This window comes from Benincasa hispida, chromosome 4 (assembly GCF_027475165.1).
Source record: "Benincasa hispida cultivar pf3 chromosome 4, pf3_genome.v1.1, whole genome shotgun sequence".
NCBI classification, from domain to species: Eukaryota; Viridiplantae; Streptophyta; class Magnoliopsida; order Cucurbitales; family Cucurbitaceae; genus Benincasa; species Benincasa hispida.
In genome coordinates, this window is record NC_143481.1 from 9,848,326 (window position 1) to 9,920,414 (window position 72,089).

General features: G+C 33.9%; 1 long non-coding RNA gene and 3 pseudogenes across 2 annotated transcripts; 3 read left to right on the plus strand and 1 right to left on the minus strand.

Moving 5' to 3' along the window:
* Positions 1–10,888: 10,888 nt before the first annotated feature.
* On the minus strand, positions 10,889–11,595 carry LOC120076690 (uncharacterized). Of its 2 annotated transcripts, none has more exons than XR_005481607.2 (3): positions 11,411–11,595; positions 11,257–11,313; positions 10,889–11,154 (listed from the first exon to the last, which is right to left on the minus strand). It is a non-coding gene; the product is annotated as an uncharacterized LOC120076690 (long non-coding RNA). The 2 variants fall into 2 exon arrangements; XR_005481606.2 differs by having other exon boundaries at positions 11,257–11,297; positions 11,411–11,592.
* Positions 11,596–32,938: 21,343 nt separating this feature from the next.
* Positions 32,939–34,102, plus strand: LOC120076745 (putative carbohydrate esterase At4g34215 pseudogene; annotated as a pseudogene).
* A 16,728-nt stretch (positions 34,103–50,830) lies between these two features.
* LOC150036464 (uncharacterized) lies at positions 50,831–51,916 on the plus strand (annotated as a pseudogene).
* Positions 51,917–53,082: 1,166 nt separating this feature from the next.
* On the plus strand, positions 53,083–54,050 carry LOC150036465 (uncharacterized; annotated as a pseudogene).
* The last annotated feature ends 18,039 nt before the right edge of the window (positions 54,051–72,089 follow it).

Genomic DNA, 72,089 nt, shown 5'->3' on the forward strand with positions numbered 1-72,089 from the left:
ACTCAAAATCCCTCGCCCTTTGTTCTGCAGATCAAGTCAAGGAAGAAGAAACAACACCTAGAATCGAAATCAGAATCACTAACGACAAAAATAACTCTAAATTAGAAGAGAGTAAGAACGAATGAAAATAGCGTTAATAATAGTTTGAGCAAGAGGAAGGCAGCGACTCCAGAGCACCGCAAAAATGGTACTCCAAAGCTAGAGGATTCCTTAGAGGGCCTTTCCTCATCAAAAAGAGAAGCGGGAATATCTTTCTCTGAACATAAAGTTTTGACACGAGAGGAAACTTCAGTATAATTAAAAAATGTGTGGGTGGAGATCAAATTCACAAATTAGAAATACCAGCCTTGCAAAAGTGGTACAGAGACCTCTCCTCCACCAACTCTCAAAACATTCTCCTTAAAATCGATAATACACTGCAAGAAAATAGCTACACTTTTCAAACAATGCGAAGGAATGATATCTGTTCAACCATGAGTTTCAAATCCAATAAAGCATAGACTGCTACAGTTCAACCATGAGTTTCTAATCCAATAAACCATGAGTGTCAAATCCAATAATGCATAGAGTGCTACATAATAAAGTTTCAAATCCAACAAGTTCAACCATAAGTTCAACCATGAATTAAATGCTAATTTGAATTCATAAACATAAACTCCAGTTATTCTTCCTTCTTAAACCAAATCATCAGTTCTTATTTTCACTCATGAATTATTATTATTATTGTTATTTAAAAAAAAAAAAAAGGCAAATTCTTGACAACATACTCTACCCTAACATCATAACTCAAACAGTAGAACTATAATACATCACAATTCTTCATTTCCTGGTGTCTCGAAGCCTCCCATTTTTTCATCTGATAAAAAACTTATGCCAAATCTTTTACAAACAAGTTAAAGGAAGTACAAAAAGGAAGCTACTTTGATGCAAAATTTACTTACTTTGGTTGGTGCAAAATTTACTTACTTTAGCACTACTTATTTTGCTTACTCAATTTGTTTGATATAACCTTCATGCAATGACGTTCTTTTCTTTACATGCATCCCTACCATGTGTAGAAGTTATTGCAAGGAAATAACTTAGATAATCTCTTATGACTCAAATTAACTCAAAATATTTTGAAAATATTCATTAAAAGACTGCTACGCTCCATAAAAGGGTGCTAATGATTGAAAAACTACAACTTCCACTTCCATATATAACAAGGTTTCTACTGGAATCTCTTTCCTAATCATGCACTATATGAATATTCTTGGAATTAAAATATCAACAATGAAAAGGCAAAACTATTAGATATCATAAATTTAGATATCGAGCAAGAAGCACCAACCATGATCTCAGTTTTGTGACTAGAAATTATTCCTACAGAATCCCATTAAATCAGTGTAGAAACCAATATAGTAATTTTGCACCAACCAAAAAACATTAATGCTAAGTAGAAAGAGAGAAATAGTATGCTAAAATTTTCAAACCCTTAAATCTAAAGGTAAAACATTTTAGGTAACAAACTTTAATTTAGAATACTCTTCCCCATTTTGTTCACACTCAAAATGCTCATTCCTACCTGATTCTGTCCGTCTCCATAATAACTAAGGTAGTCTAGAAAATCAGCAATCAAATAAAAGTCTGCTTCCCCCTAAAGTCCCACCAATTCAGAACACTCAGAATCCTGCAACAGAACAAATCTACAAAAACTACTTTCTATATCCAAAAATAAAATGGTGAAATATTCATATGGCAGAAAGCATAAATAGACGATTCTCGTTTGAAAACAAAAAAAGAAAAAGAAAAAAAAAACATGCAACATTTCAAACACACAATAACACAAAATCAATGCAGTCACTAGCTTAGACTCACAATTCAAAAACTGGCATTGAATTCTAAGCTAAAGCCAATGAGAGGTAAGGATTCTAAATGGTAACATATGGAGATGACAAGCATGAACCATTAACCACGTAACGTATAAATTAGAGTTTACAAGAAAAATGAAGAAAACAAGATATGAGATCTCACAAGATGTTACAATAAAATTGCTCTAATTAGGATGATAGTATACTTTCTTGCTCTCGTCTTCCCATTCCAGTGAAAAATAACGGTACAAGGTGGTTGCAATTAAAAATGAAGAACAAAAGGATGTGAATGCAACAAAAGTAGAGCCTATGAACTATGAAAGAGGTGGGTTTTACTTAAAAAGCATGAGATTGTACACAGTAATAACACGACTTGCATACAATTTCAAAAACTTTAACCTGAAATCTCTTATGAATGTACGCTTCGGAGGCATACATCACATAAAGATCTAAATGTGACTTTCTTATGAACCTTATAAAAAAAATCATCATGGGACAACCAATGTGTAAAAAAATCTCCCAGTCAATCAAATGTCCACCTATATTCGTTCCTGATGTGATAATTTTCCATTCATGGAATAACCCTCCACCTACTTCAACATTTTAAGACATAATCATAAGAACAAATATTGTTAATGACTAGATTGTAGACCCCATACACAATTTTGTTAGAAATAGAAATCATGAACAACTATAAATTTGTAAAATTGGAGCTCTAAACACAAATAATACATAACAAAGGTTTAAAATTTACACTACCGGTAGAGAAAGAGAGAGTTAGAGGAAGGAGGAAAAAAGAAATTGAAGTACCTAGGTGATGATAAGGTCATTACTATCTTCTGGAATAAGTTTGACCAAGTGATGGAAGTGACAACACCGACCATTGGAACGCACTAAAATTGATTTGAATGCTACTGTTCATATTTTATTGGATGTTCTTTGGGAGATGCAATAATTACTATTCCTTTGACAACTTATGAGTATTAGCAGTGCCTGTAGGGAACAATTAATTCATAATTCCAAGGAAGCTAACTAAAAAGAACATAAAATTGACATGGACCTTATGCATCATATTTCTAAAAGGAACACCATAACTGAATCTTTTACATTCTTTATCATCCAACCTATTAATGTATAGGACCAACAAAAAGAAAGTCACCTAAACGTTTTCAGAACAAAGTAAGTCTTAACTTCTTAAGTATCCAAAAGCACTTATCAACTAACCTTCATTTAAAAGGTAAATAAAAGCATCCAAATCTTTAACCCACCTATATCTTCAAAGATAACATAAATCAGCAAGTAGACACATACGTTTTTTTTAGAAGATATAACTAATCTTCATACAAAATAAAAGCACAATTTTCAGTGAGAATAAACCTAATATACAGATGAAAACGAAAATACTCTACAATCCACATCACTCACATGATCTAGATCGATCTAAAGAGAAAATACCAATAAAAGAACGATCTCATTCCTTTTGATACGTCCACAAATGATGGAATGGAAATCTCAAGAGACTACCTCAACTGTGAAATTTACAGAGAAAAATCCAAAAACAAAACGTTAAGCCATCAGGTCAATAGAAACTTGAACATTATCTAGGGAATGGAAAGATTGAAGGAAAAAAGCATTTTATACGAAATGGGCATAAGATTAAGCTCCAGCCCCCTCCCTACTGCCTACTATCCAAAACTAGGAAATGTCAAATGTACGACCGATGTTATAAAATAGAGAATACAAATCCTAATATTACAATTAAATCAAAGTTCATAAAATAGAGTTACAAATGTGGAATATTTTAGAAACTTGAGACTACAAAAGTATTTAACCTTCACTAAAAAGAAATACAATATGCTAAACATAGTATATGAGATGGAAAAAGTTAAAAAAAGATAATCTGTATATAAACATAATTATGTATAACAAGATTCTTAAATGATATTAATCAAACCCACGCAACAACATACAAGTAAGTCTTGGAATTTTGGTCCAAGTTTGACCTTCTTAAAAGATATTTTGGTCATTTTATCCTCGAAATTGCTTGTTCCCATTCAATTGCTAGGTTTCCTACCAATAAACATAAAAAGCATCAACGATCAAATTAACCATAAAACTAACTAAATTTTAAGCATGAAAAAAATCACTTTTTGGGTGCTTTTGAAGTATTATGACTCAACCACAAGAATCTATCTACAAAGATAATCCTGATTTTGTATGTAAGCTAAACAAGTCATTATATTGGCTAAAACAAGCTTCTCGACCTTGATTCAAAAGGTTCATAACCTATCTTTCTTCACTGCTTTTAAGAAAAGATAGTGTTAAAAATAAAAGCGTAGAGAAGAGAATAACACACAGTTACGTGGAAACCCTAGTACAGGGAGAAAAACCACGATATAGAGACTTTTCTTATTATTTTTAATCTGATACATTGAATACATAGGGACACACTGTATAAATAGACAATTACATAAATGCCCTTAGGTTAATAACCCTATTTTGAACACTCCCCTTCAAGTTGGAGCATAAATATCGACAAGGCCCAACTTGCTTACACAATAATCAAAGTTTTGTCTCAATAACCCTTTTGTAAGTACATCAGCAACTTGTTGATTTGAAGGAATATAAGGGATGCATATGTCTCTACTATTCAACCTCTCCTTAATGAAATGTCTATCTATCTCTACGCGTTTAGTTCTGTCATGTTGAACCGGGTTATTTACAATACTGATGACAACTTTATTGTCACAAAACAGTTTTATCAGAAGCTCATTATCTTGCTAGAGATCTGATAATACTTTCTTCAACCAAATTTCTTAACAAATCCCTAAACTCATGGCCTTATACTCAGCCTCAACACTACTTCTAGCAACAACTCTTTGTTTCTTACTTCTCCAGGTGACAAGATTACTTCAGACAAACGTACAGTACCCAGACATCGATTTTCTATCAGCAAAAGACCCTGCCCAGTCAGAATCAGTATAAGCTTCAACAGATCGTTTTTCGGTCTTTCTGAACATTAGACCTTTTCCAGGGGGTTCCTTTCAGGAACCGAAGGATACGTTCAACTGCTGTCATATGATCCTCACATGGAGCTTGCATAAACTGACTGACAACACCTAGTGCATAAGAAATATCAGGTCTTGTGTGAGACAAGTAGATCAACTTCCCGACTAACCGCTGATATCTTTCTTTATTAACAGGAACTCTACCATTCTTATCACTGAGCTTCGCATTGTACTCTATTGGTGTGTCAACAGGTTTACACCCAGTCATGCATGTTTTCTTTAGTAAGTCTAGAGTATATTTTCGTTGAGAAACTGATATACCTTCTTTTGAGTGAGCCACTTCCATTCCCAGAAAGTATCTTAGCTTCCCGAGATCTTTAATTTCAAATTCTTAGGCCATCTCTGTTTTGAGCCTCATGATCTCTGCTTCATCATCCCCAAATAAAACAATGTCATCAACGTAGACAATAATAACAGCTATCTTCCTTGATGTTGATCTTTTTATAAAAAGAGTGTGATCAGAATGCTCCTGAACATACCCCTATGCTTTTACAAAAGTTGTGAACCTGTCAAACCAGGCCTTTGGAGACTGTTTCAATCCGTATATTGACTTCCTCAATCTACACACCTTGTTTTTGAATTGATTCTGGAACCCAGAAGGAGGACTCATATAGACTTCCTCTTCAAGTTCCCCATTCAAAAAAGCATTTTTAACATCAAGTTGGTGTAGGGACCAATCCTTATTTACAGCAACTGATAAGAGCACTAGGATAGTGTTAAGTTTGGCTACAGGAGAAAAAGTTTCAGAATAATCTACTCTATAGGTTTGAGTAAATCCTCTTACTACAAGTCTAGCCTTGTACCGGTCAATCGTCCCATTTGACTTGTATTTTATAGTAAACACCCATTTACATCCAATAGTCTTGTGCCCTTCAGGCAAAGCTACCTGTTCCCAAGTTCTATTCTTCTCGAGCGCTCTCATTTCTTCCATAATAGCAAACCACCATTTTGGTTTTTTCATTGCAACACTTATGTCATTTGGAACTACCTCAGCGTTCAAACTAGTAGTGAATGCTTTAAACTCAGTTGCCATATTACTATACGTCATGTAACTATGCATAGGATATTTAGTACATGAACGAGTGTCTTTCCTCAGAGCTATAGGCAGATCAAGTGATGCATTATGTTCTTTCACCTCTCCAGGCTCCTCTCCATGATCAACTATCTGTGTATCAGAGACTTCTTCTTCATCATCATTAGCAAGAACCATTTCATTCTCTACTGTCTCCCCTTCTGACATTTTTTCAATATTACTACTTCCTTCTCCCTTGTCTTGCCTACATTCATCAGTCTCCATACATACATCAACATCATTAATTTCAGGAATGGACATACCTGGATCTGATGACAGGTCAGACTCATGTACTGGAGTCGGCAGTTCTGGCTTAACAGATGACACTGCTTCCTTCCTGAGATTCTTCCTATAGTAAGTTTTCCAAGGAACTTGGTTGGTAGGAAGGACCAGACTGTCATGCTTAAAACTAGGTTTAGACAAGGTTTTAACAGAAGTTTATTCTAAGGGAATAGCATATGATGACCAGTTAGTCTTTTCACTCATGTTCTCCCCCCTGAAGATGACTAACAGAGAAAAATGGCTGATCTTCGAGGAAGGTAACATCCATTGAGACATAGCACTTACGAGAGGATGGGTGATAGCACTTATATCCACGCTGATGAAGTGGATATCCAAAAAAGACACACTTCTGAGCACGCGGAGCAAATTTTGTGCGGTTTGGACCATGAGAGTGAACAAAGGCAACACAACCAAAAACTCGAAAAGGAACATCAGAGATCAATCGAGTAGTTGAAAAAGACTCTTTAAATAATTCTAAAGGAGTATGAAGATTAAGAATACAAGAGGGCATCCGATTAATGAGATGGGCAGTAGTGAGAACTGCATCTCCCTATAGGTATGACGGAAGAGTTGCAGATGACATAAGAGGTCGGGCGACTTCAACCAAATGACAATTTTTACACTTAGCTACTCCATTTTATTGCGGAGTGTAAGCACACGAGCTCTGGTGGACAATACCCTTAGAAACAAGAAAATACCTGAATGAGGCATTGAAAAATTCTCGCCCATTATCACTTCGAAAAATCCCAATCTTTGTTTTAAACTAAGTTTTGACAGTTGTATAAAACTATTGGAAAATAGATGACACTTCAGATTTGTCAGTAAGGAGGAAAACCCAGGTAAGGCGGGTGTGATCATCTATAAATGTGACAAACCACCGTTTTCCAGTGGAAGTAGTACCTGGTGAGGGACCCCATACATCACTGTGAACAAGGGAAAAAAGACTCGAGGGTTTGTAAGGTGAGACCGGAAAGAAACACGATTTTGCTTGGCATGAATACACACATCACAATTTAAAGAAGAAGTATTAATATTGCGAAATAAATGCGGATATAAATACTTCATATATTGAAAATTCGGATGTCCTAAACAGAAATGCCACAACATAAAGTCATTTTCAGAAACAGAGAAATTTAACGATATAAACCCAATTTGATGATCATCTCTAGAGGAAACTTCTTCAGAAAGGAAGTAGAGTCTCTTATCGTGTCGGGCAGTGCCAATCGTCATTCCCAATTTCAGATCCTAAAACAAAACGGAATAAGGTGAGAAAATTGCCTTACACTTTAAATCTCTTGTTATTTTACTGATAGATAACAGATTATACGATATTTTAGGCACATGTAAGGTATCACGCAGAATTAAACTGTCAAACGGAGAGATATGGCATTTCCCTACAACAGGGGCAAAAGACCCGTCTGCAATGCGAATACGCTCATTATCAGCACTTGGGTTATATGACATAAACAATTCTGAAGAACTTGTAAGATGATCTGTGGCCCCTGAGTCCACAATCCATGGTTTTTTATCATTTATACTAATCAGACCAAATGAAAGGAAATTACCTGATTGTGCAATTGCACTCACCCCAAATGTACTCAAGTTGTGCTTCCTGTCAATGGAAGATTTCTTCTGAGTTTGTTCATCTATTGAGTCACTTACCAGGGCATGACTAGTATTAGATTTGCCATGAGATTATCATCGCCTACTGTTTGGGGGCTTCCCGTGCAATTTCCAACACAGTTCCTTTGTGTGTCAAAGCTCCTTATAATGTTCACACACAAGTGGGGGTTTTTTATCGCCATCAGCACTGGACGACTTTGCAACAAAGGCAACTGCGTCAATTGTAGGAATAGAATTATTCATGGCACACAACCGATCCTCTTCAAGCTGTATTTCGGAGCAGACTTCTCTAAGTGAAGGTGTCGGGCGTTGGCCCAATATTCGACTACGAACACCATCGAATTTAGGATTTAATCCAGCCAGGAACACGTAAACACGGTCTGCCTCTTCGATTTTCAAGTGTTGAGCCCCATCTTATGCGCAGTTCCAGACAATCTCTCAACACAAGTCCATTTCTTGCCATAGCATTGACAGTTTGTTAAAATAAGATGTAACGTCCATGGATCCTTGTTTGCATTAATGGACCTGTTTGTGGAGCGTATATAGTCGAGAGGCATTTTGTCTTTTTTAGTACAAATCTTGCGCTGCCTCCCAGATATCCTTAGCGGTTGTAGCATATAATAATGGTCTCTCTATTTGAGGCTCCATACTATTCACCAAAACAGAGCGTAACAGTGATTCTTCTCCTTTCCAAATTCTTCTTGTGGATCGCTTGGTGCTGGCTTTGGAATCTCCCCTGTCAGGTACACAAATTTGTGGCGCCCTTCCAGGGCTATTCGGATTGATTGGGACCAAGAGAAATAATTCTGGCCATTTAATTTTTCTTCTATAAGAAGTCCGGTAGAATTACCCATTGAACCAGATAAATAAGAAACATTCGGCAAAATGGGGAACGAGTTTACCGAATTCTCTGAATAAACTGGTTCAACAGGATTGGGATTTGCGCCAAACATTGTATCCAAATTTGAAATATGTTGTTGCAGATAAGCCAATCATTGTCTCACATCGTCTGGGTGATGGGTCGAACCATAAGCAGCTGGAACCTGGGCTACTACTTTTTGCTAAAACGACATCACCGGTTGGAAGGCAATCGCCGGTTGGACGAAGGCCGCGGGCAATTGTGAAGAACCCAACCGACCAGACAACTCGAGATGATCGCCGGTTGGATGGCTCACCATTGGGTAGTAGATCGACGGCTGAAAAGCTCTCTGTTGGTCGAGCATGTTTGACGGGAAGACCGGTCAGACCCATTTGACGCGGAAGGTCGATCGACCCTAGCAGTGTTCGAGTTCGGTGTGGCTCTCTGAAAATCGATCGGATCTGAAGTGAGCTGGCTGATCGGTGCGACCCTAACTAGCGTAGGTGAGATGGCACGACGGACTCCGACGGCACGAACGACAACACCCTATCACCTAGAACGATGGATCGGTCTGTCTGCGATCTGCTCATCCGTCGATCGGAGCTCCTGTCTGAAGCGGCGGCTCCCACGGACGGTTGCTCTCCATTGACTGCTGTTGGACGGCCAAAAGCAACTCCAGTAAGGCTGCTTGAAAACATTCTTTTACAACCACTCGAATCGCCGTCTTCATGTCAAAACTCGAAGTTCCATCTATAGAAGATGACTATGCTTGATTCACTTCCATAACGGCTAGGGTTACGTCACTAAGCTCTGATACCATGTTAAAAATAAAAGCTTAGAGAAGAGAATAACACACAGTTACGTGGAAACCTTAGTACAGGGAGAAAAACCACGATATAGAGAGTTTTCTTATTATTTTTAATCTGATACACTGAATACACATGGACACACTGTATAAATAGACAGTAAGAAACCCTAGGGGTCTACACAATTACATAAACGCCCCTAAGTTAATAACCCTATTTTCAACAGATAGTAACTCTACAACTTTCCTTTTACTCTATGTTGACGATATTACTGTCTCTAGAGATAATCCATCTTATGTTAAGACAATGATCTAAAGTTTGAGAAATGAGTTTGAAATGACTGACTTGAGTGAACTGAAATATTTCTAGGACTTGAAATCACAAGAACATAATCATATATATTCATTTGTCAAGTTGTATATGTTAGAGACCTCCTAAAACAAGCTGGTATGGTGAATTGCAAAACTTGTTTAACTCTCTGTGCAACTAAAGAATCTTCTGCCGAGGATAGCTCCACTTTGCTACTTGAGGGTAGATGAATTTGTTATCTTTTTTCTAAGCTCTTTAAATAATGAAACTTAAAATCTCTTTAGATTCACTAGAGAAAAAAATATTTTTTAAAAGAAATCATTTTTATTTAAACTCTTTTGATAAAAAGAGTTTAAAATATATTTTAAAGTGCTTCAAAAGCTATTTTGAATGGTTGCCAAAACTCCTTCCTTGTTTTTCCAAAATGACTTATTTTCAAAATTAAATACTTAAAAAGTTAAACTAAACACACCCTTAATTACTCTTGTATAATCCATTTGATATTGAATAAAATACTAAAAGATCCAGTATTATTTCAATAGCAACATAGATTAATTACAAAATTAATGTCATATTATCCATGAAATCCACTACATTTGATTATTTGGTACACTTTTGTTAAACATTTTTTAGATTTAATCAGCTACAAAAAGGCCTAACAATTGTAATGGGCCCAATAATAGTTTCGGTGAAACTCTTGATCTTCCAGTATTTCTTTCGAAAGAAAAAGGAGATGGGGATGGGGACTCCTTACCAGTGTTCAGATCTAACGTTAAAATCATTGGCGCGGGTCATTCAACTTTCTTTTTTCCACATAGAAAATGGATTTTGGAGAATAAATAAACAAATAAAAAAATATTATTTTGAAAGATAAATTTAAGTAAATTATCTTTTCCAAAACCATTTAACATTAAAAAAAAAAAAGAGTTCCAATTAAACTTAAAAATCGAAAGAAAAATGGAAGGAAGAAGAGGAAGCCTCGGTTAGAAGAGAAATTAAACTTAAAAATCGAAAGAAAATTGAAGAGGAAGAAGAGGAATCACTAATCATAGTAGCATACATGTATCTCACATCTCTTTTCACAAAATTTCTCTGTATCCAATCAGATATACTACAAATAAAACAGCAGAAAGAGTTTCAAAGAATAGGAAAATCTTGGTTTCAGGTTTAGCAATGCCCCGCTCAAAGGATACAGGAGCTACATTTCCAAAAAGGCGTCCGAAGCCGTTCAATCCCACCACTCTAAAGTTGATCAGATCAGGAAAGGTACTTCGCGCGCTCCTCTCTGCATGGACAGAGAGAGAAATCAAACACACAAACCTTTAACGCCACAAAATCAACAATCAAGATGACGAAACGATCGATTTATTACTTCAATCGTACGTACCAGAGAGGAGAGAATCAAAGCCACACACAGAAATATAATCCCTGTCGGCGAAAATGGCTTCAAAATCAGACTCATCTCTCAGTTCCATGGCTGAATAAAATCCAAACATAAAACGGGTCCAAAAGGATGGGAGAAACTAATAGTAATGACTAACCTGGAATCGTTAGCTTTCTAGTGCCCAATAGTTGTGAAATTCACAGCAACCATGAGAAGACCCTAGCTTTCCGGAGTTGAAGAAACAGAAAAGAGAGGAAGATTGAAAGCAGAAAGTGTGAATTTTAAACCCTAGCTTTTTTCGGCTGAATGTGTGAAAAGAAATAAAAGGAGGAAGGAAGGGATCAAAGAGGGGTAAGGGAGAAAAATCGAAATTTGTACGGATGACCCAATCATTTTTTGGATCCAAAATGTCAAATGACCTTTTTAAAAAAATAATGTCAATTGGCCCTCTGCTGACCGTCATACCAAATTATGTAAATTGCCCTTACACCAGCCTCACGAGATAAGTCTTGCTCTCGTCTTATTAAACACTCTCGCTCTCACTTGAAATTTCCTGGTTTGATGTGATTGCTCGTCAGTGTACGAATGATTTGATAATTTTCACAATGGAAGTCTCAAACGAATAATACCTAAACACAATACAATGGTGATTTCTTTAAACTCTAAACTCCATTTGAACGGCGATTTTTCAAACGGGGATTTCCAAGACTAGGCTTTTTCAGAACGGAACAGGTTTTTCAGAAAGGTGTTTCATTATTTTGAGTCTGTTTAATTATTTTTGCTATGTTATTTCTGGAATGGTAGCATTACGAAATTTTGTATTGGGAGAGAGAGAGCGAGAAATAGAACGAGAGTGAGAAAGGGCAAGAGTAAGAGAGAGAGCGAGATTAAGAGAGGGATCGAGGTTAAGAGAGAGCAAGATTACGAGAGAGAGTGAGATTAAGAGAGAGAGTACACTTCAATTGCTTGTATAACTTAATGACAAATGTTCTCTTGCTTTGTAGGAAAAAAAGTATCTACTTATTCAATATGAAGGTGATTGGGATGAGAATGAAAGTTCGTACATTGGGGGACAGTTGACAAGAATCATTGTGCCTGTTTCATTGAAGTATGAAGAACTTAAATATCACATTTACACGGTTACAAATGTCAGTTCTTCAGAGTTTGATCTTATACTGAAAGTTAAATATAAGCTTGAATATAAAGCCCCTCCATAATACATAAGGAATGATGATGATGTTCACTTCCTTCTTTTCCGAGAAGACCTTAGTAGACTCCAGTTATCTGTAATGCTGAAATCGGATGACAAAATATTAGAATGGGGTTTGGAAAAGTGAGTTATGATGATGCGACTATGGACAGACAATACGAGGAATCATATCAGTTTCGTGATGATATTCTATTGTCTACCAACACTGTACCATCAACATTATCACTAGACAACGACCCCACTAATCCAGCAAGATTGAATTCAGAATTGGGCGGTACTTCAGTTGTTGGTAATGAGAGACCATCTAGATTCGATTATATGGATTGTGGTCATCCAGATCAAAGTTGTGGTCCTTCAGTGGATGTTAATGAGCAACTAACATGATTGAATGAAATGGATCGTGATCATGGAGATGTGCGTCATTCTACAGCAGCTACAATTTGTGTCTTCAAATCATAGGGCAGAGTTGATTATGCTTGGTACCTCTTCATCTGGTACAAAGAACGTTGAAGTTGGTCAACTATTTTTGAACAAAAATGACATGAAAATGAGATTATCTATTTTGTCCATCAACAAAAAATTTGAATTTAGGGTCAAGAAGTCAACCAAATCTCTGTTCACTGTCAACTGTATTAAGGAGACATGTAAGTGGAGCTTTCATGCAATGAAAATAGAAGGGTTTGATATATTCAAGATCACAAAGTACTGCAGTTCACACACATGTTCCATTGGAATTCTGAATCACGACCATAGACAAGCAACTGCTACGGTTTATAAATTTTGAATCACGAGAATAGGACGTATTTATAAATCTTGTCATATCGTTAAGGATATGAGGAGAGATTATGGCATGAACATAGGTTATAATAAAGCGTGGTGTTCAAGGAAAGCCGTGTATGATCTCACTAGAGGTACTCCAGAATACTCATACTCCATACTACATGCTTATGGAGAAGCATTAAAAATAGAGAATCCGGGAATAGTCTTTGAGCTCGAACTTGAAGATGAGGTACATTTCAAGTATATGTTTATGGCATTAGGGCCTTGTATTAGAGGTTTCGCAAGCTGTTGGCCTGTGATAATTGTTGATGGGTCACACTTGAAAGGAAAATAAAAAGGCACCATATTGATTGTGGTTTCTATGGACGGGAACAATCAATTATACCCACCAGCATATGCAATAGTGGACAATGAAACCGATCGATCATGGAAATGGTTTATGTCAAACTTGAAATGCGTAGAACCCGATAATCTGGTGTTTGTGTCTGATCAGATGGTATCTATCAGCAATGCTATTCATGCATTTTTTTCCACGGCATTTCATGGATTGTACATATGGCACATAGAACAAAATCTTGTTACAAACTTTAAGGATAGCACGGTTGTTGGGATATTTAGAGATGTAGCACGGGCATTTCGCATGACAGAGTTCCAAACAAAATGGGACGAACTCCGTAGTTTTCGAGACAGTGCTATCATGAAATATCTTAAAGACATCGGTCTTCAAAGGTGAGCACGGGTTTACCAAATAGAACGAAGATATGAAAACATCCAACAATGCAGAGTGTTTCAATTCGTTCGACTATTGCCCATATTATACTTGATTGAACATATAAGAGGAATGCTCCAATCGTGGTTCTACAAACGGAGGAATTATTGGGCATCTCGAACGACATTGCACTTTGACTACTGTGAAACCTGATTGGCAAGTGAGGCCGATAAGGGCAGACGATATCGAGTTGAGCCTATTGATTGTTACCGGGTCCATGTGCGAGATAATCAATTGGACGGTATTGTCAATCTTCACACGAAGGAATGCACGCGTAAGAAATTTAACTCACTTTGTATCCCATGTTCGCATACAATTTTTGCTACCAATGAATGAAATATACCCATCCAGAGTCTTTGCAGTCGATTTAATACAGTGGACTATCTAATGACTACGTATGCAGAGCCTATAAATCCATTTGGCCATATATCTGAATCGAAGAGACCTCATGGATATGTAGAAAAGACTATCCTTCCTCTAAAGTTTGTGGCACAAGTCGGGCAACGGAGAGTGAGAAGAATACCATCTAGAGGAGAATTTTGCAAACAAATGAAATGTGGTCGGTGTGGGAATTATGGGCATAACCGTCAAAATTGTAGCGAACCGCTCACAACCATGCGACGTGCTGAAAATGCCAGAAACTGTGACACAAACACCTCTCATCTAGTTTAGTTTATAATTAACTTGTAACATTTCATTTGTTATAAATACCATTGATCAGTTGTTCATACGTCATACTTGTAACATATTACATACTTTTTCATACTTGTAACACTTCATACTTCATACTTTCATCTTGTAAACAAAAAACAATAACAAGTTGGAGTATTTCTATAATAGCAATCTTCATGTTGTAACATACTTTCTATTTTTTTGAAGTCTCGCTCTCTCTCAAAATCTCGCTCTCTCAATCTTGCTCTCTCTCAAAGTCTCGCTTTCTCAATGTTTGAACTTTGAACCTTAAACTTTGATATAATGTTTTATATGCCATTGATATAGTAAAAAGAGTAGTAGCTCAATTATACATGTTTTGATAAAATGTATAATATTGAACTTTGAACTTTGAATTTTGAACTTTGATAAAATTATTTTATACATGTTTTACATACATAAAAAATACATGTTTTTACATACACAAAAGTTACAATAAAAAATACATGTTCTATACACATGAAAAATATGGAGTGTTCGCCCATAATTGACACGCTAACTGCATCCTATATTCACTCATTTTCTCCTGAGTGATTACGGACGGATCAACACCAGTCACCAGGTGTTCTAGTAATTTTATTGCAAAGTTGACACAATCAAGTGACACGTGCTGTATGTTGACGTTCATAGGTTGCGAGATTTTCAAACGGGCTATGGATAGGTCCGGTTTTGAACGATCCATATAACAGTAGTGAAGTAGGGATGGTACTGTGACAGTCAATGGCTCTAGCCAATTCACCAGCTTTGTCATTGGTGTGTATGACAAAAGTGAATCAAACATGAATATGTGACCTCTGTTAGTGTCCATTGCAAGGACCATCCAATGCTCACTAATATTCATTGTCGTATAAATGAAATCCATATCTGCCAATTTGTCATCGAATTTACCGGTGACGTAGTCCTTGTACGTGTCTTTATCCTCCCATGCTAGGGCAGTCTCTAGAAGTGTCTTATTCTTTATTCGTTTAAATACCTCGCCACGAGCATTAAGGTGACTCTGCCAAATAAAATGAGAAGTTAAGTAACAAAATATACCATAGTAAAATGACTCTGCACAACAAAATATATCAAAATTTACAGTTACACCAATTGGCAAGATGGTGAACTTGTGCATGCACATGTGCCGAGTATAAAATTTTTCTTTCATAAGAGAAAATAAAGTACTTATGGTCTGCACAAAAAATTATTATTTCGATAAAAGTACAAGATATTCAACTGTAAAGAAGTCAAGACTAGGAAACTTATATCGCACTTGACCCATGAACTTGGGGAAATCAATTCCTTGAAGAATTGCTTGGCAAGTGGTTTAAAGGAATTCTCTCAAACCTCATTGTCGGTATTCTCGTTTGAGATCAAGCCCATCATTTCTATAAAGATATTGTGTGGAACGTCATGTGCTACGTTGTATACGATAATCGCCCTGGATAGTGACGTAGCTACACCTAGGAGTGGATACTTAACCACACTTTTCTTCTTTACTTGAGCTGGAGGTGTATATTTATCAACAGCTTTCCTCTTACGAGTAGTTCTTTGAGATTCCTACATAAATAGATAACAAAAAGTTACTCATCAAGAAATATAAAAATATAAAAAAAAGATTACTAATCAATAAATTACTCACCAGTGTAACTCCTTCTGTGGTTGTAACAATACCAGAAGTGTCGGCCTCTAGGATGTCAAACATGTCGGCCTCTATATGTGGCATGGTGAGTAAGGCAGACATGTCGGGCTCTGTTTGTGGGACGTCGGCCTCTATAGGTTTGACGTCAGTTAGTGATGTTGTGGTGGTATCGGGCTCTAGAGAAGGGATGAGAGTAGGTGAAGTGGTGGTATTTTGAGGCTCTACAAGGGCGATAGGAGTATTAGAGGCAGTCGCATTAGTGGTATCGGGATCCCGAGATGGGATGGGTGACCTTGTCGTCTCCTCATACACTGTAGAATCCTTCAATTAGTAAAGTAAAATGATGAGTTCACAAACACGTAAAGACATAAAATGATAGTAAATGCAAACCTTGCACATTGACTGCAATAGTGACAGGATGAACGACAATTGTCCTTTCATGTCTGTCATGTTTTCCTCCATATTGGATACACGACTATCTAAACTCGATATACGACAATCCAACCTCAATAGTGAGCTGTCAATGGTCTGAAGGTACGAATAAATAGAATCGTCGGGATCAGCTCGCTCCCTGCGGGCAGCACACTCAAGACCCCTCATCCATAAATCGCTCTTTACAGAAGTCCGCAAGATGGACATCAGGTGGGTTCAACTCGTCCTTATCGCGTATGTCCCCCACCACATCATGGAACATATCATCACTAGGTGTGTATGTCCCCCCTTCCACCCTTCCACATTCATCATTGTCATCTCCACGATGATCATCACTGTCACTTTCACTTTTGAAACTACCCCCATCCCTAGTCGACCTATTGCCACTTTCAGCACCATCATCATCGGTACCTAGATCAAATATAGGTCGTTTGTCCACTGTGGTATCCCAAAACTCCCTCTCAGCACCTGTCATGATAATACCATCTTTAACCTTTATTATATTAACAACCAAGTAAACCGGTTAGTGTCAATTTAACAACCAAATAAACATATTATGCATAGAGTAAACGTACATTGTTAGATCGAATATCTCTCTCTGTCGAGTACTTTGAAGAACACTGAGTGGGAGCATGACAACTGATAGCTGGTAGAAATACAAGTTATTGTAGCATTTTATTTAGAATTATGAGGGCTAACAAGTAAAATATGCGGTGATTATACTAAGAATTTATGTGAAAAGTGAGCTTGCGACGATCGACATGGGAAATCTATGCTAAACCAATATTATGCGTTATTCTGCATCAAAATGTCTATCTTTGTAGCTATCGCAGGAATTGATCGCATGCATTCATCGCATGGATATTGCAGCTATTGATCGCATGCGTTCATCGCATGGACGTTGCAGCTATAGAGTAATAACCATCATAGAAGGTTGATCGCAAGGTTGATGGAATGCGATGGTACTTTAGAAACCAAGCATGAACTCATACCTTGGGAGTGTGAAAAAGATGATGTTGACATTTCACCTACCGCGCCATTAGTGGTAGAGATTCAGAGCAGGACCATCGCGCCATTAGTGACAGAGATTCAGAACGGGACCATTAATGTTGTCAACGATTAAGCTCTATAAATAGAGCCTTAGAGCCCAAATTCAAGGTATCCGAGCTTCTGCCTTAAGGCAGCTCTTTGTGATCACAGATGAGAGCATGAGAAGACATTCTTTGAGAGTTCTTCATTCCTTCAACCCATTCCGAGTGACGACTGGAGCTTTGTCAGAGATAAATCTCGAGAGAGACTACTTCACCTCCCATCCATGGCACCACTGGCAACCTTGACACACATCTGATGGAAGCAAGAGATTGCCTATATCTTTCCTTCCATCTCTCTTCTTATCTCTGTATTGTATTACATTTTGGCTTAAGACATTAATACATTTTGTAATCAATGCATCTCTTTATTTCCTTCGACTCCATCTTCATTAACTTCTTCTTTATCATCTCATACTTTCATTGCAACGAACTAAGTAAGATTACAAGAGTATCGCATACTCAATCATGCGGCATAGACATATGAAGCATGTAGCAAACCACCGAGAGGTTTGCATTGTGCGAGTATAGTGAGTAAATCCTCTTTGCTTAGTGTGAGGCTGTAGCAACCCTTGTCTATGAGCGATCGCAATGCTTGTCTATGAGCTGATCAGCGGTGACTAACTGCCCGAGAAGGCAAGTAATGGAACTCACTAAGCAAAGTAAGCAGTGTTCCTAGGGATAGGAATAATCTTATGTTCAGCACAACCATGCTTTATTTGATCATCTTTTCTTATGAGTGCATCATTCAGCATTTGGACATACTTGGGAGAGTAGTCTAAAAGACAGAATCTAGGCTTGGGAGAGTCAAATTAGATCGCATAAGCAAGAGTAAAAACTTAGACATAAGTTCTATTTGCTATTTACACATCGCATGCGCCCTAGAAATAGGAAATGGTGATATGCGGTCATTTTATCTTATGCGCGCATAAGCAAGAATAGAAATTTAGAAATAAGTTCTCTCGACTATTTCGCATATTTATTGCATGCGTATATTTATGTATAGCATGATCGCATAACTTGTGCTAGCTGAATCAAGCTTAGTGATGCGGTGAATTTATCCCCTCTATTTTATCTATTTTTCCATGAATCTTATTACGCGTTAACAATTGTCGTGTCTCTACCAATTCTCATAGTCATACTTCCATTGCTCAATCTGTTTAGTTAGGAGTAGAAGTAGCACATAGTCCTTTAACTTCATTATTCTTTTATTCATCGCCGCAAACACATTACTTTGCAACATTGAGTTACAAGTCCCTGAGTTCGAGCACGCATCACCCCGAGAAACTTGCGATCTCATTATACTTGGCGAGATAGTAAGAAAACTTGTGGCAGGAATGCATAGTCATCACATATACTCTTAAACGCATATTGGATATTTCTTAGTCCAACGTATGACCATCGACTCATGGAGATCAACGCATGTCATAAGATGCACACATATTTACACTTCATTTTCCACCCATCATGTTTTTGCACCGTTGCCGGGGACTTGACAACTAATAGTTTGTTGAGTTTTGTGTTTTCGCAGGTACCCTTTTTATCATGGGCGTATTGTAGCTTGTGCGACCAAGTTGCAAACAATATTTGAAGTGTAGGCGATGTGCCAAAAACCAATATTGACCCCGAGGTAGAAAGACTATCTGTTGCGCGAGTTGAAAGCAGTCTTAAACGCATGTCATCCAACATGGGACCAACAATTTCTAGAAGCTCCGATGGTTAGTACAAGTCTCTTGACCTAAGCTGTTGAGATCAATCTCCTGCATGGAAGACTCCTTGCGGTGGCTTCACTCCAATTTCTCCAGGGACGTCTTCTACTCTATCTTTACCTTGCTTTCTTAGCTTAGTTTATTTATTTATTGTCATTTTGGATTTGCGGCTACTTTCTTGGATGTGATGTGCATTTTCTCCTTGTAGGTGCGATAATAATTCTCCTCGATGCACAGTTTCAATGGAAGAATCCTCTCCATCATTCAACACATGGCTATGACCGCATCAATTCTAAAGTATGGTTGCAAGTGTTATTCTACTCAAAGGTTCTTTTCTTATAATCTTTTACGCATTATCCTTTTGAAATTCTCTTTTGTCCGCTTGCCTACCTTTGCGTTGATAAATTAGCATCCATGATGATACTTATAACTACATCCTCTAACTAAACGTCGTAAGGCTCACCTCACTTAATAGCTTCTTTAAGGTTGGACAATCTAAGTTTTATTATGTTCAAACCTCTGCTCAAACATCTTTTACCGCATTCCTGAACGAGTTTGTTTTTAGCTTTTTGGCAAGAGCACTACTACTTTCTAAGTTTGGGGGTGGCAGTGGTCCGGGCAAATGCGTCCATCACATTTCTATTTAAAAAAAAATGGGTAATAAGAACTCCACTATCAATGCAAAGGAAAAACCCAAGTTGATAAGAGTTAAAGTTGTGAAAGGCATGTACCCGTAGTTGGATACTTCACATGACACCCGTGCAGGTAAGCCAAAATGAAAGTAGGTGACTAGAATCAACGCATAAGAACAACTTCTACGTCTGGCACAAGACCAATTAAGACATGAGTTGATTTGAATATGGCACGCAACCGAAGTTGGATGTCTGCATGACACCCGTGGAGGTAAGCCAAAACGAAGAGCGTAACCAGATTCAACACCCACTTTAATAAAGTATCCAAAGCTTTGAATTGTTTTAAATGAACGCATTGTAAAAAGCTACAAGCAAAGTTGCTTGAAATGAGTAAAAAGTTTTTTAGTAGAGGCTTGCCAGTTTTAAACTTAGAAAAGATCTATTTGAAGATGTAGCCAAAAAAAAAAAAAAGCGTTGCTGGCAAGGTTAGAGGTATGAGTGAATTGTATTTTGAAAAGTTGGTCATCACAAGGGGAAAGCTAGAGGATGAATTTTGAATTTCCTAAGTATAAGGCATGCTTGAGGACAAGCATGATTCTAAGTTTGGGGGTGTGATAACTGGTAGAAATACAAGTTATTGTAGCCTTTTATTTAGAATTATAAAGGCTAACAAGTAGAATATGCGGTGATTATACTAAGAATTTATGTGAAAAGTGAGCTTGCGCCGATCAGTATGAGAAATCTTTGCTAACCCCGTATTATGCGCTATTCTGCGTCAAAATTTCTATCTCGTAGTTATCACAGGATTTGATTGCATGTGTTCATCGCATGGATATTGTGGTTATTGATCACATGCATTCATTGCATGGAGGTTACAACTATAGAGTAATAACCATGATAGAAGGGTGATCGCATGGTTGGTGGAATGCGATGGTACTTCGGAAACCAAGCATGAACGCATACCTTGGGAGTATCAAAAAGATGATGTTGACATTTCACCCACCACGTCGTTAGTGGCAAAGATTCAGAGTTAGGACTATCGCACTGTTAATGACAGAGATTCAGAGCGGGACCATTAATGTTGTCAGTGATTGAGCTCTATAAATAAAGCCGTAGAGCCCAAATTCAAGGTATCCGAGCTTCTGCCTTAAGGCAGATCCTTGTGATCATAGATGAGAGTGTGAGAAGATTTTGAGAGTTCTTCATTCCTTCAACCCATTTCGAGTGACGACCAGAGCTTTGCCAGATATAGATCTTGAGAGAGATTACTCCACCGCCCATTCATGGCACCATCGGTAGCCTTGAGACACGTCTAATGGCAGCAAGAGATTGCCTACATCTAGCCCTCCATCTCTCTTCTTATCTCTGTATTGTATTACATTTTGTCTTAAGACATTAATATATTTTGTAATCAATGCATCTCTTTATTTCCTTCGACTCCATCTTCATTAACTTCTTCTTTATCATCTCTTACTTTCATTGCAACGAACTAAGTAAGATTGCAAGAGTATCACATACTCAATCATGCGGCATAGACATATGAGCAAGTAGAAAACCACTGAGAGGTGTGCGTTGCACGAGTATAGTGAGTAAATCCTCTTTGCTTAATGTGAGGTTGTCTATGAGCGGTCGCAATGCCTATCTATGAGCTGATTAGCGGTGACTAACTACCCGAGAGGGCAAGTAGTGGAACTCACTAAGCGAAGTAAGTAGTGTTCCTAGGGTTATTGTGGCCACTTGTGCCGGCACATTGGGTTGCGCTAAACTTTGAGAGAGAGCACCTTGATTAAATGCCATCATCTGGAGAAGAGAGGTTACCGCGGCCATCTGTGTGGCCAAAGTTGTCATTGTATCCACCAATACAATGGCATTATCGTTTCTTCTTCTCTCGGAGCCTCTTCCTCCATACCCATCGTCCACCCAGTCATCCGTGTTTCGCGATATGCGATCAAGGATGACCTTGGCTTCTGTGAGGTTTTATCCATAAATCCTCCCGCTGCGGAGGCATCAGTAACGGCTTACGTTGATCTGTTCAGGTCGTTATAATAGGTTATAAATATAATATGGTAAGTTAGTTATCATATATATTTATAATAATATTAATTATTGGATATTTATCTCTTTTTCTCTAATAACCAATTGAGTGGGAGGTTATTGGTGGTTTTATGGTAACCGTGAGATAAAAGGAAAAATGTTTTCCTAAATTTAGAATAGTTACTCAATTCGAAAAGTACTCACAGAAATGTTGCTAAGTGAAATGGTTTCACTAAACGATAGCTACTAGAGAGACTAAACGATCGTGGAGTGTTACTATACGATAGTTCATTCAGCTGGTCGTAGCTAAAAGATCGCAGGGCATTATCTATACGATAGGTTGCCTTCTTCTACACGATTAAGCATTCGTCTATACGATAGACTCTTCTCATCTCCCACTTCCTCAGTCGTCTACACGATTGTTGTTCCTTCAGTCTCTACCTCTAACCAAGTCCATACAGAGCCCAAACTTCTGGATTCTCACACAGAGAAAACCAAGGTAACTATTGTGGTGGTGTCCTTACTCAACTCGACTGAGTTCGAGGTTTTGGAGGTCGTTCGCTGTGTGTTTGGGTTGTTCGTGTGGTGGTTGCTATTGATTGTGTTGTGTTGCAGTCGTTGTATTCGAGCATTCATGCATTGTTGTTTTGGAGACTGATCGAGCATTCGTGATCGAGGGAGTTTGAAGAATGAGTTTTCAAAGGTATGTATACAGTTGTAACGATAAAAATAAATCTTTAAGCATAAGGACAATGATGAATATGAATGAATGAACAAGTTCATGTCCCCGGCAACAGCGCCATAAACTTGATGACATAAGAATGAAATGGGATGTTGTGTTGTGTTATCGCTTATGCACACTACTGCTAAGTTAATCTCTTTATCTACTCTAACGCATTGCTTATGGATGAGAGGAATGATGTGCTAAATATGTGCTCAAGTACTTTGCAATAAAGACATTTTTATGTGATACTACGTCTAAATATATGCGTTGTTAATGGTATGCTCATAGTATGCGATGGAGTAATGCGTGTCACAAGTTTCCTTGCACTGAAACCAAGTATAATTCCAACACAAGTTTCTCAAAATAATCCGAGGTCGAATACAGGGATTGTTTTCGTTAATGTGTTACTTTTATGATATATGCGACTGGTTTAACAATGAATAAAGAATTTGGTTTATACAGGAATGTAAATTGCGTTGATAAAATAAAATCCTAAACTAATATGATACAAGATACAAGATACATGATACATGATACTGAGGTCGAGAACTGACTGTGAAGTTGTACAAAGAATCGATGTATGCGATGGCAAGTCTTTATGGATGAAGCAGAAAGAGAAAGAATAAATAGTAAAAACATCGAAAATTTGTCAATTGCATTAAAGATGCAACTAAGGTTCCGCTCTCCCTTGGCGTACACTCTCAGTGATCGGCCGCGTTCCCATATCTCTATGGTGAAATAGGGATGAACGTGATGAATGCAAGGTTATTTTCATCTTCGGAAATACTTCTCGCTTTAGTTAACGCATTCTTCCAACCTTCTCTCGATAGGTGAAATAACATCTTCACTTCTGTTCTCACAAATGAAGATGCCATCGAGCATGCTTTAGCTAAACTTAATTATTTCCTTAACATAAATTAACTCACTCGCTTAATTCTTGTTAATTACCCAGGGAATTAGGAAAACATCATGGAGAAAATGGGTTATGAATGAACGGAAAGAGACAGAGAGATGACAATGGTAATTATCATAACATTTATTTCTAGAATTAAGCGTTCGATACATGGTGTGAATGAAAGATTAGAGAAGATGAATACAACTGATGAAATAGAGATTAGAAACAAATACAGAAAAAGTGTCAACGTCTTAACACAGATTCCAAACGAAGATTGTGCTTGCCGGCGTGTGGAAGTAATGGAGAGGAAAGCTTCCCTCTCAGGCTTACTTTCCTAGTAGAATTGACCTTCGCATAGAGCTTCAGCTACAGGAATTGAAAGGATTTTCTACTCGGAGATTCACCCCTCAGCCTTGTCTCGTGGTTTGCTCGGATCTACTCTGAAAATCACTTCAGACCAGTCTCTCTCTCAGAATCAGTATATGCACGTCTCTATGTATTCATGTATATTTTTCAGTGAATTTGCATAAACTATTTATAGATGAGGCTTGGCTCTTTGAATGTGTGGTCCCCACTGTATGGTTATGGTAGTTTCTAAAATGGCAGAGTGAATCTTCCTTCTATTACGCAATCAATTCGTCAGAAATGCATAACTAAAAGTTGTACATTTGTCAAAAATCCTTCGCAAATGCGTTGCTCTTTACATCTTCGATCTTTCGTCGCATGTGATGTTATTTGTATTACCGCATGCGATTCAAATTTTGTTGATCACTAGAGCTCTTGATCGATTGTCGCATGTGCCGTCATTGCGTTGATCATCTCTTTGTTCTCAATTGATGGGCATAATGCGACGTAGATGAATTGTTTATTTTATCTTTGAGCCATGAACGCATGCTGTGACTGATTTCCTGCAAAACAGAAATTGAAACATTCTATTCTACCATGTAATGGTGTTATTGGGTGTATTGACGACATTTTATAATTTTCTCCTTTCTTAGCCAATTTCTATATTATCGATACAACTTTTCTTTCTTTTAGCCACAATATCTAAATAAAACAGTATAAATAACTTGTATTTCTACAAGTTATCAACGGTATCCCTTGATCTGATCTGTAAGCATGCTGTAATTTCATATTGTGCATGACCAGTAAGTTTCCATTCTTGACTGTAATTGTTAGTGTTCAATTTTGAATAAAATTTGGAATGATTATTCCATTGCTCATAGAAATCCTCGTGTCTGATTTCCTTCACTCTCTTTATTGCTTGCCAATGAACATCTCTAGGTGCCTTCATGAATTGACTCAAATGATTGACAATGTATGTTATATTTTGTCTTGTATGGGTTAAGTATTAGAGAGCTCCTATGGTGCTTCGATACAAATAAGGGTCAGACAAGAGTTTCCCATCTATCATTGATAATGTTTATCTATTGTGCAAGGAGAGATAACTAGTTTGATATCTATTAGGTTGAGCTTATGGAGAAAATCTTCAACATACTTTGCTTGGTCGAGAATGAATCCAGATTCAAGATAATGAACTTGAATCCCTAGGAAGTAGTTCAAACGTTTGAGATCCTTCAAGGCAAATCTGCTATCAAGAAGTCTGACAAGTTGAGAAATCATCTGAGGATTGTTGCCTGTGATTATGACATCATCACCTAGACCAAGAGAAAGATAACAGACTCACGACTATGAAACATAAACAGTGATGTATCAGCATTTGACATTGTGAACCCCCAATTAATTAAGGCATTTCTTAAAGTGTGGCTCCAACGTTGAGGGGCTTGTTTTAAACCATATATAGCTTTGTCGAGTTTGCATACATAATCAGGATGTTCTAAGTTAACATTCCCAGTGGGCTATTACATATATACATCTTCTTGTAGGCTGCCATTTAGGAATGCATTGTTGAAGTCCAATTGACGAATGTCCCAACCCTTAGATATAGCAACACTCTGGACAACCTAAATAGTAGAGGCCTTAACCACAGGATTGAAAGTTTCAACGAAATCAACCCCTAAGTGTTGGTGAAACCCCTTAGCTACTAGTCTTGCTTTGTACCTATTTATCGAGCCATCTGGATGCTTCTTTAACCTGAAAATCCATTTTTTGCCTAAAACATTATATGATGATGAAGGAGGTACCAAATGCCTTGTGTTTCTTTGGACTAGAGCTTTGTATTCACTGTCCATGGCTGCTTTCCACTGAGGTGTGAGAAGAGCCTCTTTAACTTTAGTAGGTTCAATGGTAGTCCAATCTGTTTTAGTTGTTGTAACCAAGATTTTTGGTTTGAAAATGTCTGCCTTTGCTCTGGTAATCATTGGATGATTTGGTTAGAGGAAGACTAAGGGTCTTGGTTGAGCAATAAAAGGGTTTGATGGCTGATTAGGTGTAGGGGGAGTTGACTAGTTTGTGGGAAATAAGTCTGCAGAACCAGATGAAGGTGAGACTACTATTGATGTGGGGATTGATAGAAAATGAGTAGATGAGGGGCTGGAGGGCTGAGTTACAGGGGAGGTTTCAGTAGATGTATTGGGAAATGACATGTCTGGTAAGGTGGGCGAAGGGCCTAAAAATTGGCTTGGTAAGAGAAAGGTGATAGGGTGAGATGTAAGTCTTTCTATATGGACTTGTTGGTGACTTGGTGCTAATGTAATATGATAATTTGGTAAGGGCTCGGGAAAGGCATAAAGTAGAGTGGTAGTCATAGATGAAGGATGTGGTTTAGTGGTTGGGATTGAGTTGCAAGACGACCTGAAATGCAGCAAAGAAAGGAAACTATGTTTCATTAAAAACAACATTCCTGGACACATAAACTTTACCATATTTGGTTAGGCATCGATGTCCCTTGTGCAGAACACTGGGACTCAGGTAAACATATTTTCCTGAATGATACTAAAACTTGTGATGTTGAAATGGTCTAATGCAAGTGAAGCACGCACATGTGAATGTTCTGAGTTTAGTTATGTCAAAGGACTTGTTCAACATAAGTTGAGTAGGAGATTTTTCCATTTAGTACAGAGGTGGGCAGTCCATTTATGAGAAGGTTAGCATTGATAAATGCATCCCACCAGTATTATAGAGGCATTGAGGCTTGTGCTAAAAGAGTGAGTCCCATTTCAACCAAGTGCCTATGCTTTCTTTCAATCTTACCATTTTGAGCAGAGGTGTAAAGACAAGAATGCCTATATAACACACCCATAGAAGAACATAATTGATGAACCTTTGCGTATTCTCCTCTATTATCTGATTGAAACACTTTAATAGTTGCATCAAGCTGATTTTTAATCATTTGAGCAAAATGTTGAAGGCTATAAATGTATTATATTTTTTTTAAGAGGATATGTCCATAAAAATCGACTATGGTCATCCAAAAACGAAACATAGTACCGAAAGCCTACTGTAGACATTACTGGGGATGATCCCCATACATCAGAATGAATCAAATCAAACTTAGTTGTAGCCCTTGATAGTGAGTTTGAAAACGGTAGAGAGTGAGACTTACCTAACTTGCATGAGTCACAAAACATATCTTTTTCATTAACTTTAATTGACTGTATATACTGGTCTAGAATTGACTCCAAAACTTTGAAGAAGGGATGGCCTAGCCTCCTATGCCATAGAACCGTAGACTCAAGAACATTTACATTGACATTTGATAGGGAAAATGCTTTTGATTCATTATTTTTGTCCATAGGTTTGAGGGAATTGGTGCTCCTATTATTTGAAACATCACATGGTCGTACAGTTATTTCTCCAAGTTGATAAAGACCATCTTTAAGTGTGCCTTTCACCAGAGTGTTGCCCGAACGCTTGTCCTTTATCATACAGCAACTTCCATGAAATTCCACAAATATATCATTATCTTTGGTTAGTTTAGAGATGCTCACTAAGTTCTTTACAATAGAAGGAATATAAAAAACATCTTCCAAACTAAGCACACACTTATCAGATTTTAGACTTGCATTTCCTACAACAGAGATATACAACTGATCACCATTACCAGCAGTCACAAGGGCAGTACCTGAATATTTGGTTGGATTTGCAATATGGTTTAAGTCAGCTGTGACATGGTTAGTAGCACCACTGTCAGCATACCAATGGACATCTTCTGAATTTTCTGGGGTGGCCGTGAAGGGATTGTTGGAGAAGGATGTCATGTAGGCTGATGGATTTGTGTTGGAAAAGTTCTGATGGCCAGATCCTCTACCTTGATTTTGATTGGGAACATATTCCCTATTGTACCTTTGGTAGCAAACATCGGCCGTATGACCATATTTGGAACATACTTGGCATGTTGGGCGATTGCCCTTTCCTCGACCCCTGCCTCTATTGACCCCTCCATTGGATTGATAAGAGTTTTTGGAATTAGTATTCTAAAATTTAGAGTTACCTGGACTGGTGTTGGAGTTGGGAGGCTTAGCACCAGCATTGTTTTTGTTGAAGGCCACATTCACCAAAGGGCTGCCTGCAAAAGCAACAGTGGTTTTGGCCGAGTTTTGATATTCCAACCGTTTCTAAAAGAAAAGAAGTTCAAATTGCATATCCAACCAAGATATATCATGTTTTCTTTGAATCACAAAACTACAGGGTTATACTCTTCATCTAGACCAAGTAAAACTTGAGAAATTAAGTTTTTAGGAGATACCGGACTGCCAGCCTGAGCTAAGTTGTCCGAGTGGAGCTTCATGAGTTTGAGATACTCAGACATGGTGGAGTTGCCCTTCCGTGTCTGTTGAAAAACTTGATGGAGATAGTCCTCCTCAGCCCTTGATTGAACTCCAAATAGGGCATGGACAGCATCCAGAGGCCCTTGACATTTTTTAATCCCATTAACTGTATTGCAACTTCTGGTGCCATTGAGTTATATAACTATCCTCACAATAGTTTATCAGTTATGACCCAGGCCTCATAAAGAGGATTCAAGAGTTGCTCACCTGTGGAGCTCGATGCGCCTCCAGAGAGGTCAGAGTTGATTGTCCCCGACTCATGTACTGTCAAACCTTCAATAGGGAGGGAGATGAACATAGGAGGGCAGAGTGTTGTACCTAAGAGATGTCCTTCCAACCTATAGCCTCAAAGAATCGGAGGGCTAAAGTCTTCCATAGCATGAAATTACCTCGTTCCAACTTGGTACTGGTTATTTGATTGAGAAGCTGATTTAATGGAGGAGTGCTGAACTTCGTGGTCTCAGATGTTGCCATTGAAGCTTCGGAAGATGAGGCATCAGCCATTATCGCTCTGATACCAAGTTAGAATTCAGAAAAGAAGATGATGAGAATCCTTCCTTTTTTGTATATATTTTCATACGATACAAAGGCAATCTACAACTAATTTAAATACAATTTTCCCTTTTAGGGTTCAGACAAACAGAGGAATAAAATTGAATAATGACCTCTAACAAACAATGGATAGATGGCACCACCTTATACACTGATACAAAGAATTAAATAAAAAATTATAACAACCTGATTTTCCTTTTCTTATCCTTCTATTGTGGCTCTTTTTTCTGACTTGGCAAGGCTAGTCTGAGGTGGCAAACTCTTGCTCCTTGACTGATCCTTGTTGGCCTCTTCTCTAACATTACAAACGATCGATCCAATTAATAATATGTGTGTGGGCTTTTAACATAGACTTTAGACACGTAAATATGTATTAAAACTAAAGTTCAAAAGAATGATGCGATATAAAAAATAATAGACTACTATTAGGACTTCAAGCTAGTGACTGTTTTAATTTGTTAATCAAATATATTATATTGTAATAACTTGAATTGTCTCTTATAAAACTCTATTAAATATAGCTTGTTAGCCTTTCTATGCATGAAGTTGTTTTCTTTTTTTAAAACCATACATGAGGTTCTTTTTATCATTGCCTGTTTTTCCTAGGTGCTCATTTTGTATGGCCTTTTAGTTTAATGTTTCTATTCAGCGGGCGTGGTTATATATGAAATCTCTTAACATGGTCTTTATTCTCATTCTGATATCAAAACTCAAATTTAAAAATTATAGTAAGGTGTTTCAAAATTAATAAGTAATTAGACATTTTAATTGATGAAATTGAAAGTTAAAATTAATAGAAAAAATATACTAAGCGTAAAATATATATATAATTAGTGTTAAATATGGTTTTGTTATATAAAAAATAAAGCATGTTTTTTTTTAGGGTTGGAACCATGGAGATTTAAATACAAATTCCCGGTTTGGATGCACCAAACACTGTTACCCTCACAAACCTTATTTAGTGTTTGATAATTTATATTATTTAGAACACCTTTTGGACATTATTTAATTATTGCTTTATTTTTAAAAAAAAAATGTTACCAAATGCGAAGAGAAAAAAAATAAAAATCAGTGTTTAATTAGGAACAATATTTTCATGGCCATTTAATAACTGCCTATGTATAAAATAAAGCAAGGACGGATTTATGAAGGGATCAAAAGGGACACATGCTCCCTCACATCGTGTCATATTACATATAAATATACATTTTTATTAAATAAAAAAGTATTTATATATACATTCAACATATATCAATGCATGTCCCTTAAGATATGATATAGTAATTTGCCTTAGTGGTGGTGTAAGGATATTTTGTAAGCTGGCCACATAATTTGATTCTTGCTTGAACAGGTTTATTTTCTTTTTTATTTTAGCCAATTTTTATTGCTTAAAGTTATATATATATATATATATATATATATATATATATATATATATATATATATATATATCCACATATATGTTCATGTTTATATAAAAATATTTTTTAAATTTTAGACTCATTTAATAACTATTTGATTATTTATTTTTAGCTTTTAAAAATTAAGACATATTAACACCAATTTTACAAATAATTTTTTAGCTTTGTTATTTACTTGATCATTATTTTTAAATCACATTAAAGTCGGTCCAAGTTTAATTTTTAGTGTTTAAAATTATGACTAGTAAGTATCTAAACTTTTAATTTTAACTTTAATAAGTCCTTCAAAAATGTCTAATAGATATAAAAACTTTAAATTTAGTGTATAAAAATCTCACAAAATATTTGAAATGCTTAAAAATTAATCATTAGATAAAAAAAATAAAAAATTGTTTCTAATTGAACCTCACAATTTCAATTTTATAATGGATAGTTACATTATTTTTTTTAGAAAAAAAAATGTCTAGTACTACCTATTATACACACTTATCGAGATGTTAGTAGTTTAGTATGTATTTTTTAAAATTCAAGAACTATATATGACAAAAATTTAGACGTTAATGATATAAAATTTTAATTTTATATAAAATTATGCCCCTAACATGTAATTCTTGATCTACCACTGTCCGTATATTAGTTAGTTATGATCGTTTTGGTGATCTTATATCAGTTGAATATTATGTCATATATCTAAAGTTATATTTAGCTGAACTTGTGCTCTTTGTATAATATTCTGGCTCCGCCACCGAACCAAAGAGCACTTTCCTAAATCTTAATAACAATTTTTATTGTTTTGTACTTTTATACTTTTGCTTTTATCTAGATGAAACAACAAGTTGTCCAAATTTATAAATTATTGAAGATTTCAACTATTTAACTTTTTTTTTCTTCTTTTTCAGTACCCATGGTTACAGTTTAGTAAAGTTTTTGTTTAGCATAGTAAAGTACGACACATTTATCAAGTTATTTATTAATTATTCCAACATTGGTTGATGGGTCTACTAGATAATTGGGTGAATTTAACGGAAGACGATAACCATTTCTTAGCATGGCCAAAGATTGATTTTTTCTTCCATTGCTCTTTTCTAACATCGTTATGATTAACTTGCCTAATTTTAATTTTTTCTCAAACAAATTTGCCTTATCCATTTTTCATTTTATTTTTCAAAATATATAGTATTAGGTGCTCAGTCAATCTCTTAAAATTTGTCATATGGTAAAAAAAATTGATTGTATTAAATTTTTTAATATGTTCCGTAGAAAAGCATCGTGATATTGCTCCATTAATCATTGAACTTATTTTTATAAGTCCTGCTCATTTGTGATAGATCGTGACATCATCTGTTACAAATATAGTATATACAATATTAACAATCAACCAAATAATATTTAATAATAAATTTCTCTTGTAATAAGAAAAATCTAATTTCATGAAAGTCTAAAAATTTTGTCAATTTTGGTTGATGGGTATAGACATTAACGCATTCTTGACAGTCAAGAATTTAAAAGAAAATTAATGGTTTTGGTCCCCAAATTAACTTTCATACAAATAATTATAGTCTACAAACTTTAGTTTACAACGATGTTGTCCTTGTACTATCAAACTTGAAACAATTGAGCTTCTATATAACAATTTAGTCATTAAACTTGAATATGTAATAATTTATTTTAAATTTGTAACAATGCATAGTCTTTGCTTATGATAGATCTCATCAAAATTATAATCTTTATTACGTCATGACTTAATCTTTATATAATTTACAAACAAATTTTGATCCATAATCAAATAACCAATCTACATGTGAAGGAAATATTATTAAATATTAATATTTTTGACGAGTAGGAATGAATCGTTACTTATTAAAGTTTAGAGATATTATGTTGTTACAACTTTAAAATTATATAGACTAAAATATAGTCACAAATTCAATTGCCTATGTTTAATATATTTTTTTTTTTTTTTTTTTTGAAAAAAGAAAAGAGTAAATCCAATTTAGTAGAACAAATATATGCATATTGTTAGGAAATCAGTAAGAAATTATATACTTCATGAACTAAATTTTTATATTTTTATCTCATAAAGAAACTTCTTCTATTTAAGAGAATGGAAGAGAAGCTTAAAATAGTATGTAATAAAATGGAAATAAAAACGAACTTGCCGATGTTTTTTTATATATACCTTTACAAATAGACGGTTAACAAATTTATTTTGTGGTGGTCCAAAATAATTAAAGGCGACAAACCCTCACAGTCCACAAATATTCACCTATAAAAATGAACGTTCAAAACTAAATATACTAAACTTAGAATTAAATTTGAGTATAAAAGTTGAGGGTACTAACATAGAAAGGCAGAGGTAAGGATTAGCCAACAAAAACAAAAGAAAAAGGGAACAAAATTGCAATAGGAAAGTAGTTGTGTCTGTGCAAATAGACACAGAGAAAAAGTTGCAACCTTTTATAGATAAGTGTACACATATTTTACACTTTTCTTCTGTGTCTACTTGCACAGATACAAAAGATCAAAATGGCTTTATTAAAGTTATTAATCTTGCTATGTACATTGCTATTTGGTTCTTCCCTTTCAAGGGCTGCTTCTCCTAAGAACATATTCATCCTAGCTGGTCAGAGCAATATGGCTGGTCGAGGTGGGGTTGAGAATAATCAAGTAGGAAAGCTTGAGTGGAACAGGTTAATCCCACCAGAATGTCAATCTGACACATCCATCCTACGATTGAACCCTGCACTCCAATGGGAGATGGCACGAGAGCCTCTACATGAGGGAATCGACATCAACAAAACGGTTGGGATTGGTCCAGGAATGCCATTTGCTCACCAGTTATTAGCAAAAGTAGGGCCAAAGGCAGGCATAGTGGGTTTAGTTCCTTGTGCTAAAGGTGGCACCATAATTGAACAATGGATTAAAAATCCTAGCAATCCTGATGCAACATTTTACAAAAGTTTTATTGAACGAATCAAAGCATCAGATAAAGAAGGTGGGGTTGTGCGTGCTCTTTTCTGGTTTCAAGGGGAGAGTGATGCAGCTATGAATGACACTGCTAGTAGATACAAAGACAACCTAAAGAATTTCTTCACCGACATCCGCAATGATATAAAGCCTAGATTTTTACCCATCATTCTTGTTAAAATAGCCCTCTATGACTTTATGATGAAGCATGATACTCATGATTTGCCAGTAGTGAGGGCAGCACAAGATGCAGTCAGTAAGGAGCTACCAGATGTGGTGACCATTGATGCCTTGAAATTACCTATAAATGTTGACACGCATGAAGGTTTTAACCAAGATCATGGTCATTTTAATACTACAACGGAAATTACTTTGGGTAAATGGTTGGTTGATACCTACCTCTCCCACTATGGTCATTTACTCTAGTTATATAATTTATCATTTTCTAATCTCTATTAAATTTCTTATCTATCCCAATAAAACATCCTTTAACTCTCTCTTTCTTTAAACTCCATCTCTATTGAATCTCAATTTAATAAATACACATCTCATTTTATTTATTTTATTTTTATAGTTCCTCATTTAAATAATCAATAATTAAAAAGAATGTTGTAAAATAGTATAGCTTAAATGTGAGTAAATTAAATATATCTATTCCAAATGTTTTACCCAATCCTTTCAACATAACATATTAAAGTTTCATCAATCTCGAACTAAACTAATATTAATATTAAGATTAAAAATAATATTGAGTGTTTCTAATTTGTGTGTAAGTTTATGAAATAAAACTTGAAAGTTATAACATGATTTTTTTTCTCGTATTAAAAAAAAAATAGACTAAAGATAACAGAATACTAGTGCCTTGGATCTATGATATTGTTACATGTGTTCCTTTGTAAACTTTTTAATAATTATTTTTGTTGAGCATTGATATAATATGGTCAAGTTTGATGAGAAGAGGGCTTCCTTAATGTAGCTTAAGTTGTATAAAGCATAACTTATGAGAATGAAAGACAACTAATGTGAACCTGAATTGTTATAATCGAAACTTGTTCTCAATAAAAAATCATGGAACTAATTGAAATACAACAATGAAACATAGAGAACTATTTTCTATCTAAAGTTGAAAATCTAAACAAATTAAACGACCAATTTAAAATTGATAATTTCTAGGTCGTGCAAGATCTAGAATAAGAAAATGTACTAGGCTTTCTTAAATAGGATTGATTAACCTTAATAGCTCTTTGATTCATCTATGAACATTCTTCCCTCAAAATGTACAAGTTTAACTTTCAAATAATTAACCCAATTAAAGGCAAAAGACAAATAATAAACTAACCTTAGTAGTTAGTACTAGACTAGTGTTTAGAAAAAGAAGCTAGTTAAAATTACAACTAAGCAATCTATCTAATTAAGAATGTTGGGATGTAAGAAGTAGTTGTCTATTAAGACTTAGCTAGTCAATATTTTGTTAGTCAAAATATTAGGTTTTAACAACTGATCAATGTTTCCTTGTAGAACTTTTCTAATATTTTGTTAGTCAAAATATTAGGTTTTAACAATCGATCAATGTTTTCTTGTAGAACTTTTCTATATATAGTTTACTAGTCTACGTATATGCGGTTGTTCGTATTATCATGAGATTTAAGGAAATTATAACAAATGCCTATGTAAAATATCCAATGTTGAAATATGCCTAAATTATCAACAACATGCTAAAAATGCCTACCAAATTTTTAGGAGGGGAGAGTGAAGATTTCTTTTTCCAGTTATACTCCTGTATATCTAGTTATTTAAAGATATACTATAACAATAAAATAAAATAAAAATAAATAAAAAAAAATTGTTAGAAGTAAGAGATTTTCAAAAATATTTGAATTATATATTCTCTTAGCTGAAAACCAACTAAATACTACAAAAATTTATAAATATATTATTATTTATATTGTCTATATTTAGGGTTGAGATTTTTTATTTTTAAATTTTTTGTTTATGATATGTTCATCTTCCTACTGAAGGATTATGAGGTCCATAGCAGAAATGAGATTGTTCCCAATTTTAAAATTTACAGAGAATTAAAATTATAGCTAACAAAAACTATGCATAATACAGAACTTACAACATGCTATACAAGGAGAAAGAATTAGGATTTGAAGAATTAATTTACCCTTGAAGCCAAAAAAGTCTTCACGAATTTCCTCCCAATTGGTCATGAACTCTTCATACATAAATATGAGCAAAAATCAGCAAACCCAACTTTGAATATCACCACAAGAGAGCCTCATGTATTCTTCGTACAGGTTGAGAATTAACAGGAGTATGTAGGCTCTACTATGATTATGGGAGTGAGAGATAAAATTTGAGAGAGGAGAATTTTCTTTCTGTGTGTTCCTTAGGGGAGAACCAAAGCACTATGTAAAACACAGCAAGAGGAAAAAGATAAAAGATCTTCAGCTAACTTCCCATTCTCACGTCTGATTGAGTGAAAAAAAAGGAAAATTATAACTCCCTCCTTAAATTAAATATAGGATTATATATATATATATATATATATGATAACTAACTTGTCATATATTATATGTTAAACTATATATTATATCGAATATAACACATAACCTATAGTTTTTATATTGTATCAAATACAATATAACCTATAGTTTGTATTTCTCTCAATAATGTATGGTATTTAATATAAATCTAATTCGTATTAAATTTAGTTATGTGAATCTCGTTCATACAAATAGTATTTGAATCATATTTAAATATTTAATTTCTCTCAAAATAAACTTTAGATTCTAATGTATCGAATACATTATATTAATTATATCACATATAATTAATTTAAATTAATTATATCACATATAATTAATTTAAATTAATTATACCATATATAATTAATTCCTTCAATTAATTTGATTTAATATTAATTCTCAATAATGTCTGTTGAGCTATAGAGGAGATCTTGTAGACAAATCACCAGTGCGATGACCCTTCATAAATTGCTCGTAAGTACAACTAGGCCAAAATTACCATTTTGCCCCTACAGCTACATCTAACTCCTTAAGTACTACTAATCTCTCTAATGAATAATAAATCATAGTCCAATTATGACCAAACTCCTCTAATGCCAAGAGATGGTGTGGCACCACATTGTTCAAGCCTCGGAATCGGCCCTTAAGGGAACAATTTATCTACGTACCCCGACATTAGGGAAAGAGTGAATTCCATCTTGTGTAGTTGTGTTCCTAACTCCCCAATCAGATGAATCCTCAAAATTACCGCTTATTGAGTCGAAAATCTAGCCACTCTCACCCAAATAAATCAGAGGATAGCCTTCATAAGCAAGAGTTCAAACCTCACTCAGGATTCAGGTCATGTCACCTATGGCCATCCTGGTTGAAATGTAAGTCTCTATTATTAACGGTGTTATATAATGGGACTATTCATTTCGTGATCCGATCTTATACAAACCCCTTTGTATAGAACCTCCTCGCTCACATGTATTTACATGAGTGATCGGGATCAGATCATTTGTAGTACTTTACAACAATTGTAACATCTACAAAGTGGGTCGTATTCGTAGTGTCACTAGAATAAGATACTCAGCTTTATCCATCTACTACAGACCATTTAGGTTATCACTTAAACACGATCCACCTGTACGTCTCTACATACATATTTTAGCTACAGAATAAAAATTTTGGATGTTAGTTTATTGGTTTTGTGGGTAAATGCTACTAAATGTCAAATAAAATACCTCAGATTTTATTAAATAAATAAATTATTTGTATAATAAAATTACAAACTATAAGACCCACGAGATTTAGGGCATCAACCTCAACAATCTTTCACTGATCTTAAAGCTAGTGAGGTGTACATCATAAAAGTCATACTAATACAAAAGTACACAAAACATGAAAATCAAGCATAAAATGCACCCAGTACAAAATCTCCCACTTGTCCTAGACTAGATGTGACATGTCCCATAGACCCATATTCTGTAAGTAACCCTCAAATACCTTAGTCATGAGGGCCTTTATAAATGGATTAGTAACGTGTGCACTAAATCTATCTGTTTGACAATTACATTCCCTCGATGCACAATCTCTTGAATGAGATGATACTTTCGCTCTATGTACTTCCAGCCTTTGTGACTCCTAGGCTCTCGAGAATTGGGCACATCATCACTATTATCACAATAAAGAGTGATGGGCTGTGACATGTCTAGAACCCCTACCAGATCAGTTAAGAATTTCTTGAGCCACACAGCTTCCTTACTCAGCCTTCATAGTCAAGTCAGCAATGCACCCCTACTTGTGCTCCTTCAAACTGCAACCCCTCCATTAAGAATGACACTGATCCTGAAATGGATTTCCTAGAATCCTTATCAGTCTGGAAATCAGTGTCTGTGTATCCTATAATGAATAAATCCTTAGAACCATACACTAGCATGTAGTCCCTCGTTCTCCGAAGATACTTGAGGATGTTCCTAACAGCGGTCCAGTGATCAAATCCTAGATTAGACTGATATCTACCGACTATCCCTACTGCATAGCTGATGCCAAGTCTAGTACATAACATCGCATACATCAGGCTACCAACAGTTGATGCATAGGGAATCCGTCTTATTTCCTCAACCTCTTGAGGTTTCTTATGAAATTTTTTCTTAGACAAAATAACTCCATTCCTAAAAGGAAGCAAGCCTCTCTTGGAGTTCTACATCGAAAACTTGACAAGCATCTTGTCAATGTACGATTCCTAAGATAGGGCTAGCGTTTTGCTCTTTCAATCTCTAAAGATCTGAATGCCTAGAACAAACTGCACCTCTCCCAAATCTTTTATTTAGAATTGGGTCGCTAGCCAATTTTTAATTTCATTAAGTAGACATACATCATTCCCAATGAGTAGGATATCGTCTACATACAACACAAGAAAAGTTACTCAACTGTTGATGATTCTCTTGTAAACACGAGGTTCATCAATATTCTGATCAAAGTTATAATATTTGATCGCAATATCAAATCTTCTATTACAAGATCGAGAAGTTTGTTTCAATCCATAAATGAATCGATTAAGCTTGCAAACCTTATGCTTTTGACCTCCAATTATGAATCCCTCAGGCTGCTTCATATATATGATCTCCTCAAGATTGTCATTCATAAAAGTAGCCTTGATGTCCATTTGTTAAATCTCATAGTCATAATATGAGGCAATGGATAGGAGTATCCGAATCTTGGAAGGTACCAATGCGCAGCAAAAGAAACCATGATCTATAAGCACTCTAATTTATTAATTTTGGCAGAAAAGAAAACATGTTTCAACATAAATAAATGGGTTTCATGACATACCTTTAAAGAACTTCCTCTAAGCTTTGATTTAGATGCAAATCTCCTCTTTATCTTATTGTAGACCACCCCAAGATCTTCCCTACTATCTTCTTGGTGCTCAAAATTGAGTAGTGGGACTCAAAATAAGCTGGAATTAAGGTAATTTGGAGAAGCTCATAGCAGTAACCAAGTAGAAGAATAACCTTCTCTCAAATTTTTCTCAAAAATTTGTTCGGTTGCAATCACTTCAAAACACTCCAATCTCTTCAATATATTGTAGACATTCATGCAAAGAAATTTGCTGCATGAGATGCAACTCATGCTTGGAGTTAATGAAGAGTTAATGTGGGCTATTGGTGAGCTAGTAGAAGAAGACAATGGAAAATCTATTTTCCAACTTTTGTGTTTTTCTTTTTTTTTTTTTCAATTTTATCAAAATTGATTTCATAAATCAATTTTATTTAATAAAACTGAAAATATTATTAATGTTACAAAATTAATTTCATAAATTAATTTTCTTTAATAAAATTAATAAATAATTATTTAAACAATTTAAATAATTCTAATTAATTTAATATCAAATATTAAATTAATTTTTAACACAATTCCATCTTCAAATATTTAAATCATATTTAAATATTATTTCTCCAATTTCATTTAATTCTAATTTGAACACATCAAATTAACTTATCACGCTATTCTAGAGCTTATCCATTTATGAGCTAGTAGGGGGATCTCGTAGACCTACAGATCATGGGCTCCAACGATCCGAGATTAATCGGCTAAACTCATTAGACCGATCTAACCCCCATTCATTAATTAATGGGTGATTCCACTAAAGCCTATAGTTGAACTCTTCTCACTGTAGATATATTATGTCCACTCGATATAACCATGATTAGTAAGTTAACCCTTCACAGGTTGCTCGTAATAACGGCTAGGTCGAATCTTTGTTTTACCCCCGAAATTATCTCTTGTTTCTTAAGTCCCACTGATCCTCTAATGAACAATTTATTTATGATCCAATCAACAAATCGAATCCCTCTCGAGCTAATGAGAGGGTGAGGCCTCTTGTTCAAGACCCAGAATCAGCACTTGGAACAATCTCTCTACTAACCCTAATCGGGTAGGAGTGAATTCCCTCTTGCACCCTATGTTCCCAGCTATCCATCCGGTCTTATCTCCAAAATGGTAAGTTTATTAAGTAGAGACAATTGGTTTATTATCACCGTTTGTAGATCAAAGGATAATCCCAAATAAATAGAAGTTCATAGTTAACTTAGGATTAATGTTAAGTTACCTAGGTCATCGCTTTGAAATAGTTAGTCTTAAATAATAAACAATGTTAAAAAGTAAGAGTGACTGGTTTCATGGTCCGATCTTGCACAAAACTCATTTGCACAGGACACCTCCACTCCTCATGTTTCAACATGAACGAATTAGGATCACTTCGTTTGTAGCACTTTACAACTCTTTGTAACAACTACGGAGTGGGCCGCATCCAATAGTGTTACCAGAATAAAGTACCCAACCTTATTCATATACTATAGATCATTTTGACTATTTACTCGAACCTAATCCACTTGTATGTCTTCACATAAAGTTCAGGTACTCATATAATAGTCAAGGGACTTAGTTTATTGGATTTCTAAAAAAAACAATATATTCAATAACAACTTTATTGAATTCTCATAATAAGTTTTATTGTTTACAAACCACAAGTTTTAAGACATAAAACCCAACACCTAATAGACTTCAACATGGCAAAAGGTAAGAAAGTATCCTCATAGTCCACTCCCTCAATTTGGGTATAACTCTTTGCCACAAGTCTAGCCCTGAAGGTTTGCACTTTTCCATCAGAACCCCGTTTTCTCTTGTAGATCCATTTGCAACCTATAGGTTTAACTTTATTAGGTAGATCTACAAGATCCCAAACTAAATTAAAGTACATAGACTCCATTTCGAGATTCATAGCTCTGACCCATTCATCTTTATCAATATCATCCATTGTCTTATTGTAAAACAATGGATCTTTAACATCTCCGTCAGCCATGATAGTTAGGGATTCTGTTAAACCCATATAACAAATAGGCGAGTTCGCAACCCTCCCACTATGTTAACGTTCCCTTAACGTTTGAGGTGGATTTGACCTATTAGACGAACCAATTGTTGAGGTTGTTGGAATCTTCAACAACTCTTGCTGAAGATTCAGTAGTTTCACTAGAAATTACATTTAACACTATCTTACTGTAGAGTTTATGCTTCCTTATGTGGTTCTCTTCTAAAAAGCTAGCATTTATCGATACAAACACTTTATTATCCTTAGGGTCTTAGAAGTAACCACCTCTTGTTCCTTTAGGGTAACCTACAAATAGGCATAATTTTAAACAAGGTTTCAATTTCTTAGGATTCGCCTCAAGTACATATGTTGGGCAACTCCAGATCCTGAAATGGTGTAAACTACCTTTATAACTATTCCATAATTCCAAAAGTTTACAGTATTTTGGAAGGAACGCAGTTCAAAATGTAAGTTGCAATCTGCACTACATATCTCCAAAATGAGTCAAGTAAGGAAGCATAACTCATCATAGATCGAACTATGTTCAACAGAGTTCGATTTCTCCTTTCTGATACACCATTCTGCTAAGGTGTACTAGGTGCCGAGAGTTGGGATACAATTTCATGCTCTATCAAATAATCTTGGAATTTTAAATCCATTTACTCTCCACCTCAATCAAATCGAAATGATTTAATTGTTTTATTTAATGCATTTTCAACTTCAACCTTGTATTCTTTGAAATTTTCAAGATCTTTCGACTTATATTGCATTAAATAAACAAACCCATATCTGGAATAAACATCAGTAAAAGTGATGAAATATTCAAACCCTTCTCTTGTCTTAACATTCATCGGACCACAAAGGTCTGAATGTACAAGTTTTAAGGGCTCTTTGGCCCTATGACCTTTTCCAATAATAGATCTTTTAGTAATTTTGCCTTCAAGGCATGACTCATATACAGGTAAAGAATTTTCTTTTAGCTTGCTTAGAAGTCCAGACTAATCTTAGGTGTCATAGATGGACATTTTCTTTAGGAGAAATTTTCTGTCTTTTATTATGAGTTACCGTAGTCTGAAACAGTTCAGTATTTAAACAGTTTCATTTTGGCCATGTAGTTGCATCTAACTTCTTAAGTACCACTGATCCCTCTAATGAACAATAAATCATAGTCCAACTATGACCAAACCCCTCTCGAGCCAAAAGAGGATGTAGCGGCACATTATTCAAGCCCCAAAATCAGTCCTTAAGAGAGCAATTTATCTACTTACCCAGATATTAGGGAATGAGTAAATTCCGTCGTGTAGTTGTGTTCCTAGGTCTCCTTAAAATGGTAGGATTATTGAGTCGGCGAACTGGCCACTCTCCCCCATACTAATCAAAGGACGACCTTAATAGGCAGGAGTTTACAACTCACTAAGGATTCAGGTTATGTCACCTATAGCCATCCTGGTGAAATGTAAATCTCTATTATTAACGTTGTTATATAATGAAACTAATCATTTCGTGGTCCGATCTTATACAAACCCCTTTGTATAGAACACTCATGCTCACATGTCTCTAAATGAATGATTAGGATCATATCATTTGTAGCATTTTACAACAATTGTAACATCTACAAAACGGACTGTATTCATAGTGTCACAAGGATAAAGTACCCAACCTTATCAATCTACTACAGACCATTTAGGTTATCACTTAAACACGATCCACCTATATGTCTCTACATACATGTTTAAGCTACAAAAGATAACCTTGGATATTAGTTTATTGGTTTTGTGGGTTAATGCAACTAATTGTCAAATAAAATATCTCAGATTTTATTAAATAAATAAATTGTTTGTACAATACAATTACAAACTACAGGAACCACGAGATTTAGGGCATCAACCCCAACACCTAGTATACCACAAGATCCTTTCCTCAAAGACAATAAAAACATAAATAAAGGCAATAGATCATGGTCAAGAAATGAGAGAGAAAAGTACAGTGTACGTTGGTGAAGCTTCCTTCTCTACTTGTCTTTGATCCTACACATATTGTACCTTCTATTGGATCGAACCAAACATAACTTATGCAGATTTTCAGATATGGCATTGTGCATCGTTTATCATTTTTTATGTGCAAATTGTTAGCAAACTCGAGTAGAATTTCACATTCTAACTGCAATCGTAGTGATGAAAGCAAATTAAAAAGGTTCGATGAGTTTCTCTTTTAAGGTTTGAGATTGGAGAGTAAGGTGAGTTTTGAATTTCTAATAGAGGATGCGCTCTACAAAGCCATTGAGGTCGGTTAATTTTAATTTTTGCATGCAATTATTACTAAAGTCTCATATATATATACACCATTGTAACCCTATATAAGTCTAATAGATCGTTTGTATATACCATTGTAATCTTACTTTTATTGAATATTATTATAACTTTACATATATACTTCATGTTATTTATAATGTAACTCATTGTATTTATGCATATATACTTCATGAAATACATCTATAAGACAAGTTTTTCTATATATTTATTTAACCCTCGGTCGATTCTAAGTTGTTTGTGAGATATTGGGGATAATTAGAGGATTAGAAATTTTCAACTACTTATTTACCACTCGATATATAGTTGGTATTTCTTTGTTAGTTGTACTTGGATATAGATGTACTTATGTAAATACATGTTTATGTTTTTATGCATATCATATGTCGAGGATGTCTATATACACTCAGTAACGCTAGTACTATTTTACCAATGCATATATACAACATGCATATATACATCTATGAGGTTGAGGATAAGAGGGAGAAAATTGGTATTTCGAATTTGAAGTTACAGTAATTGGGGATTGTTGTATTTGAATTCATTTAGTTTAATTAAAAAATTTGTATACGTTATTTTATATTTGATAAGATTTTGTTTATTAGTTCTCCTTTTTTATAGGGATTGAAATAGTTACTAAATAATAGCATAATTTTAGTTGGGGTTATTTTGTCACAACAAATTTAACAAATTCTACTAAAATGAAGGATGATGTATTTTCACGAAAAAAAAAACCTAAATTGTAAGTATTTTTTAAATACAACCACCTAAATCTAGCTAGTTTGTTCTCGACATTAAAATTTATTACATAAATATATATTCACCCTCTTTCCTGAGTCTCATTTTGGTATTTTAGAACCCATATTTTAGAATTTTAAGACATTTCAAATTTGATAAATGTTTAACATTTTAACTGGTGAAATCAAAATTAACCGAATGAATACATTAGGGTTAAATTTTTTTATTAATTATGCAATAATTAATATATTTTGGTTATGGTAGTAAAGTAGTTATATCTTACTAGTAGCTTAATGATAATAAATTGTTGGCTATCATGCAGTTTGGTAGTCAAAAAACTGGATGTAACACCCCCGGAGTTTTTTTTTTTTTCAAGAATGAACTTTCGAGGAAGAAAGTTCTTTGAGGAGGGAATAATGTAACACCCCGCACATTTTTTTTAGTAATAATGTAATTTCAGTAATTTTATTATTTGGAATTTCAATAATTGTTATTAGTAAAAATGGCATTTTTGAAATTTTGGACTTTATAAGTGCGGGAATTTAATTGTTGGCGTGAAATTATTCAAATTGAAAATTAATGACAGAAATTGATTTTCTTTTGAAACGGAAAGGAATTTAATAGTAAAGCGGAAAGGAATTAAATGTAATGGAATTTAATAGTAAAACGGAAAGGAATTAAATGTAATTATACTTATTTCTTTTTTTGTTTTCTTATTATTATTATTGTTTTTCTTTTTTATAAAAAGTCAAACCCCACCTCTCATCTGTTCGTTTTCTCCTTCCAGTGAACAACAGCAATGCCCACGATCTCCAACCAATGTCCTCTGACGCCGCAGCATATAACTTCAACAGCCACAACGCTTGCGACTTAGATTTGAGTTACCCACTTCTTAATGGCTCCAAATTTCGAACAACCACCAACAAGGATTAAAGTTGTTTTGCATGTTTGTTTGATTCAAGGTTCCATTGGGCAAGGAAGAGGTTGAGCTTCTAGTTTCTAGAGTTTACGATTAGAGGTAAGTAATCTTACTACTGGAACTGCCCACGGGCCAGGCATTAGATGTATGCTAGCATGATAAATGTATGTTATGATAGAATGTTAGCATGATAGACTGATAGTATAATATGATCAAAGTATGTTCTGGTACGAGATCTGAATTATTTATTTACGCACATGGACACTTGGATACTAGTATGAGATGGTATGTGCTTCTGTATGGTTGTATTTGATCTGATGATGTTGAGGTATACATGTATGTTGTAAAATCATGATGTTGAGGTTTATATGTATGTCATAGATTCGTACAGTGATGATTATGATGTTGAGACTATGCAAATGTCCTTACTGATTAGTTAGATGACCATTAGATTTTGTGTTTCCTTCGGGATTCACCAGTTTGTGTCTCTTTCGGAATTCACCAGTTTGTGGACATACTTAACTACAGTAGGATAGGACTCAGTCTTCTTCTTGTTTCATGTGCATATGTGTCCCATAAAGACTAGAGCAGTTTATATGTTTCACCAGAGGTGGGTATCTAGAGGACATAGATGCCCAACCTGACCCCCAGTAGTGGGGTTACTTACTGAGTATTTTATACTCATTCTTTCTCATGTTGTTGTTTCAGGTAAAGGTAGAGATGCACCGGCGATAGACAAGCGGAATTCGTGATCGAGTCACTGGGACTAGTTTTATGCTTCCGCTTATGAGATTTAAAGTTCTTTTCATGTTGTCTTAATTTTTAGTTTTGATGTTTAAAACTTATTTTTAAGAATCTTTTTTCAGATTTATTTATTATCCTTTATGATTTATGGGTACCCTACTATTGATTTAGTATTTGAATTTAATGAAAGTCTTTTGAACTTACCTTATTTAATTAGCATTTATTTCGCCATAACAGAGTGTCGTTTTGAGTTCCATGCATGCATGTATTTAGTAACGGCCTAACTTAAGTCCTAGGGGGTCGGGTCGTTACACTGGATTTTCATGTGTTGTTTTGTGGAGTTTTTGTATGTGTTTGTGGATGTTTATGAAGTTTGAATGTTGTGTGTGGTGGGTTGAGATTAGTTATCTTTCTTTTGGAGTTCAACTTGTAGTTTTTGGGTATTTGTGGAGGTTTTAAGATTGAGAATATGTAGCCTTGGAAGTGTGTTGATTTTCTTTGTTTTGTAGGATCATAAGATTCACCTTATGGTTTTTGTTTGCTTGTGGAAGTTTATAAATTTTGAATGTTGTGTGGAGTAGGCCTAGACTAGTTTCCAAATGAAGGTTTGAGAGTTCTTCTTACATATGACCTTGATATATATAATAATGCTCTCTAATTAATGTAATTGTAGGTAAATTACTCTTTTGAAGTTGTTGTTTGGAGATGTTATTGGAGATGCTGTTTGGACATGTCATCACACTTTCTTCTATGTATTAGTCAAGATATATTTGTTTTGTAGACCATTTTGCCAACTTTTCTCTCTTTTGTGTAATAAAGAATACTATCGAATTTGTTTGTTTGTTTTGTTTCTTAAATGAATATCTTTGATTTGCTTAATAATGTTTTAATTTTTAGGTTATTCAAATCAAAATAAAAAATAAAAAAATAAACAACATGCTAGTGCACTATCTCCCAACGTAACCATCGGGAGTTCTTCACCAGTCGTCGAGAGTTTGATTTAAAAACTCAATGCCTGAATCCAACTCCCGACGTCTGGTATTGAAGAACTCCTAACGACAGGTAAGTTGTTGGGATTTCAATTCAGAAATTCAGTTTCTGAATCAAACTCCTGATAGCTTAATTGCTGTCAGGAGTTCCAAGAACTTCCGACAATGTTTATACATTCGTCAAGAGTTCGTAACTACCAACGTAGTATAAGAGGTGTCGGTAGATATGCTAACTCCCGATGGTATGTGTTTGTGTGTCGGGAGATGTTTTCCCGACGGGTATATCCTAATCAAACTCCCGATGACTCTTTTGGCATCAGGAGTTGATCTATCAATGCTTTTTTTACTATTTTTCGATGATTTGAAGCGTCGAAAAAGGGGGTATTTTTTTGTAGTGATAGTTGATGTTTTTTTTTTTTTTTGTTAGTTGTACTTAGATATAGATATATTTATGTAGATACATGTTTCTGCTTTTATGCACATCATATGTCCAATAGGATGTCTATATATACTCAGCAGCACTAGTACCATCTTATCAACGCATATATACAACATATATATACATTTATAAGCTTGAGGATAAGAGAGAGAAAATTGGTAATTTTGAATTTGAAATTGTAGTAACCGGGGATTGTTGTATATGAATTTGTTTAGTTTAATTAAAAAATTTGTATATGTTGTTATTTTATATTTGATAAGATGTTGTTAGTTCTTCTTTTTATAAAGATTGAAATAGTTAATAAAGAATAGCATAATCTTAGTTAGGGATATTTTTGTTACAACAAATCCAACAAATTCTACTAAATTGAAGGATTAAATATTTTCACAAATAAACGAAATTGTAGATATTTTTTAAATGCAACTATCTAAATCTAGCTAGTTTTATACTTGACCCTAAACTTTATGAAATATATCTAGTCTCTCTCTTTCTTGAGTCTCATTTTGGTATTTTCGAAGCCATATTTTAGAATTTTAAGACATTTCAAATTTGATAAATGTTTAACATAAACTGGGGAAGTCAAAATTGACAGAATGAATACATTAGGGTTAAATTTTTTTATAAAAAAACTATACAATAATTAATATATTTTGGTTATATAAAGAAAATTATGATTCGAGGATTGGAACCAAGGAGATTTAAATACACATGTCTGGATTGGATGCTCCAAATACATCAATTATCATACCAAACCTTATCTAGTGCATAATAATTTATATATTATTCCAAACACCTTCCTGACATTCTTTAATTATTGCTTTATTTTTTAAATGTTACCAAGTGTGAAGAGAAGAAAAATAATACGCATTAATGTTTCATTTGGAGCAATATTTATTTGGTGATTTGGTATAGCTGCCTATATATAAAACAAAGACCAGTTGCTCAATCTTAATAACAATTTCTGTCGTTTTGTACTTTTACATTTTTGCATTTATCCAAGATGAAACAACAATTTGTCCGAATTTATAAACGATCTATTATAAATATTATAAAAATAAGTAGATATTGATTGCTTAGTATTTTAAAAGTCATGTGTCAATTTTTATGTTGTCTAAGTGTCTTGTAATTATTCATACTTTATATCCATGTAAGATCACATCCTAATTGTCACTTTGCATATAAATAGTGGCATTTGGTAGATCTTAAAATTGGTGAGAAATCCACTTTAACTTTCCACTAAATTTTCATGATTTTAGTTATTTTATTTTATTCTTATATTAATTTATTATATTATATTATATTATATTATATTATTTTAATTTATTATTATATTATATTTTCTCCATATTCCATTGTGCTTCTCTATTTCAAAACACGTTATCAGCACGAGCTCCTGTTGCTTCCATCTCTGAAGGTAGGTCGATTTTTCTCTTTATTATAACTAATAAATTAAATTTTATTTTGCATATTTAGTACGTATTAAATTTCTAATATAAATACAATATTTTGTGACAGTGTTGCCATGACAAATCTTACAAAATTAGAATTTTCAGTTATTGATATTAATGCCAATAATTATTTGTCATGGGTGCTCGATGTCGAAATTCACCTGGATGCTATGAACTTGAGAGAAATAATTAAAGAAAAAAATAAGACATCCAATCAGGACAAAGCAAAAGTTATGATTTTCCTTCACCATCATCTCCACGAAGGATTAAAATTTGAGTATCTTACAATAAAAGATCCTCATATCTTGTAAAAAAATTGAAAGAAATGTATGATCATAAAAAAACAGTTATTCTTCCTAAAGTTCGTTATGAGTTGACGCATTTAAGGCTACAAGATTTTAAATCAGTAAGTGATTACAAGTGATTACAATTCCACATTATTTAGTATCAGCTCAAAATTGTTGTTATGTGGAGAATCATGGATGTTGATATGTTAGATAAGATATTTTCTACATTTCATATCTCGAATATGCTCCTGCAGCAACAATATCAAGAGAAAGGTTTTAAACAATATTCTAAACTAATTTCATGCCTTCTCATGGCCAAACAAAATAACGAGTTATTGATGAAGGACCATGGATCTTGACCAACTAGAAAATACCATTCCCTAAAGTGAATGTTGTGAATGTTAATAATCGTGTACTACAAGAAAAACCACATTTCTTGATGTTTGCAATTTTAAATACTTGACGTTTTTAATTTTAAATAATTGACATTTTTATGAAAAAATATCAAGAAATAGGTGATTTTAAAGAAAAAAACGTCAAGAATTGATTTTAAAAAGCAAGGGTTTTGTATTTTTCTTAGAAAATACAGTATTTGGCGTTTTAAAAATGTCGAATTCAATTAATAGATTCTTGACGTTTTAAAAACAACAAGAATTGTAGAATATACAGGGTAGCGCTGCAACGCTATGTATTTTAACGAAAAAATGAAAAACGCGCGCGCATCACACACGTAGTGTTGCAATGCTCTCAATAGCGTTGCAATGCTACGGGTTTTGACTGGAAAATTGTGCACTCTTCAACAGTGTTGCAATACTCTTTTAATAGCTTTACAACATTATCAGACGGATTTAAAAGAAATTCCAGCAGATTTAGTCGATTTTATTGGCAATAAACTCGAAATCTTCCTGGTTTTTCACTTCCCTTTGATGCATCTTTGTTATTCCATCAATCTTGAAGAGATTCTTCATTGAGATAGTAGATTTAAGGTATGAACTTTCAAAGTTAGGGCTTAATCTTGATTTTCTTGTTTAGATTGGGTTTAGTCTTGATTTTCTTAATTTGATTAGGCTTAATCTTGATTTTCTTGTTTAGATTAGGTTTAATCTTGTTTAGATTAGGTTTAATTTTTTATTTTCTTGGTTTGAGGCATGAAGTTTCAAAGTTAGGGCTTGATTTTCTTGGTTTGAGACATGAACTTTCAAAGTTAGGGCTTGATTTTTTTTATTTGAGGCTTGGACTTTCAAAGTTAGGGTTTAATCTCTCATGTACCTTGAATCTCTTAATAAACTCTTGTTTCATATTGTTCTTGAATGAGATTGAATTTTAGAGAACTTGCCAAAGTTGGGATTGTCACTTTAATTCAATGCTTTGCCAAAGTTAGGGCTTTAATTTTAGAGAACTTACAAGAACTTGCCACTTTTCTTTAATTAAATGCTTGCCAAAGTTAGATATGTCAATGTGTCTAATTTGTTAGGGTTTTATGAATTAAGTAATGCTTTGCCAAACTTGGGTTCAATTTTTAGTTATTGGAATTAATATATGTTTAGCACATTAGAGCAAGTGCACACCTTGGGTTCCATTTTTTTAGATGTGTTTGTCTTTGTTCTCTGATTTGCCTTGAGGTTCTATGATTTGTCTTACTTTCTTGAGGTTGGAATGTTGTAGAGCTAGAAATGACAAGTTGTATGTATTGGGAACTTGTTTGTTTTCCACAACTTGTTTTTTGAAGTTGATCATTGTTTATTATCTTTTCTTACTAGATTTACAATCATGGATAAATCATGGATCCACAAGAGTAGATTATCCAAAGATTATGAATTGGGTGTGGGAAACTGAATAAAACTTGGATTTTCTAATACAAATAACTCCTATATTCATTGTCCTTATTTGAAACGTGGGAATTGTGAAAAGCATAGTAGCAAGGATATTAGAGATCATTTATATGTCAATGGGATTGATGAAAGTTATAAAATTTGGTTTTGGCATGGGGAAAAACTTTCTAACTCATCATTTTGTGGAGAATCTTCTAAGTTTGACACCCATATGCATGAAGAGACTGATGTTGGAAGTTTAAAAGAAATAGTTGAAGTTGCTCACGAGGAATATTCAAGAAATCTGAATGGATTTGAGAAGTTGCTTAATCATGCCGAAAAACCACTGTCTAGGGAGGCTATATGTTTAAAAATCAAAGATCTTGAATTTTCTAAAGGAAAGAAGAACAATAAAAAACAAACCACGAAAGGAATTTCAAAGATTTGTTGGAACAGGTTATCTTCTTTTTTTCAGCTGCCATACTGGAAATATCTTCATATCAGGCATTGTTTAGATGTGATGCACATTGAAAAAGATGTTTGCATGAATATCTTAGGTACGCTTATTGATATTCCAGGGAAAAGTAAGGATGGATTGAATGCTAGACGTGATTTAGTTTATTTTAAAATTCGACCAGAGCTTGCACCTGTTAGTAGTGACAAAAAAAATATGCATTCCTCTCGCATGTTATACTCTTACAAAGGAAGAAAAACGTTGTGTTTTAAAGACATTGTCAGGAATAAAGATTCCTGAATGTTACTCTTCGAATGTTAAAAACCTTGTGTCGATGACAGATTTAAAGCTTAATAGTTTAAAATCTCACGATTGTCATGTACTCTTACAACAATTATTTCCTATTGCGATAAGATCAATGCTACCAAAACATGTTTGATATGCCATAACTCGATTGTGTATATTTTTCAATTTGGTATGCAACAAGGTCCTAGATGTGCAACAATTAGAAAAGTTGGAAGAAGATATTGTGCTTATATTATGTTTATTGGAGAAGTATTTTCCTCCTTCATTTTTCACAATTATGGTGCATCTCACAATACACATAGTTAGGGAAGTCAAACTTTGTGGGCCTATATATCTACGATGGATGTATCCCTTTGAAAGATTCATGAAAGTCAAACTTTGTGGGCCTATATATCTATTAGGGTTGGCACTCATAATTCACATGACTGTTTAGACAATTCAAATATTGGTAGACCATTATCCAAAAAAGTTTCTTTCAAAACTGAACAAGAACATTTATATCAAGTTCATCGGTATATTTTGGAAAATACAATTGATGTGCAACCATATTTAGAGTAAGTTTTTTCAATGATTTTATTTTTATTTTTTTCATTTAGTTTTATGATATAAATCTAACTATACAATGCTTCAATATTCACTTCAAAGAAAACATATGATGGCTTTCCAATTGCAGCATCAAAATAAGTCTATAAATTAGAAATGGATTCAAGAAGAATATATTCGGACTTTTATATTTTGGCTACCAGAAGAGGTAAAATGTTCAACCTATTATTTTACATACACTTTTTAATGTCTGAGTTGTAATGAAAATTCTCATGGTAGGTTGCAACTAAGCTTGAAATGGGAAATACTGAAGTTTTAGATAACTTGAGGTGGATTGCTCATGGTCCTCATCCTTTTTTGATTACGTATGTCAGTTACATAATTTATGGATTTCGCTATCACACAAAATCTTGTGATAAGGATCAAAGTGTACAAAATAGTGGAGTTAGTTTAGTTGCAAAAACAATGCAAGTGTCTAGTTCAAAAGATACAAATCTCATCATTGGAGATATGTCTTTTTATGGAGTGATACAAGAGATATGGGGAACTAAATTATCATACGTTTAATGTTGTTGTGTTTAGATGTGATAGGGTTGAGAATAATAGTGGTATCAAAATCGATGAGCTTGGTTTTGTCTTAGTTGATTTAAATAGAATAGGTCACAAGTCTGATTCTTTTATACTAGTAACTCAAGCAAGACAAGTATTTTATGTTGAGGATCCAAGTGATGTTAGATGGTCAATTGTGCTTACCCCACTATAAAGGAACTTTGAAGATAGATATAATGACAACGAACTTGGAGATACAATATTACACTATCAAGGAATACCCAATGATATCTCGAATGTTGATGTACATAATGACTTGGATGAGAACATGTCAACATATGTACGATCGAATTGTGAAGGCCCATGGATACCTATATAACATTTTATGGGTAGGTTATATATTGTGTAATATGATAATTATTTTTTTAATTTATAATTTTTATCAATCACACTTGATTTTTTGTTTGCTTAATATGTATACAATGTTAATTTTTTCTTAAATTTGATTGCAATTTTTTATTTATACACCAGATGAAGCATAGTACAGTATTTCTTTACAACTTCCAGTTTGACTTTTTGGCATCAATCGAAAGACTTGTGTCTTGCGAGAGGACATAATTAACTTTTGTAACATGAATGAAGTCAAGACAAAGACTTTGGTGGCTTATATGGCATAAGTAATGTTATTACTTTTGTAGACTTCAGTTTGACGTTTCTTTCCAATTTTAGTCATCTATATTTATGTTATAAATCTTTTGTAGTTACTTGCACTCATCCTTTATTGATTTAAAGGAAAATTCACAATACACTTTTGTAGATCCATCTCTCATTTCCTCTGGACATAACTCTCAAGAAGTTAAAACTCGAAACCTGTGTAGTAGACTGATGGTCTTAGAAGCAAACCAAATAGTTCTTGCTCTTTTTAATCCTGGGTGAGTTAAAACACGTTTTGTTTTTATCAATTTTCATTAGCAATAAAAAATACTAATTATATTTTATTAACTAGTGGTCATTGGCCATTACTTACTATAAATGCATATGATGATACTACGTACTACCTAGACTCATTAAGGACAATATCACGGGTAGATATAAGATATATAACTGACACGTAAGTTAACCTTTTTCGTTTGTAGTGTTTGTTTTAAAGTGTACTTTATTTTAGAATTTGTGGTTATTTCTTGACAAATAGGGTAATTGCGATGTTTCAATCTCAAAAGAATATTAAAAAAAAAAAAGCCGAAAGCAAATCTTATGCAGAACAGTAAAGGCACTACTTATTCATCCTATTAAGTAGACATCTAGTGCGTATTCTTATCTACTGGCTTTTTCTCTATAGTGTCCTCTACAAGTTGGGAGCACCGAATGTGGATACTACGTCATGAGGTATATATGAGGGATATTGTGACCAAAGAAGCATTGTCATCTCAGATTTGGTATGTTATCGTTATTTCGACATTTCAAATAGCATAGGGAAAAATATATTCTATTATAATATTTGGCTTTTATGTTTATAGATTGATACAAGGAAACCGTACTCACAAATCGAGTTAGATGAGGTGTGGGTAGAGTTGCTGAATTTTTAGGTTGCTACATGTGATCATGCTTGGTCATTTTGGATGTGTTTGTTCCGGCTGATCAATTTCTGAATTTACTTCATATCCATGTAGGTGTAAACATCTTTTAGTATTGTTCAAATATGCACGGGGGAGGGGGGGGGAGGGAAGGGGGGATAGTTTTGGATTGGTACATGTGTGGGTAGATGGATGGTTTTGATAGAAGTTTTGAAAATGTATTTTTTGAAACTGTTCATATTGAGTTGACTGTTAGAATTATGTTCCTTATATTGTTTTGGAAGTGTCCATATGGGTTGACTGTTAGAATTATGTTCCTTATGTTGTATTATTGACAATGTTAAAGCAATTAAGTTTTTATAAAGAAATATTGGTGGTTTTTTGTTGATATATAAGTTTGTCAATGCATGTATATTGTTTATTTGATAGATGAATGTATGTTATATATATACCAAATGTGGTTGTTGGATCAAAATACATGAGCAATTATAGGTAAAAACGTCAACATTGTAGATTTTTCTTACAAAAATCACAAGTAAATTTCTTTACGTTTTTTAAATGTCAAGTTCACAAAATTTATTGACGTTTTTTCCTTGTCAAGAATACTTATATTCTTGACATTTCAAAAATGTCAAGTATCTGTGTTTCTTGACATTTTTTAAATGTCAAGTTCACAAAATTTCTTGACACTTTTTAATGCTCATATTCTTGACATTTTAAACATGTCATGTGTCTATGTTTTTTGACGTTTTTTAAATGTCAAGTGTCACTTTTCTTGACATTTTTAAAACGCTAAGAAAATCGTAATTCTTGACACTGGCTTCCTTGACGTTTTTAAGAACGTCAACAAAAGTCATTCTTGACATTTAAAAAACATCAAGAAACACTATTTTTGTAGTAATGGTGGTTGAGATCGTGATTTTGGCAGAGAAAGAAATAATTATTATTTTCGTGGTGGTCGTTCTAATCATTCAAATTTCAAAAAAAAAAACCACACAAAATGATGATCATAAAGAAAAAGCTCCACAAGATGAGAGTTCAAAGAGTGTTGAAAATAAATGCTTCAGATGCGGAATGACTGGGCATTGGTCATATACATGTCGTGCGTCAAAACACTTAGTTAACTTCTATCAAGCCTCCCTGAAGGAAAAAGAAAAAAATGTGGAAGCAAATTTTGCATACCAGGATAATGACATATTTGACTCATCCCATATGACAAATTTGGATGTGGTGGTCTTCTTTGAATCTCTCGAAGAGAATATTGGTCATACATATGCTTATTATCAACTCGAAATCTTGCACTTGCAAAATTACTTGCTCAAATAATTAAGTTAAGAGCACAATTTCCTGATTATACAATTAAGCCCATTCGTCTTGATAATGCTAATAAATTTACATCCCAAGCTTTTGATAATTATTGTAAGTCAATTGGGATAAATGTTGAACATTCGATAGCTCATATTCATACACAAAATGGTTTAGCATAATCATTTATAAAATGTTGAGAGCTAAACTTCCTTTATCTGTATGGGGACATGCTATTTTGCATGCGGCGTCACTTGTACGCATTAGGCCAGTAGCTTATCATAAATACTCGTCATTACAATTAGCTTATGTTCATGAGCCCAATATTTTCCATCTGAGTATTTTTTTTGATGTGCAATATACGTTCCAATTGCTCCACCACAATGCACTAAGATGAATCCTTAAAGGAGGTTAGAAATATATGTTGGATATGATTCCTCATCAATTATTACATATCTTGAACCCCTAACAGGTGATGTATTTACTGCACGATTTGCTTATTGTCATATTAACGTGACAAGTTTTCCAACATTAGGGGGAGGAATTAAGAAATTGGAAAAATAAATTACATTGAATGCATCATTATTGTCTCATTTAGATTCCCGTACAGATTAATGTAAACTTGAAGTTTAGAAAATAATTCATTTCAAAATATAACAAATCAATTGTCATATGTATTTATAGATACAAAGAAAGTAACTAAGTCACATATACCAGTTGCAAATGTTCTATCAAAAATTGATATCCCAACACAACAAGTTGTCACTAATGAGTCTGAAACACACCAAAGTGTGGTAGACCAATGAGTTTCAAATATAAAATTCCTCGAAAAAAAAAATTAATAGATAAAAAGACTTGGTTGAGGATGTAAATACCTATGAAGAAATTCTCAACATGACTAGTGAGGAAGGTGAAATACTGAGATTTCAATAAACTATGTCATGACAAGAAAAAGATGGAATCGAACTAACGTAGTTATTGACAACATTCTTTCATATAATATTGCTCTTGATATTATATCTTAAAATAAGGATCTTAACCAAAATCTGTTGAAGAATGTCAACATAGAATAGATTGGCTTTGGTTGAAAGAAGCAATCGATGTATAATTAAACTCACTCTCAAAACGGCAAGTTTTCAGCCCAGTAGTCCGAACACCAAGAGGTATCAAACCTGTGGGATACAAATAGGTATTTGTGAGAAAAATAAATGAAAATAATGATGTCACAAGATACAAAGCAAGACTAGTTGCACAAGGTTTTTCACAAAGACTTGATATTGATTATGAGGAGATATATTTTCCAGTGGCGGATGTAATTACACTAAGATATTTAATTGGTTTGACTGTGTATGAAAGTCTGAATTGCATCTTAAGGATGTAGTCATAGCATATTTATATGGATCTCTTGATAATGATATTTATATGAAAATCCTAGAAGGATTTAAGGTACCTAAAACATATACATCAAATTCCTAAGAATTGTATTCAATAAAGTTACATAGATCACTATATGGATTGAAACAATTAGGACAAATATGGTACAATCGTCTGAGTGGATATTTATTGAAAGAATGATATTAAAATAATCCAATATGTCCATATGTTTTTATAAAGAAATCACAATCACTATTTGCTATTATAATTGTATATGTTGATGACTTGAATATAATTGGAACTCATGAAGAGCTTTTAAAAGCAATAAAATACCTTAAGAAAGAATTTGAGATGAAAAATCTCAGAAAAATAATTTTTTGCCTTGATTTACAAATTGAGCATTTAGTAGATGGAATATTTATTCATCAGTCAACTTAGGTAGGAAAAAATTTGAAAAGATTTTATATGGACAAAACACATCCATTAAATATTCCAATGGAAATTTGTTCATTTAATATAAATAAAGATATATTTCGAACTTGAGATGATAATGAAGAACTCCTTGGTCCTGAAGTACCATATCTTAGTGCAATTGGTGCACTTATGTATCTTGCTAAAAATACAAGATCAGATATTTCTTTTTCAGTAAATTTATTAGCTAGATTTAGTTCTTCTCCTACAAAAAGACATTTGAGGAATTAAGCATATACTCTGTTATCTCCGAAGAACAATCGATATGGGTTTGTTTTATTCAAATAAATCAAATTTTGACCTAGTTGGTTATGCAAATTTTGGATATTTATCTGATCCATACAAAACTAGATCTCAAACAAGTTAACTATATATATGGAGGAACTGCTATATCAATGCGATCGGTGAAATAGACCACAACGGCCACTTCCTCAAATCATGCTAAAATTCTTACAATCCACGAGGCTAGTCAAGAATGTATATGGCTAAGATCAATGACTCAACACATTCGTGAAACATGTGGCTTGTCTTCTGACGAAAATCTTCCAACAATATTATATGAAAACAACACAACTTACATTGCCCAAATCAAAGGAGGATATATTAAAGGAGAAGAACAACACTTATTTCATCGAAGCTTTTCTACACTCATGATCTTGAAGAAAATGGCGACATCACTGTACAAAAAACTTGTTCAAAGGATAACTTGGCAGACTTATTTATAAAGGCGTTACCAACCACAACTTTTGAAAAATTGGTGCACAAAAATTAGAATGCAGCGACTCCGATATCTTAAGTGATGTTTTCAGGAGGGGGAGTAAATATATTGTATTCTTTTAGGAGTATATATTATATGAAATATATACTTTTTGTCCTTCTTTAGGGTTTTTTCTCATTGGGTTTTTTCATATATATATATGGACATCTAAGGGGAGTATTATAAATATTATAAAAATAAATAGATGCTCATTTCTTAGTGTTCTAAAAGTCATGTGTTAATCTTCATGTTGTCCATGTACCTTGTAGTTATTCATGTTTGGTGTCCATATAAAGTCACATCCTACTTGCCACTTTGTCTATAAATAGAGGTATTTAGTGAATCTTAAAATCACACACATTAGTGAGAAATCCAATTCAATTTTGCACTAAATTTTCATAATTTTAGTTATTTTATTATATTATTATTCTATTTATTTATTTATTTATTATTATTATTATATTATATTTTTCTCATATCTGTTGTGCTCCTCAATTTCACAACATAATCAAATATTTCACCTATTTAACTATTTTTCATTCTTTCATGCTAAAAGAACTAAGATTAATTAAAGTTAATTAGTAATTATCTTATTTTATTGTAAGGCCATAAATAGCCAATTTAGGGTTGTAATAGCTTTTTTTTATAAATATATAACTTGTGTTCTTTGAGAGAGTTTTCATTTTAGGGATGGACTTCTTTTATTTGACCATAGATTTGACCTATATACATTTCTTGTTTGCATTAATTTCATACTTGATACATTTATCAATGCAATTGTTTGTTTATTATTCTAACACCGGTGGATTGGTCTAGTAGATAATGGTGTGAATTTAGTAGAAGTGAGAATGAAAGAGGATACAGATTAATTATCGTTTTATTGATTATTTTCTGTTTTAGTAAGTGTACAACAAAATAATTTAATAATCTATATTAAAATTACATCACTAATTTTTTGTTGACATATCGATATTTCTAGCATCAATATAAGAGTGAGAATCGGTATTTTATAACAAAATTTAAGAAGCATAGAAAAAACCAAAAAATGTCATTGATGTGTATTTATATAAATAATAAACATTTTTAATTTGTTTTAAAAGCGTGAAATTTTATATATTAATTTAAATATTTTTTTAATAATTCTTTTTAGAAATATTTGTTAATACTTCCATCGACAAATATATAAAATTGAAATTTCAATATTTTTGTTGTCAACATTTTAGACTTTAATTAAAACATAATTTCTTTTTTTAAAAAAATACATCTTTAGAAGATAACCATGAAAAATTCTCAAACTCCCATACCTTACTAAATTGTTATTCCTTTTAAATTTAATGATAGATTTAATTTAGAACCCTACAACAACACAAGTACTTAAAAAATAAACAATATATTCTCGCTTAATCAATATTTTGTAGCATCCCCTAGAAAGAACAGGGGCATCTAATAAGGAAAAAATGAGAAAATATACTCTAAAATTTAAACATTTAGACATGGTATTAACTAAACTTTTATCTAATAATGAGCGATATATCAATTCATATATTTTTATCATGCATTTTGTTTGGATAAATTTCACTCATTATTTTATTAATTAAACTCATTTATCAATCTAGACTCTCAAACTCTCACATTGCTCTCAATTTACCATCTATTTTGTTCCATTTTAAATTCTGCCACATGAAATGTCATAACAATTAACAATTTTACAATTATATATTATTTCTTAGGTTAAATTACAATCTAGTTCCTAAATTTTAAATTCTTCAGCTTTCAAAACTATTTAATGAGGTTTCAAACTTCTTTTTCTAATATAGATTTTTTTTAAAATCAATTTTAAAAAATTATTGATCTATTACATATTATTTTTAATGGAATATTTAATGAAACTTTGAACCTTTGAACCTTTTATTTTATGTTGAGTAGAACTTTGAACCTTTTAATTTTCTTAAAAAAAATTAACCACATTCATAGTTTAACCTATTTCTATTTTAACACATTAGTTTCTCATTTGGCGATAACCATTTGATTTTTGAAAATTAAATCTATTTCATCTTTACATTGGTTTGCATTTTTCTTGAATAAAAAAAGTTAAATTTTTAGTCAAATTTCAAAAATAAAAATAAAGATTTTTTATCTTTTAAAAATTGGCTTGATTTTTGAAAATATTGGTAAAAAATATAGATAACAAAATAAGAAATTTAAAGATAAAATGAGTATTTATAAATTTTAGGTTTTAAAAAATTAAAGCTAAAAATCAAGTAATTGCTCAATGGAGCCTAACCTCGTCCTTATTTACATATACGAGATTTCTAACACATACGAATATGGAATTATATATTCAAACAAAATCAGATACTCTATTCTATAAATACGACAATATAGTTTAGCCATGTTGGATTAATGTATATCAAAGAAGTGAATTTGTAGTCCTATTTTTATTTTCTTTTTCATTTTCTTGTTATTATAGGACCCTATTATATTATCCAACAACAAACATATTTTCCATTCAATTATTATGTTAGGTGAAAATAACAAGATCATGTGACCTTCATGACATTCAAACAATTTTAAGATGCATAAAAATGGGAACATTGTTTAAAGCTTCCTAATATTTTATTTCTCTCTCAATCCTTCATTATTAAGATATGTCAAACACATTATAAAGTTTAGTCAAATATCATGTTACAAAAGTTGTTACTTTTCAATTTTGCAGCTTAATTATTTCTAAATTGTACACCATCGTCAGATTTTGTCGATCAAGATTACCTAATTCACTATTGACTTAAAAATTGATTATTTGTAATCATACTTAACATGTATCGCTACTTTTTGCCATATTTTGCATTTTTTTAATCTGTTTTCTTTATCCTAATAAAAGTGTTCAAAAATCCCGACAATCGAACAATTTAGATTACTAAACTCAAACTGTGAAGGTTGGGTTGATTTAGTTTTGTTTTTGGGTTATATTGGGTAGAACTTTTTCTATTTTTATTGAGCCGAGTTGGGTCTCGGGTTGACTAAAAGAAATTCAGTTAACCCAACCCAACCTGAATTACATATATGTTAATAAGAAAAATTCGGGTTGACTTAATCCAACTTGAATAATTCTATACTCTATCAAATTTGTTGACCACATCACGGCTTAAAATGTTGATCCCCTAAAAAAAGTTGATGTTATCGATGGAAATGTCGAAGTTTTAGTTTTATGGAAATGTCATTAAAAATATTATAAAATGTTGATGTCAATGGATGTTAATGAAGAAAATATTAAAAAAAACAAAATTCAAAGAAATTATTTAAATCAATAAACAAACATTCTTATGGTATTTAAACAAATTAAAATGTTTACTATTTATATTAGATACATTTTGTTACTTGTATTTTTTGTTTTATAGATTTTTTATGATATAATGAAAATGTCAATGTATCTCTCTGTTGATTTTGAATCGATGAAAATGTAGAAATATCGATGGAATAGCGACATATCGATATATCGATAGTAATTTAATGTCATGGAACACACTCATTTATTAAAGAAAACAAAACGAAACAAAACAAATAAAAAAAAAAAAACAAAATTATAGAGAAATTTAAAAGTCAATTTAACAACAAATTTGTTATTTTAAATATATCCTTTATTATTAAAAGATTTCTTTAATTTTAAAATACTTTAAAAGATTCAAGCAGTTTTAAAATTAATAAAGTGGTTTTCAAAAGTATTTTCTTCTTTGTTTGAAGTTTGTCTAAACATTTTTAGGTACTTTTAAAAGGTAGTAGCCTCGCCCGGAACTAAAAACAAGTTATAAATTATAAAACCATATTTACTTTTCAAAACAGAAAACTAAAAACTAAAATTCATTTTAAAATTGAAGAGCACAACCAAACAGAATTATAGAAAAAAATATAATATAATGATATATAAATATAATAAAAAATAAAATAAAATAACTAAAATTATGAAAATTGGACAATATGAAAAATTGTGTGAAATTTTGAGGTGGATTTCTCATCAATGTGTGTTATTTCAAAATCCATCAAATGTCACTATTTATAAGCAAAGTGGCAAGTAGGATGTGGTATACTTTGGATACTATGTATAAGTGGTCGAATAACACATGAGCAACACGTCACACCCCCTCCCTAGCCTTAGCCCAAGGCTTGGAAGAGAGCATGAAGACATACTAGTACCATTCTATAATAATATTTTAATTTAACATTTCCCCTATATCTATTAAAAGCCTTAACATGTTTATAATAACCATCTAAAATTTCATACATGTAGCTAAATTTTCCTATACTTTTCTATTACATGATCCAAGTCATGCCCTTAGAAATTATCAAGTCCTGGTGTTTTGGTGGTTGAAGGCTCCTTTCTGAACGCTCCGCTTTACAACCTGGGGGGTGGGGGATAGAAGAAAACATTTGGAAAAGCGTGAGCTAATAAGCCCAGTGAGTGGTGCCTTTTAAGATAACAATAGCTTAACAAAACATATTTTTGGGAAGTCAATCACATGATCATAATTTCATTATAATCTATGCATGATCACATGTAATCTCATTCGATCATTATCCTCCATTACATGCTATACTTGGCATGTTCACATCATGTATATATTAACAATCATAACAACTTTTTACGGAAACTTTCCTATAACCCGCTTTTTCCGCCAATGTGCACATCGACAACCATTTCCCAATAGTCATGCTTAGGTATCTTGACTATATTTCCTGTCGGTCGTCATCGACTATCATTGCCCGTCGACCGAAGCCGACTACATTTTCCCACCAAGTACCATTTTAAGCATGCTAACTTATGTATTACGGGTATAATCTTAGTTTCCATAGAAATTACACAGACAATATCATGGCAAGTAACATAACATTATAAGCATGCATTTGTACTTACTTATACATTTATTCATATAACAATGCATAAAACTAAATAACCACCCACCGTAAGCAATATTTTCTACTAAAACTACTTTGAGAATATCTTCCTGAGATTTCCTCCATATCAATGAAAATTCCTCAATTAATACTTGTTATATCAATAAATAATGCTAAAATAGTCAAAATACCTTTATATAATAAAAGTACCAGCTTACCCCACTCCAAACTCAGCCAAAATCCTAAAATCAGCCCCTTTAAAGGTTATTTTAACTGTGTAGGCGTAATGGAGTATGGCAGGCAGCTGGGGTGTTCGGCTGAGTGCAGGGTGAGCGTGCTGCATCGCACGGTGGGATGCTGCATTGGGCTGGCGTGCGTGGTCGACGCGTTGGTACGAGGCACACTGCTTTGCATTGGATGGATGCAGTGTTGCAAGGTGCAAGGCGCGCGCTGTGTGATGCGTTGGCTGGCTGGGCGTATGCATCCGGGCTAGCTTCAAATTTGCATCAACGCAACTTCAGCTCCTTCGGACCCTAACTATTTTGGCAGCCTCAATACTCAAACTTAACACTCTAAATAAGCTCTCAATACTGAGATTTTGGTGATGGTATGAATGAATTGTTCTCGCCCAACCCCTCTATTTATAGCCATCCCAAGCTCACCCCCTTGTGACAACTCAACTCACATTTGTCCCTTTTTAAGGCTACCAGCATTTAGTCTATTCCAACAAAGCCTTGAGTTGTTCTCACCTTAATTTTCCAGCCAAAATTCTCGTTTTGTATGCAACCTCCTTCCTCCACCTCCTGCTTAGAGTGATAAGACTATTTTTGCATGTAATCTCCTTCGTCCACCTCCTACTTAGAGTGATAGGATTGCTTTTATGAACCTCCTTTCGCCACCTTATTCACTTAATACTTAAAAATATTCATCTATATAATTTGTTAAGCTTATGGACGCATCTCTTAAATATTGCCATCTCTTTTTGGGGTTCTTTTCCCATCAATCAGCCTTCCGTTTGTCCATAACACATAGCAAGCCAACTCACTACTATCGCAATCCAACTTAGCCATCGCATGAGCCAGCCATCACCAACGCATAGGGTGGCCAATCATCCTTGACGCATGGCTCACTAGGTATGACCGCACGGCTTGCTTGGCATAGGTGCTGGCCACCGACGCATGGGCGTGCTACAAAGGCGTTGGCCATCGTTCGTAAGGCTTGCTCGGGCACATGGGTGCTCGACAGGGCACTTCGACGCATAAGCATGGTCGTTCGACAATGCGCTCACAGCATAGGCTGGTCGTTTGACGCATGGGCAGGGGCGCTTGGCGCAAGGCATCGACGCATAGGTATGGCCACTCGGCAGGCTTGACAGCGTTCGACGCATAGGCTGGGTCCTTGGGCTCAACGCATGAGTTAGGCGCCTGGCATGCCCGTGCGACACATAGGCAGGGGTGCCTGGCATGCCCGCTTGACGCATGCCTTGTGTTTGTCCTTGTGTTAGCTGCGTGCAAGCCCACGACCATTGCCCAAGCCTTTTTGCTTCCAAAGATTAGTGCAACATGAAGCCAGCCTTCTACGTACTCTTAGGCCTTGCGTTCAAGGTGCTTAAGCCCTCCACATGCATTGGCTGTACTCCTAACCACTTGCCACCTTTTGATCCTTTTTATTTTTACATAACTTAGTCCTAATGCTTTCACCATTTCATCTTGCCCCAACACTTACTCCTTTAAGTAATATTTCTTTATTACTTAGGATTTTTCCTTCTCTAAATAACCTTCCATCTTGGATTTAGTGCTAGGGTCTTACATTTACCACCCCCTTAAAATAATTCCATCCCCGAAATCAAACGAAACTTATTTTACAACAAAATTTTTATTAATTTGATTGGCCTAATACAGTTCTATTACATAACGACTTTTATCCTAGTCTTCTAGAATTTAGGGTTCAAAAGGGAACCAAAAAAACCTAAGGAACTTCAGAAAGGAAAGTTCCTAACCAACCACAATTACACTTCCGGAGGGTTTTACAGTTGTTGTTGTAAATTTTATAGTTAAGTCTTGGAATTGTATAAACGTAATATTGTTGTAAAATAAAATGGGCCTACTTAATCAATTGATTATTCAATTTATACATTGGTATCAGAGTTATTTCCGCAAAAGTTATTAGGCAGTAAGTGTCAACGAAAGGGTTGATAACTGCTGCAGTCACGCCCTTTCCCAGGCTCAGAGGGTAGTCTGGGGCAGGGTGTGACACAACATATGTGTAATGGAAAAATGACATTTGACATTGGACACTAAGCATAGACATCTAACACCTATTTATAATATTTATAAAACTTCCCCTTTGATGCCCACTATAAATATATGAACTATGCCTCTAAGAGTACATATTTCATATAATCTAATAATCTTAAAAGAATATAATATATTTGCTTCTCCTCATGAAAACATCATTTGAGATCTCTGAATCGTCTCATTTCAATGTTGTGCGCCAATTTCTCAAATATTGTAGTAGGTAATGTTTTTGTAAATAAGTCGGTCAGGTTATCCTTCGAATAAATTTATTGTATAGTGATGTCACCATTTTCTTCGAGATCATGAGTGTAGAAAAGTTTTGGTGAAATATTGTAACGACTCGAGTTCAGGAGGGGTACATGAATGAACCTGTATCACATTCGAATGAGAGGGATCTTGAGGACATGAAAGTATGGTTAAGAAAGGCTTAAAAGAATTGAAAGTTACTACCTATACCAACAAGGTGCACCTTCCTTTTTGGTGACTCCATCATAGGAACTCCAAAGTTAAGCGTACTCAGCTTGGAGCAATCCTATGTTAGGCGTTACAGATATGCTTTGTTCTATCACTTTTAATATATCCTCATTTGATTTGGGCTATACATGCTGTGTTATCTTCGTATAAGATCGTTGGAAGATTTTTATTAGAAGACAAGCCACATATGTTACAAATGTGTTGAGTCATTGATCTTAATCATACACATTCTCGACTAGTCTCATAAATTGCAAGGATTTCAGCATGATTTGAAGAATGATCGTTATGGTCTGCTTCACCGATTGCCATGATATAGCAGTTCCTACACATGTGAAAAGATAACCTGTTTGAGATCTAACTTTGTGTGGATCAGATAAATAACTAGAATTTGCATAAGCAACTAGATCAAAATTTGATTTATTTGAATAAAACAACTCATATCAATCGTTCCTCAGAGATAACGGAGTATATGCTTAATTTCGTTCCAATGTCTTTTTCTTTTTAGAAGAACTATATCTGGCTAATAAATTTACTGAAAATGCAATATATGGTCTTGTATTATTAGCAAGCTAAGATAGATACATAAGTACACCAATTGCATTAAGAAATGATACTTCAAGATCAAGAAGTTCTTCGTTATTATCTTGAGGTCGAAATATATCTTTCTTCAAATCTAATGAACGAACTTCCATTAAAATATTCAATAAATGTGTTTTATTCATATAAAATCTTTTCAAAATTTTTCCTATATAAGTTGAGTGATGAATAAATATCTCATTTGTTAAATGTTCAATTTGCAAACCAAGGCAAAATTTTGTTTTTTCTTCGAAATCTTTCATCTCAAATTCTTTCTTAAGATATTTTATTGCCTTTGAAAGCTCTTTAGGAGTTCCAATTATATTTAAGTCATCAACATATACAGTTATAATAGCAAATCCTAATTGTGATTCCTTTATAAAAATACATGAACATATTGAATTATTTTGATATCCTTCTTTCAACAAATATCCACTCAAACGATTATACCAGACATTCATCCTGATTGTTTCAATCCATATAGTGATCTTTGTAACTTTATTGAATATAATTCCCAGGAATTTGATCTATATGTTTCGAGTAACTTAAATCCTTATGGGATTCTCATATAAATATTATTATCAAGACATCCATATAAATATATTGTGACTACATCTATAAGATGTATATCCAGACTTTCATATACAGTTAGACTAATTAAATATCTCAATATAATTGCATCTATCACTGGAGAATATGTCTCCTCATAATCAATATCACATCTTTGTGAAAAACCTTGTGCAACTAGTCTTGCTTTATATCTTGTGACTTCATTATTTTCATTTCTTTTTCTCACGAATACCCATTTGTATCCCACAAGTTTGACACCTTCTGGTGTTTGAACTACTGGTCCAAAAACCTAAAATTTTGAAAGTGAGTTTAATTCTGTCTCGATTTCTTCTTTCCATTTAAGCCGATTTTTTCTATGTCGACATTCTTCAACAGATTTTGGTTAAGGATCCTCATTTTCAGATATAACATCAAGAGCAATATTATACGCAAAAATTTTGTCAATAACTACATTTGTTCGACTCCATCTTTTCTTATTATGACATAGTTTATTGAAATCTCATTATTATTTTTAGGTATTTCATCTTCCTCACTAGTCATGTCGAGGATTTCTTCATAGGTATTTACATCCTCAACCAAGTCTTTTTTACTATTAACTATTTTTCATTTTCAAGGATTTTTATCTTTGAAACCCATTGGTCTACCACACTTCTGACATGTTCTAGACTCATTAATGACAACTTATGTTGTGATAGCAATTTTTTATAGAACATTTGTAACTAGTATATGTGACTTAATTACTTTCTTTGCATCTATTAATGCATTTGGTAATTAATTTTCTATATTTTGTAAATGAATTATTTTCTGAACTTCAAGTCACTACTACATTGGATTACTTGACGTTTTTTCAATGTCAAGTAAAGGTTATACTTGACTCTTATAAAAGCGTCAACTATTCGAGTGTCAAGTATAGTGTGATAATTTGACTCCGAAAAAACATCAAGTAATATGTTTCTTGATACAATTTTCGTGTCAAGAAAGATAATACACTTGACATTGGTGGCATGTCAAGTTGATTCGAGTGTCAAGTATAGTGTGATACTCTTTGACGTTTTTTATGTATCAAGTATATGTCTTTTTGTTTTCAAATTAAATGCCCCAATCGATATTCTCATTTTCTAACTTGTATTCCAACAATACAATTACATCAAATAAATAAACATTATACATTTAAGATCTATCAACTCAATATATTCACTAAAAATCCATATGTTCAACTATGAACACTCCTCACAAATTACAACAATATTTCTCTTTCACATGTACATACACAAAATAAAATCTCAACTATTGCTTTTGTATACAAAACTCAACTTTCAACAAACACAAATGTGACAAATTGTTTAATAAATAACCTCTCAACAAAGTACATTATTTAATCTATACATTGAGCTTTGAAGTCTAAAGATCGAGAACTAAGGTCGGGCAAGCCATGTTTAAGCAAGTCAACCTGCAAAATAGAATAAAAGGCGATAACATCAAATTTCAAAATATATAAATAAGTGTTAAAATACAACAACGTAATCCAACCTACGAAAAGTTCAATAATAATGGTTACAAAACGCAAATTCCAACAACTATGTAACAATTCCAAAAGAGTTTCAAGGCCTCAATACCTATCAAAACGTCCAAACATCGTTAACTTTGTTCGACAGTGGCTCCAATCCCTTGAAATCTTTGAATTGAACATCAAAAATTGAAAATAACTCAATTATTAGACCAATACTTCATTCCAACACTTCAAAGAACTATTAATACTAACCTCCAAACTTACCAAAACCTTGCCAAGATTGATCTCAAACCTATTGGACAACAACTCAACTCCTTCCAACACTTCAAAATCAATCTCATCATCAAACATTCAAACAAGCAAATCATTACAGAAGATGCTACATTAAAACCCAAATCACAAATTCATTTAAATACATCCAAAACACTTACCCGAAGTGTTTGCTAAAATCGATGCTTCATTCGAACCTCAACCAACTTTCCTGAAAAGAAAACAAAAGAGGAACAAGAACACTCATACACTGATTTATTTGTCCAGTCTGAATATACATCAAACCAAAGTTTAATAACAAGTTACTAAAAGTTTCCAAAATTTTCCAAAGTCAAAACCTTACAACCCCGCACAACATGCTTCCAATCTTCAAACTCCGCTACAACTTGAATCTATGACCCAAACATAATGGGTTTTTATCAGAACTAACCCAAAATCAAACAATAATCAAGATTATGCATATAAACCCATAAAATTACAAAATCTTACCCAAAACAAGGATTGGGGACTTTCGGCTACAGATCTAGGCGAAGCTAAAGCGACAGAAGCGTTCGGCTACAAATCTAGGCACGGCTGAAGCGACGGAAGCGGTTGAAGGCGTTCGGCTACAAATTTGGGTGGGGCTGAAAACTCGCCAACAATGTGCACAGCTAACGCGGCTGGTGTGGCTGAGCAGGCAGCGAGGGAGCTGAGCAGATGACGAGAGAGAGGGCTGGCGGGCTGAGCAGACGACAGAATGAAAAACTCAATAACAGCGGCGCGAACGGAGGCAAGGGGAGAATGAAGACTAATGACAGCTAGGGCTCTTGGGCGCATAGAAGAAGAAAAAAAATTGGGGGAAAGGGGAAAGTCGTGAGTGAGATGGTGAAAAAGGAGAGAAAGAATTTTTAATTTGAGAGGGAAATGAAAATGGGAGAGGGAAATATTATTTTATTTGATAATTTTGGTAGGAGGAAAACCAAATTTGAGAGAGAAATGAAAATGGGAGAGGGAGGGAAACAATAAATAAGGTCTCTACATGATCGCTGAGTATAGTAAAGGAGGAGAGAAAGAGTTTTTAAATTGAGAGGGAAATGAAAATAGTAAAGTCTCTACACAATCACTGAGTAATACCAGACGATCGCCCACAAACACCCCGCGATCGTTTACCCAGAACTACACGATCGCTTACAAAACAATACACGATCGCTTACCAGTTTCTATACGATCGCTTACCAAATGCTACACGATCGCTGAGTAACACTAGATGATCGCCCAAAAACACCCCGTGATCGCTTACCCGGAACTACACAATCGCTTACAAAACATTACACGATCGCTTACCAGTTTCTATACGATCGCCTACCAAATGCTACATGATCGCTGAGCTCTGCTATACGATCATTTAGCTCTGCTACACGATCGCTGAGTAACACTAGACGATCGCCCACAAACACCCCGCGATCATTTACCCAAAACTACACGACCGCTTACAAAACATTACACAATCGCTTACCAATTTCTGTATGATCGCCTACCAAATGCTATACGATTGCCTACCAAAAGCTACACGATCGTTGAGTAACACTAGACGATCGCCCACAAACATCCCGCGATTATTACCCGGAACTACACGATCGTTTACAAAAAATTACACGATCGCTTACCAGTTTTTATATGATCGCCTACCAAATGCTATACGATCGCCTACCAAATGCTATACGATCACCTACCAAATGCTACACGATCGGTGAGCTCTGCTACATGATTGCTTAGCTCTACTACACAATCGCTGAGTAACATTAGATGATCGCCCACAAATACCTCGCGATCGCTTACTCGGAACTACACGATCGCTTACAAAACATTACAAAATTGCTTACTAGTTTCTAATGATCACCTACCAAATGCTACACGATCGCTGAGCTCTGCTACATGATCACTTAGTAGAAGTAGACGATGAGCGGCACATAATTGGAGGCCTATCAAATATCCAAAATATTCCGTCAATCTCCGCTTTTTTAACCCTTTTACTTGACATTAAAAAAATGTCAAGTAAGAGCTTCTTATACTTGACATGTGAGATGTGTCAAGTAAAACCTTATATTACTTTACACGAAAATCCTGTCAAGTAAGGGTTCGCGTGAAAATATCCGAAATATTCCGTCAATCTCTGTTTTTTTAACCCTTTTACTTGAAACGAAAAAAATGTCAAGTAAAAGCTTCTTATACTTGACACGTGAAATGTGTCAAGTAAGACCTTATATTACTTGACACGAAAATCGTTTCAAGTAAAGGTTCGCGTGAAAATATCCGAAATATTTCGTCAATCTCCACTTTTTAAACCCTTTTACTTGACTTTTTTTTGCCCAGAATCATATTATTTGACGATTTTTCCACAAAAATGTCAAGTAATTAAAAACACAAGTGTCAAGTAATGTAGATTTTGTAGTAGTGAGTTCACATTAATCTGTATGGAAATCTAAATGAGACGATAACAATGCATTTCATGTAATTTCTTTTTCCAATTTCTTAATTTCTCCCACTAATGTTGGAAAATTTGTCTCATTAAAATAACAATCAGCAAATCGTGTAGTAAATACATCACTCGTCAAGGGTTCAAGATATTTAATAATTGATGGAGAATCATATTCAACATATATTTCTAACCTCTTTTGAGGACTCATCTTAGTGCGTTGTGTTAGAGCAATTGGAATATATATTGCACATTAAAAAATTCTAAGATAGGAAATATTTGGCTCATGAACATAAACTAATAGCATGTCCCCATATAGATAAAGGAAGCTTAACTCTCATAAGTAATGGTCTTGGAATTAATTGCAAACATTTTATAAATGTTTCTGCTAAACCATTTTGTGTATGAACACGAGCTATAAGATGTTCAACACTTATTCCAATTGACATACAATTATTATCAAAAGTTTGGGATGTAAATTCACCAACATTATCAAGATGAATGACCTTAATTGTATAATCAGGAAATTAAGCTCTTAACTTAATTATTTGAGCAAGTAATCTTACAAATGCAAGATTTCGACTTGATAATAAGCACACGCGTGACCATCTGTTAGATGTGTCCATTAATTCCATAAAATATCTAAATGGTCCACTTGGTGGGTTAATAGGTCCTCATATATCATCATGTATTTGTTCTAAAAATGCAGGTGATTCGGTTCCTACTTTGACTGATGATGTCTAATAATTAATTTGTCTTGAGAACAAGCATCACATGATAATTCATTAGATTGAAGAATCTTCTGGCTCTTGTGTGTCCATTTGAATTCTCAATAATTCTCCTCATCATTATAGATTTTGGATGATCCAATTGGTCATGCCAAATTGTAAATATGACTGAATTCATGAACTTTGAGTTCATTGTTGCATATGTTTCAATTACTCATATAATTCAGAAGATAAAGCAGACAACTTTTCTAATATACGCTTTTCATTTGAGACAATAAAGATAATATATAGATACTCCACATTATTCTTACTATCAGTCTTAATATGATAATTGTTGCAACGTATATCTTTAAAACTTAGAAGAATTCTCTTTGATTGACTAGAGAAC